The sequence below is a fragment of the Panicum virgatum genome, chromosome 1K (genome assembly GCF_016808335.1).
Source record: "Panicum virgatum strain AP13 chromosome 1K, P.virgatum_v5, whole genome shotgun sequence".
In the NCBI taxonomy this organism is placed as follows: domain Eukaryota; kingdom Viridiplantae; phylum Streptophyta; class Magnoliopsida; order Poales; family Poaceae; genus Panicum; species Panicum virgatum.
This window is the reverse complement of record NC_053136.1, coordinates 53,834,426-53,903,718: the sequence shown is the minus strand read 5'-3', so window position 1 is coordinate 53,903,718 and position 69,293 is coordinate 53,834,426. Positions and strand designations below refer to the sequence as shown.

Sequence of the window (69,293 nt, the reverse complement as noted above, 5' to 3'; positions counted from 1 at the left end):
ATGCAATATATAGAAGAGCAGTGAAAACTAGATAAATGCATTCGATCTGTATGAGTAAGAAAACATTTTGATTTGACCTTCTGTTAATACCAAAAGAGACATCGGCCTGTCCAGTTGCTTTAGCATTCTGTCAGCAACTTCCGCACAATTATATAGCATTAACACGGTAAAATACACCTACAAATTTAATCAAGTAAGAATAAAGGTAGGATTAGAGCCTAGGATTGCACATCTAAACAAACCAGACCAAAAAGCACATCTGAGTAGTTCAATTAGGGGCCAATCACATTCACGTGATGATCCAACACTCACCTTGGGAAGAAGAGACTACGTGACTGATCTAGTTGTGGAGCGGCTCTTGCAAGGCGGAGGCGATGTGGAGCGCAGCGGGGACGTCGCCGGCCTCAAGCGCGGCCAGCGCGGCACGGAGGCGGCGCAGGGAGAGGGCGAGGTGGTCGGCGAAGGGCTGCCTGTATGCGGCCGGCGAAGGGCCGCCTGTATGCGGCCGGCGACGGGTGCGCCGCAATGGGCACGCGAGCAGGCACGACGAATCCCAGTGAAAACCCTAGCCGGTGGCATACAGGCGGAGCACGGGATTGCGGAAGAATTGGAGCTGGTGAAGTGGTTCTTGCGGCGGCCGGGCAGTGCGTGGTGGCGTGGTGCAGCGCGTGGCGGGCGGCGGCCGGCAAACGGCGGTGGGGTGGCGGCGGCAGAGCACAGGATTGGGGTGGAAGGAGCAGGAGCTACTCCGCGGGTATTTGCGGGTCTTGCGGGCTTCTGCTCTTTGTCCACGGGCTTCGGTAGGTAAGCTAACATTGGGCCACCAAAACTTTGCAGCTGGGCCGCATAGGCCACCACAGCTGTTTTAGCGGGGCGGGTAAGCGGGTTCGTTTAAGAACCTGCCCCGCCTGCAATCTGAATGCCAACTTATATGGGGATATAACACGATGCGCAGGCCTGACCATGTTGAAATGGTTCTCTCATATGGAGTATGGACATGTGCATGTGCCTGGCCTGTTCACATGTTTTTGTTTAAGTTCCATAAAATCAACTTAACTTGTACTTACTATTTTTTATTTTCGTATGCTTGTTTGCACAAACAGGAGATTGAAGAAGTTGACACCGATGAGCATTATCAGCCAAAGACTCCCATAGGCATCATGAATATCATACTAAAACAGGAGCCATGAGCTGATAACTTTTTGGCAGGCTCGTGTACATGAAAACCTTAACTACCTGTCTCCCTACTCTGTAGTATACTTAGTATGAAAAAGTCCATACGTCTCATTGAGTTTCTGTTGTATTGATGACGTGCATGCGGATGGGATCCTTCCGTTGGACTCCATGAATTGCAGATTGTGACAGCCTGTTCCATGAGTTCGTGCAGTATTTGTGTATAAATATCACCCATTGGGGTTTTTTTGCCATCATTTGCAAGCATAAATGTTGTGCAGCTGCCCCACTTACCGTAAGCAGTTCCCCTCAAGATCTCATTGACCCATTATGTTGGTTGCGCTGTCTACCGCTTTCAAAAATCAATCTGGGCAATTCCATATAATAAAAATACTGTTGCTTTTAACTAGACAAAATTGTGGAACTTGTTATGTTTACACATCGAGTGGATCGTAGACATAAAATATGGTTAACCTTAATGTCTACAGATCTTTAGAAGTGTGCACCGTGCACAAAAGCGGAGTGAAATATTCTAGTCTGAAAAGAAATCTGAGAAGTCATTCCATTTCATCCAGGATGTCCCTTAGGTCTATTTGGATTCGTGTGCTTGCCTCGCATGGTGTTTAGAGTTCAGAAATGTTGCTTTGAGTACGAAACGAAACCTTATGACAGTCTCAATGGGAGTTTCATAAAATTTCATGACATTAAATACTATCATTTTTGCTGACATGGCAAAAAAAGAAAAAAAAAGTTTCATAGAAAGTGAGGAGAGTTTTATCGCCATAAAATTTATCTAACACAGTTACTAACTGTGCCCATGAAACTCCCTCTGGCAATGCAGGCGGTAAGATGGCCCTGTTGGTTGCCCTCGACAAAAAAGTTACTATTGTATTGTGACCCTAAGCCTCAAATTAGGTATTCATATGTGTGGAGGCCTAATTTGGGTTCTTCTGAATTTGAAAATCATATATTTGTTTGTGCAGGCATAGCATTTTGGTCAATAACGGTAATGTTTAGGCATGCAAATGAAAACAGAAGTATATATCATCTCTGATTTCGAACCCAGACAACTGATGCAATGCGCAACGAACAAAATATGACAAATTACTTTCAGTTCTAACTTCAACTCCATATAAGATTTAGGTGGTCCACAATACCAAAACCAGGGAGAACTTCAAAGGGTTCTCAAATAGACAGTTCATGTTGCTAACTCTCAACCTGAACAGACCCCTTACACGGAACATTTTAGCTCAAGATAAACCTAGCAGATAAGCACAATCCTCCACATCTTGAAATTATCTGCATTGGAAGATACATGGATTAGTAGCAGGAAAAAAAAGAATATGTGATTATATTGAGAATCTTTGCAGCATAATTTGCACACAAAGCATTTAGTGATGACAAGAACAGATAGTCAGGGATGTACATTTCCTCAGAACTTCATATTCGATAACTAAACTAATACACTATGGAAGAAAGACAGAAAGGTCATTCTAACTCTGTTCAGCAATAAGAATACAGCAGAAAACAGGAAAATGAAATTAAAATGGGTTCATCCTGACTACGAAATGGTGATGTTGAGGGCACAAATGAATGAAGACATGATTAAAAAATATCAAACTATAAATGTCTTCAATCCTAACCAAACAAGCTAGCTATTGTGATTTTTCACTTGGTTTTTGCCTACCACACCAATGACTTTCAGTAAAATCATATTCCTGGGAATATAAATAGCTGTAAGCTGTCTCTTTGAAGCCTTTTCCAACAATGCAATTTTAGAAATACAAAATCAACTAATCCTTAATAAGCTCTCTTAAAATGAGGTTGGTTAGCTTCAATATTCAGTGGTGCGCATTTGAAAATAAGCCCAAATATTAATCAACTAATCCTTAATTGGGCAGGATGCAACTACATGAAACAAACTCATCACTGCATTAAGAAATATGGGATGACGCTATATTCAATTACATATATGCACAAGGCACCACTGTCAGCAAAAGGATCATTGAGAATATTTACATCCTTACCAAACTATACAAGTTGCTCAGGATACAACGAAAGTCATTACCAGATGGATTCGAGGTATTGAACAAGAATCAAGTCGCTCAACTATAACAATGTTAACCATTGATGAATAATAGCTGACTGCTACACACAAAAATAATCATCCAGCACAAATCCATTCTGACGCTTATCGGTCAGAAACAGCACAATCTGTAATCCGTAACAGAAAGTTGAGTGAAATGCATTTGATACTAACCTTTAGATGCTGCTGGGGTACATGAAGACTCTGACCTTGCGCCCCTGCAACAACGTAAACACCACAACAGAATTAGCTCAGAACACAAAAGTACCGAGCAGGAACCCAAATATTGGGTGAGGAGGGCGGTCCAGCTCAGCAGCTCACCATAGACTCCGGCGGCAGGTTGGACTTGAACTTGGCGCGGACGACGCCAGAGTTGCCGTGCGGGCGGGTGACCTTGCCCCAGATGCAGCGGTAGTGGGTGCCGCTGCTCTTGGTCTTGGCCTTGTAGATGTACGCCATCCGCTTGCCGCAGTACCACGAGACGTCCTCCTTGGTGTTCACCCCCTCGATCTGCACCAGCGACGTGGTCTCGTACTGGTTCGACTTGGACCTGCATCAACCACCGCCCGCCACCATCCCATGAGTCGCAGCACGGTGGAGGAGCAAGCTGGGGGCGATCGATCGAGGTGGGGGGAGAGAGAGCTCACCTCTTGTATCCGAGGATGGTGCCCCGGACGTAGAGCCTCACGCGCTGCCCAGTGCGCCCCTTCACCATCTCGCCGCTGCCGCTCTGCCGCCGGAGGGGGAGTGCTCGGGAGGGGAGGGGACGGCGCAACCACGAAGGGAAGAAACCCTAGCAGGCGGCGCTAGCAGGGGTTAAGTATCCTTCGGTTTCACGAGTGAACGGCTGGGATTGGATGGTTGATGTATCGACGGTCCTGATCGATGCATTCCGTATAATTATTGCGGATATGGTGGGCTAGGGTTTCCTTTACACTTCACGCCCGGTGCTATAAATGGGCCGGGTACTTGTAAGGCCCATGTGCTGGCTCCAGTTATTTTTCAGTACGAATGGGCCAAAACACTAGCGCTTCTAAAAAAGGACAAAAATCTGGCCCGTTATTTTTGTGATGCATCGGCATTCTAAAAACTTGAAAAGAAGACAGACGTGCCCAAATGTTAGGAGTCAGTCAAATCATTACACAAGATTAATAATTTTTTTATTCTGTAACACTTGTTATTATTCGTGCAACAAATAAAAATTGTTTTGAAACAAAAAAATTATTTAGAAATAATTTTGAGTGGATTACATACGTGAACCTATTTGTTGAGTTGATTTATGCTCAAAACACAGAATTTGGATTGAGAAACGATTTTATGCGACTGCTCAGGGGGGGGGGGGGGGAGCGCATTATACCCCCAACGCGACCCGAGAGATGGGCGTTGGTGGTATTGGTCAACGAGTGCACGTTTCCTCGAATCCTTCCTCGGATCCTGCTCGCTCCCGATCTACGCAATAAATGCGATCGAAGAGCTCCGGCGAAGACGATTGCACCGGCGGCAGCGACGAGCTGACCGGGCTTATAGATAGTCACATGTTGCAGTAAGAAACGCTGTGTGTGGACAGCTCCAGCCGCGGCCCGCCCGTGCGGTGGTGGTGTAACGAACATGGCACTATTTATGATATTTCGAGTGATTTTGGTGATCGAATGACAACACAATCAATGTGACTAATATAATTATTAAGATGATAATTCTCAGGTTTTTAGGTTCAAGTGATGACAAAGATAGACGTAGCTAGGCTCGAATGGCCGCCCCTACGGTGGTTCCGCTAACCGATTAGCAGACGAGGGTCGAGGGGGAGCCGCCCATCACGGGTCTCAGGGCAGCGCCCTGAAAGCTTTTCGGTCCAACGGACAAGAATTGAAGAGAACGTGAAGAAATTCAAGTCAAAGAAATCAAGACAGAGATACTTCAGTAGCACCGGAAGAACCGATGCTATAGACATCGGTGCATCCGATGGTTGTCGAATGATCCGATGGCCTAACTTTTGATGCAAGTCTGTGATGCACCGGTTGAACCGACAGATCCACGAAAGGCATCGGTGCATTGGGCATACTATGTTCCAGAGACGATATAAAGCGCCCAGAAGAAGATTTTTCAGCACCGGATGAACCGGTGAAGCATCGATACATACCATGGTGTAATGACGTCAGCAGAAGAGTTGAGTGCTGTGAGTGACCGGTTTAACCGACAGCTAAGCATCGGATGAACCGGTGGTCACTGTGTCAGCTGACAGAAGCTCAACGGCTACTTCGGGTCGTAGAGTGATCGGATGAACCGACGCTACTCCTACCAGAGGCATCAGTTCATCCGATGATACGCAGTTTTCTACTGACCGTTGGAGCAACGGCTACTGTGGCAGAACCGCCTAAATTATCCCGGCTCAAGTGCGTAAACCATCGCCATAAAGGCAACATTAGCTTAAACGCACTTCAAACGGAACAATTTTTGGTCTGTCGGGTAACGTCCCGATACAACCACCGATTCTCGGATCGAACAAGCATACCCCGCACAAAGGCGAGTTCAGAGATATTACAACCACAATTTTACAACACAGGCATATTAAAGATTACAAACCAGTTCAAAAGATTATTACAAAACCAACTTAAGTAAAACAGTTATACAAAACATAAGGGTAGAATCAGAGTTTTAAACAGCGGAAGATAAAACACGACGGCTACAACACGTCGCAAAAAGGATACCAGGCTAGCCCAAGCATGGTATCACTCGTCGTAGTCATTGCCGGCCGAAGACGTATCCCACTCTACGGACCAGCCAGGAGGCAACGAGCAAGGATAGGTTAAGCTAGCGATCTGATCCTCAAAACTCATACCTGAAAAAGGGTTTCAACAGCAAGGCTGAGTATTCTAATACTCAGCAAGACTTAACCGACAACGGGTATAAGTAGCCCACCTTAGCTAGACTATGCAAGGCTTTGTAAGGCTCTGGTTTTCCTTTGCTGAAAAGCAATAAAGAGTAGGTCCTTACTTTCAAGTTTTAGCTTCAAGATTCTAGTTGATTAACCATTCTATGTAAGCATCTACTATCCAATCATGGTGGAACTTCTAAGCAAACACCAAGATTAATAAGAATATTATTGCTCTTATTACTCTGTGTGGCAAAGAGATCAAGCAGTCTCATTTCATCGTGAGAGGCGGACGATTCTGAATCGAAATTCAACCTTGCAAGGGTAACCTAGCACACACGTCTGGAATACCGTCGGGTCATTCCCAAACAACCGTTAACCTTTCTTTCCGGCTTGTGGATAGGGTCACTCTCCCTGACTACAGGGCTCCAAGGCCGAACCTTGTCCCTTGAAGTCGTAGTGTTGCGCAACATAAAAATAAAACCTACCACTACTGAGAGAGTGAAAGGTATATCCACTCCCCGGTCCAATCGGCTACTAGGCTTGCCGCGTACCATATTTACGGCATGTGACTAGTACTTTCAAAAACTTAACCAGCACTACCACACACCGCGACCTTAGCAAGTTCATCAACACAGACGGAGTCTCACATAGGACATGATATCGAACACAACCCCGCCCGTCGTCCTTATATTGATAACAGAAAGTAAACAAGCAATTCCTATAAATCTCGCGAGTGACAGGCAATCACTCGACTTTTACCGTTCCTATAAGCTTAGCAGATAGTCGAACTCAGGTCTAGTGTTCAGTACATAGGTTCCTAGGATCATGCATCTAGGGTTTCAATTCAAATCCTAAGAACTGTAAATGCACAAGTAAGTAATAACAGTAAATGATAATAATTTGAAATATAGGTTATGTCCGGGGCTTGTCTTCTCGATAATTGCTAACTATTTCAGCGCTAGGCTCTTCCGAACTTTGGTTCGGGGCTTCAGTTAGTTCCGCAGTGTTTACTTGAGCGTCGAGATCACCTCCGTCAGACTCCGGAATCAACTCGTACGTCCCGTCCGACAAAGTAGTCGTATCTATATGTAATGCAAGGACAATATTAAAAACACACATGGGCAATCGTTTATAGAGTAGTTAAATAACACTCTTAACTACACAAGGCATCATGATCAACAGCACAAAAGAAGTTAACTAACTTCATAAAATGAGTGGTGATGATTTCCTATACAATTAAGTCATGGTTTGTAAATAAATCAACAACTCAGAGTACAAATAGTAATAAATTCTACCAAAATTACACTAAACAGAACATGAACAAAGTAATCTACCCTGTAAAAATCATGCCAAAACATTTAACCATTTAGTCAGAAAAATTCTTTTACTCAGATAACATCTAGAACAAGCAAGAATTACACAGTTCAAACTAGAGCAGATCAGAAGCTTAAAATTTAACATGAGATCTAAACAGGGATGATCTAGCTACTGTGAATTTTTCATGATTTTATCTACACAGAATTAATTCGGAGAAAATAAACAAAACAGACATTAGTTTAGCAAGATTCAATTTTAGCTCCTGTTCTAGCCATTAACTGATGCTCAAACTTCCTGGACAAGTTATGATATTCTAGATGAACACTCAGGAATATTTTCAGGATTTAACAAGAACAGAAACTATTTATCATAAATAAAGTATACTAAACAAGGATTAAATCAAATAAAAAGCTACCACAAAGAACTGATCATGAAATTTTTATAGCAAAGCTAGTGTAACAAGAGTAAACTACCACCAAAATTTCAGAGCAATATCAGTTTTCAAGTACCACATAAGAAAAAGATTAAAGAACTAGTATTTATACACCTAGTAACACAAAACAAAATCTACAGCAAAAACTTGCAACTAAAGCCTAACATATTATGGTTCTACTGCATAGAGCTCTTCAAGAGGATTCTAAAACATCCAGATTTGCTATTTTACGAATTTTCTACGAATTTATACTGAATTTCAAAGTTTACAGCAAATCCTAGCAAACAAGCCCCTGAAGGCACTATTCATATGTGTCTTGGGTTTGCAGACAGCCCCCTGGGCTTTTCCAAATTCTAACACGGGGTCCTCAGCCCAGGTCAGAGAGGGGCGCGGGGTTTGACCGGCCTTTACCGGCGAAGGGAGGCGTCGGCGGCGTAAAGGGAGAGGTCAGGGAGCTAGAGGGGACCACGGCGCACCAGTAGATGCCCGAAATCGAGGTCGGGGTGGCCTGGGGTGGCGGCGCGACGCGAGCAGGCGGTCGGCGGCGGAGGAGAACAGCGGAGGCGGCGCTCCGGTGAGGGATTGGCGGGAAGAAAGGGTGGGCGAGCTGCGCGGGGGCGAGGCGGTGCTAGCTAGGGGGACAGAGAGGGCGGAGGAGCGGCGGTGAGGCGGCTCCGCGGCGGCGTCAAGCTTGCCGGAGTACGGGATGGAGCGGCGGCGGCGTTCTATAGCGTGGTAGCGAGGAGAGAGCAAAAGAAGGAGAGGAATAGGTCGCTGGGGTCTTTAAGGTGCTCGTGCGCGCGCTGGAAAGGGTCCTGGGGCTCGGCGGTGAGCTTGCCACGGCGGCGTCGCGGTGGCGGCCGCGAGGAGGTTCTGGGCGCGTGGCACGGGCTGGAGAGGGCCAGCGCGAAGCCAAAGAGCGGTGGAGAAGGTCCGCGCGACGCGTGGGCGACAGAGCATGACGAATTAATGGCCGGGAAGGCCGGGAAGCCTCTCCACGGCGCCGGCGTCGGTGCCGTCGGTGGGCGGCGGCGCAAAACAGAGCAGGGGGGGGGGTGGAGGTGGAAGACAAGGGTAGTTTTGCAATTTCCAAAAATTCCAGGGACCCCACTGTAAAACAGCGATAACTTTTAAACCAAAGCTCAAATGGAAAAGTGCCCAACATGAAAGTTGTTCAACTTTTCAAGATCTACAACTTTGATGTTGTGCAAAAATTTATTTGACCAAAGATTCAAGAGCTAAAATTAAAATCATTGAAGGGATTTTGAATTCCAGGAAATTTGTCTTTTTCAAAGCAATTTCACTTCAAATGTAGACCTTCAAGCAAAATTGGATGCCATGCAATAAATGCACTGAAATTTTGCAAAAACACCCTCTACAAAAACTATATTCAGAAATAACTAAAGAAAGGACCTTGCATAAAATCATAATTACACATATAACCTTGCATAATTACAAAAAGATCCTTTTTAAGCATTTCAAGCACATGATGCATAGTAAACATACATAATTACTGTGCAGACACCTAATTAAATTACTGTGCAAACACCCGGGGTGTTACAGCTACTAGTCTTGGTGGCCTATATATATGCCTCACCCCGGCCATTTGAAGCTTGCTGGAGTTGCTAAACATCCCACACACACCCAAGAACATCTCCAAGCCATACAAGAGCATCAAGATCATATCCTTAGCTTTTAGCACTAGCTTGTAAAGTGTGAGTGCTAAAATAGCTCTTAGTGAGTGAGATTGCAAGGCCTTGAGCCTTTGTGCTGTGGTTCTCTAGTGAAACAAACAAGAGGTTGGTGTGCCGGCCTCCTTGGAGCTGCGAAGCTCGTCGGCAACGTCATCGACCCTCCGACTTGGTGTGGAGCGGCGACGATATCTTTGTGCGGTGGAGACCCCCATCTTTTGTGGAGAAGCTCCTTAGTGGAACCCGGGGCCAATGTGACCGTGATTGTGTTCACGGAAAAGACTTGGTGTCCGAGTAGCAACACTCTTAGTGAGTGCTACAACAACATGGATGTAGGTGTGCCTTTGTGGCTAACCGAACCACGGGATAAACACCCGCGTCAAGAGTTTGCTATCTCCTATCCCGCTCTTTAAGCTTCCGCATTTAATTCTTGCAACCTTTGTGCCTTTATTTTTATAGAATAGTTTTTTGTTAGGAAAGGCTATAGGGTGCATAATTCTTTTGTGATAGGGGTTTCACACTTGAACAAACTAGTTGCACATCTAGAAAGTTTGATTAGTTTAAGTTTTGTGCAAATTAGTTGGAGTCATAGATCAAATATTTTTAGTACCTAATTCACCCCTCCCCTCTTGGATTAGGTTAGAGCACCGATCACTTTCATGTGGACGTGCGCTTCGTCCTCTGCGCCGTCGACAAGGAGGAGGACCGCATCCTGGTGGCGCTGGAGGTGATCGCGCACGGCGACATCCTGGTGCTCAACTGCACGGAGAACATGAACGACGGCATGACCTACGCCTACTTCTTCGCCGTGCCGCGGCTGTTCGCGGACCGGCCCTACGACTACGTGGGCAAGACCGACGACGACACCTACTACCGGCTGGCGTCGCTGGCAGAGTCGCTGCGCGGCAAGGCGCGGCGCGACGCGTACCACGGCTACCTGACGCCCTGCCACTGGCTGCCGGAGAAGCAGTACATGTCCGGGATGGGGTACATCGTGTCGTGGGACGTGGCGGCGTGGATCGCCGAGACGCCGGAGCTCCGGGACGACCACGACGACTGGGAGGACGTCAACTTCGGCGGCTGGCTGCGCAAGGGGGGCAGGTACAAGAACGTCTACAACGAGGAGCCCAGGATGTACGACTACTGGGACAGGGAGATGGACGCCGACATCAACTGCTTCCGCCACGAGCACAGGGCGGACGCGGTGGCCGTGCACAAGCTCAAGGACCGCCTCAAGTGGGCGCGCACGCTCCACTTCTTCAACGCCACGCAGGGCCTCGCGCCTTCCAACATGTACCATCTAGACTTGGACAACAACATCTACCGGGTGTAGAGTAGTAGAGATCTAGTATACATTGGACTGCTTGTTAGCTTTCTTTTCATTTATTTGCAGAACTCTAGTCTTCCTCCAATGTCTGAGGGGATAATTCATATTGATGGCATTGAGGGAATACATAAAATTTTTGATGGCATTGAAGAAATTTACTCTAAAAAAATCAAGCTTCTAAGAGCATAGCAACATCGAAAAATAGCAAACCTAAAACAAAGCACTATGTATAAAAATCAAATTTCCTATTCACTAACTACTCCAACATAAGGTAATTCCACCGAGCCCATATACAACTTGCCGCCTTCCCTCTCCACCACCTCGGTCGGTCTTACGCTCTTGGATCCTTTCATCATCTGGACCACTTGTCCGTCAGCATTGATCCTCACAGCAAGAAGGTGACTGTCTGGACCAAATGGCAATTCCATCTTCTCACGGTGCAGTGCTACCCAAAATCCACCTTTGAGGTCAGCCCTAACGTTGTCAGGATAGCCTGGTAGATCGGCAAGTGGCTCCGACGTGCCCGCCTTGGGACCCTTGATCCAGTACCTCATCAATTTGCATGGTCCGGTGAGTGCTACGACAAGGTGTGTCCGATCAGCACTAATAGCGAGACCATTAGGGTACGTGATACCGGATTGCAGCACCGTGACACTCTTCGTCTTCGGATACTTTTTTTTTTGACGGTCAACGGGAGGGGAGAGAGTCCCCTACCTGATTTCATTGATGAGGCAATGATTGAGCCAAAGCTTACATCTTACAAGTTCAGCATTGATAAAAAGGGGTTTTCTAGCGGTTTTGTTAGTGGCGTATTACATCGAACACAGAGCTTGGCACCAGACCTCGGCGATGGGACGATCAACTGTCTTCAAGCGGAACTTCCACAGCTTAACATCTTCTTTACATGCAGTAATCATACGAGAAGCTGAGGGGGGCAGTTGCTGGAAGATTACTTCGTTCCTGTGTTTCCAAATATGCCAGCAAACCAGCAGCACCATGCATTCGAGTGTTTTGCAGGGACGGACGGTGGGCGCTTTAGCTCCCAGATCGTGCTCGCAGTGCATCTGTCCGTGATGTATCCCAGGCAGGTCCAGATTTGGAGGGCCAAGGGGCAATCGAGTAGCAGATGCGTGCAGGTTTCCGGAGCAGCCTTGCAGAGTTCACAGACTGGGTCATCCACGATCCCTTTCTTGTGGAGATTGTCTCGGCACTGCAGCCTGTCTTGCACCAGCAGCCAGGCGAAGAATTGGACTTGCGGCGGAGCTCGGTTCTCCCACACGAATCTGTAGAAATCAGTAGGGGGATCTCCAAGTGTACGTATCATCAGCCGATATATCGGGCCAGATTCTAATGACTGCTTATCAGTGGATAGGGGGCAGGTGCGGCGGTCATCTTCTTCTGTCAGAACGACGCTCTGAAGAAATTCTTGCACTTCCGCTAGCTCTGCCCTGGCCGCCGCGGTCAGTCGTGGCATCAGGTGCCCTCGCAACCCATCAGTCATGATACATGCCACTGATGCATCGGTACTGACAGCGTGGCTGTAGAGGAGCGGGAAACGGTCTTTCATCCTCCCTTGGTGACACCATTTATCTTCCCAGAAATTAGTCGATTGGCCATTGCCAATCTCGCCCACTGTCACAGCCCTGTAAAGAGGGAGTAGTTCCTCAAGGTCAGACCAGTGGGCACCCGCTATGTCTCCATTCATGGTCACTATGTTTACTCGGTTTCGGACCCAGCTTGCCCAGGCAGAGTCTCCTGGGTAGAGATGGCAACGGGTACATACCCGTCGGGTATTGGCCACCCATACCCGTACCCGCTAGAACTAAGTTTTACCCGTCGGGTTACCCGTACCCGTACACGGGTAGGAAAATGTTTCCATACCCGTACCCGGTGGGTAATTTATACCCGACGGGTAACCCGTACCCGAAAAGCATACCCGAGAATTACATATAAATATCACATATTCATATGAAAAACAATTCATTTCAAACTAAAATTGGAGTGAGTGTGGAGTAGGATTTGAAAGAAGAGTTCAACAATATATATACTAGGAGGGATTAATTGGATTTGGGCCAAATTCATGGACCATATGGGCTAAAATGAGTTAGACACTTAAGATGACTTATTTTTTGTGCGGGTATTTCTTACCCGCGGGTAGGCGGGTATGGGTATTATACATCCGCACCCGTACCCGCCATACCCGACGGGTACAAGATTTTGTCCAATAATATACCCACGGATAGAAAATTCATTTCATACCCGTCTTCTTATCGGGTAAAACCCGTCGGGTACTCGGGTTTCGGATACCCATTGCCATCTTCCTGGGTTGTGTAGCTTGTGTAGTGTCTTGAGAAGAAGGCACTTATTCTGCAACAACAGGTTCCTGATGCCGAGTCCACCCTGGCTCTTCAGTTGGCAAGCCCGTCGAGTCTCCAGTAGCCGTGACCCTGTCGTGTTGCGACCGCTGGTAGTTCATGCTACTGTCTGTAAAGAACACCTCTCCGGTGACCTGGTCGACGTCGACGCCATTGGTGAAGCGGAGGGGCACGCCATCGGCCTCATTGGCCAGCACCGTCGCCTTGCCGCCGCCCGGCCCGACACGCATCAGCCCCTTGTACGCGTCGGCGATGTAGAGGTTGCCGGACTTGTAGTGGAAGCGCAGGCCCAACGGACGGCCGCACGTGCTCTCTGTGACTTCCGCTGGCCGAGTCCTGGATGCAGTGCAGCCCTTGGCGCTGTAACCCGGGCCGTACGCGTAGGTGGACCAGCGGCGTGCCAGCCCGTTCCACTTCAAGACGCGGCCGTCAGAGACGCCGCTGTAGGGTCCCGCGCCGTGGCCGTCGAACGCAACACTCTCCGGGCCACGCAGCAGCGACCCGCGGAGCGGTAGGTGCAGGCTCCGGCTGCCGTCAATGGTGGCCGTTACAGGGACGGGGCGTGCAGCGGCGCATGGCTGGAGCAGGAGATGTTGGGATCGCACACTCACAGGATCAAATGTTTATCACAAACACTTGATTTTATCTTTTGGTAGGAATCACTCCCCCTCTCTCTCACGAGTGTTTATCACAAACACTAGCTTTCTGGTGGCTCTCTCACACACACACGCAAGAAACACAGCAGCACAAGAAGTCTTTTTTGATCGACGCAAGCCACACAGCTCTCATCATTTTCATTCATATAAATAGACTGAAGTACATGCAAAGGATAACAACCGGCTAGTCTGATCCATGCGTAGACTGCGCCATACTCTCCTAAACTAATGCAAACGTGCATATGACGTGCAAGCCTATCCATCCTATTCTCCTACCACAAAATCTCATCATGGCCTTGACCCGAACTAACAGGGCATGCACTCCTGCCGTGCTCATCTCATGCAGGTCACACTGCATGCATCAGATGTTGGAGCCTCCGGCCGCTTCGCAGATCACACGGCTCGTTTCACACGCATCGCCGTTACATTTCTTTCGGCACCACTCACTGCTGCAATGCAAATTTCTACACTTCTACACGACATTATTGACTACATGCAAGTACTACTTAACAAACGTGCACATGCAGAAACTAAATCAAGATTAGTTCTAACAATCTCCCCCTAATCTTGATTCCCTAGGCCTTCACAAACTTCAGAGAAGAGCAGGTTCGTCGCTGGCGTAGCCTTGAGCTAACAAGGCTTTCTCCTCCTTTCCCTTCTTAGGACACTCCCAAGCAAAATGTCCATAATCTTGACAATTATAACATTTTACCTTGCTCTTGTCTTTGCGTCCTTCCCGGCTCCCTTGGGCATGGACTCGACCACGCACCGAGTCCTGTCCTCTTGCCATGAGGAGCTGCTCTTCAAATCGGACCTCCTGTCCCTTAAGCAGCTCTTCATGGGCCTTCAATGACCCAATGGCCTCCTCCATGGCCATATTGTTGATGTCGCCGAACAGCACCTTTGATGATGCAACATTGATGAACTTAGTGGAGACGGATCGCAGCAGCTTCTTCACGACATACTTCTCCTCCACTGCATCACCAAGCTCACGGATACGCGCAACTAGTGTCATGAACTTACCAGCAAAATCATCAACAGATTCTGCATCACTCATCTTGAGGTTATCAAGATCAGCTCGCAAGGATTGGACCCTTGCCTCCCGGACACGCTCGACACCCACATGCATGGAGCGCAGTGCCTCCCACACATCATAGGCGGTCTCTTTCTTCGTAACTCGCAGCAGCGTCTCGTCGTCGACCGACTGGGAGATGATCGACAAGGCCAGCTGGTCCTGGGCCTCATCGACATCCTCGGTTGTTGGCTTCTTCCCACGATCAACGGCACCCCATGCGCCGTTGGTTCGCAAGATGAACTTCATCCTCATTGCCCACGCTGCGTAGTTCGTCCTTGTTAGCAACGGGAACGGGAGCCTCCCTGTCGTCGCCGGTGTCGCCGTCGAGCTGCCGAAGCCACCGCTCACGATGGCTTTGCTGCTTGATGACGAATCTTCACGCGGCATCGTCTTCATCAACTTGGCTCTGATACCAATTGTTGGGATCGCACACTCACAGGATCAAATGTTTATCACAAACACTTGATCTTATCTTTTGGTAGGAATCACTCCCCCTCTCACGAGTGTTTATCACAAACACTAGCTTTCTGGTGGCTCACACACACACACACGCAAGAAACACAGCAGCACAAGAAGTCTCTTTTGGTCGACGCAAGCCACACAGCTCTCATCGTTTTCATTCATATAAATAGACTGAAGTACATGCAAAGGATAACAACCGGCTAGTCTGATCCATGCGTAGACTGCGCCATACTCTCCTAAACTAATGCAAACGTGCAGATGACATGCAAGCCTATCCATCCTATTCTCCTGCCACGAAATCTCATCATGGCCTTGACCCGAACTAACAGGGCATGCACTCCTGCCGTGCTCATCTCATGCATGTCACACTGCATGCATCAGATGTTGGAGCCTCCGGCCGCTTCTCCGATCACACGGCTCGTTTCACACGCATCGCCGTTACATTTCTTTCGGCACCACTCACTGCTGCAATGCAAATTTCTACACTTCTACATGACATTATTGACTACATGCAAGTACTACTTAACAAACGTGCACATGCAGAAACTAAATCAAGATTAGTTCTAACAGGAGAGCCAGGACGGCGAGCAACGAGATCGCCACCGTCAGAATCTTCTTCCCCGAGACGTTCGCCATGATTGCTTCGCTTGCGTGAGCGCTGCCTCGCAGACAGGGTTCGTGCACTAGCTAGGACCCTGCGTTGGTTGCTGAATGTTTGGCGAACGCTGGCTCTGGTTTGGCTTCGATGGAGATAAGGGCAGGGTGCCTCAGCCTTTTATGGCGGCCTTGCAACCTCCAGGCTTTCCGAGTCGGTGGTAGCTCGGATTTGGTGTTCCCAGGCTTTCCGGTTAGGATGAACCGATCGGTACTGCTGATGCTTCCGATTCAGAATACGGATTAGTCGCCGCAGTGCCTTTGCGTATGTACTTTGAACGTAGGCCAAACGGGACCGGCGATCACCAACAACTCAAACTCAAAGTCGCCTTTCCCTCTCCTCGCACCCGCCGGCCGCCCGCCGTTCCCACCGGCGAGTCTTCCGCCGGCCAACCCGTCTCGTGTCGAGATTCTCAGATCCATTAAAGGCTACGCCGGAATGCACCAGTGGGAGGATCGACGGCACCGGCAGGAGGCTAGGACGGACGCCAAGGACGCCATCGCCTTTGTGCCCCTGCCTCGCGTTCGCTGCAAGACTCGCAGCCCGCACTCCCGTAGTCTCCACGTCCGAGGACGATGATGGATGGTCTGGTCCTCATCTGGTCATCCCGCATCCGATCACAATCAGCTGCTATCGGCGGCTGCAGAGCAGGGGTTGGATGAACTGAGGACTGACGAGGGGAAGGATGTGTAACACCCGATGATTAGCACATGGATCAAGCGCTAATTGCGGGTCAAAACACTGTTAGCCATGGCCCATTCGTCATCCACCCTTCCATCCTTGCCATCCCATTTCCCTGTTCGGCACAGGGCAAGGCATGGCCATCGGCCAGCTGCCTCCCCTCTCGAAGCTACTCTGTTGTGCTGTGCTGGCCGGCGACGTCGTCAAGTCATCCACGACGCCTTCCCGAGCTCGCCACCTGCCTTACTTCCTTCTGCGTTCCGTTCCCCTTCCTTCTCCTTCCTCAGTTTCGCCATGGACGACGCATGAAGCTGCTCTCGCACGCCGGCCCGATTCGCGAGCTCTTCTCCATAGCTCCCAAATCCACCGTACCAGAAGTTCCTCCACGTCCCTAGCATCCTCCTCGACCCCTCCTTCGCGAGCCCCCTCGACCAGTGCACCGAAAATCATTGGTTTTGCGGCTGCCGGTCACCAGTGAGCCCGAGATCCACCTCAACGCCGACAACCCACCTCCGGCCGTGGTTTTCTTCGTCCAGTAGCTCAAATCGAACCTAGGTGAGGTGCTCCTACTCGTGCGCCTCTTTCCCCTTCGATTCTTGCATCACCGACGCCGGAACGCGGCCATGCCGCCGCCGGCCGAACCGCCCGCCGCCGCCATACGCCGCGGGCCATGCTAGCGCCGCCCCCCGCCACCCTTGCGCACGCACCGAGGCCGCCTACCTGCGCTGATGTTCGAGCCGCCTTGCTTCGCCGCCGCTTGGCCTCACCGCCGCCTGGAACGGCGAGCGCCGCCGCCGTCGCGTCGCCCCTGCGCCACCGCGGGCTGCTCCGCTGCACGGAGCCGCGCGTGCGCAGGCCCTGCCTCGCCCTCCCCTGCGCCGCGAGCCGCGCGGGCCGCCGTCGGCCGCCGCCGCGGGCCTCGCCACCCCTGCGCCGGCGAGCCACGCCATGGCGTGCGCGCCTAGCCTGGCCGCCCCCTCTGTTTTGTTTCAATGACCGATGGGGCCCACGGGTCAGGGGTTAGGGTTAATTAGTTCCTTTAGTTTGTGCTGAAACTTCAAAAATGTGTTATAAATCAAGGGAAAATGTGAAAAATATGAGATAAATTTTGTTGGATTTGTTAGAGTAAGATCTATGGAGGAAAAATATCCATGATGGCAAAATGACCTTTTTTTACCCCTGCAAAAATTTAAATTGTGTTTAGTCTTGCTTAATTAGTTTCTATAGATCTGTTAATCTAAAAATTGTGAAATTTTTGTAGTAGCTTACTTTAAGCATGAGTGATCCACCATAAAATTTTCATACTCATAGGACTTAGTTTTGTATATGAATATAAAATGTAACCAAACTTAAATATGTGTATAGGAATAATAATAGTTTTACATGTAAATTTTTATACAAATTATAAGAGGCAAATAATAATGTCTTTGCTAGTCATATTTTATTTTATAGTAAATCATGCTCTAATTGATAATTTGGCCTCTAATTGTTCCTAGCACTTAGGGTTAAAGTTAATTATCACCATACCTGCGTCATTTTATGTAAATTGTTAATTTGTTTAATATTTATCTTCTAGTGGCAAAGTCATGTTGGCGTTTACTCATTGTCTCATATGCATGACATTTACACATTGTCTTATATGCATACATATAGAATCCGCGACCGAGGAAGTCGTGTACGAGGTGATCACGGAGCCACAGGAGCAGACGGAGCAAGCCCCGCAGGAGTTTCGTGACGACCCGGCCCAAGGCCCAGTGGACACTAGCTCTGAGCAGCAGCCCGCAGGCAAGCCCCGGAGCATAACCTACTATTTTAACTTATGAAATGTTATATATATATTTACTTGATTATGCATTAAGTTTCTAGGCGTTGGATGAAACCCTAGTTACATGATTCCTAGGATCCATTGGTCGGAATACTAGTATGTGTATGTCGTTATCCTTGCCATGCTAAAAATAGGATTAGGTAGAAGTCGAGTAATTTCCGGTTACTCGCGAGATATAGGATGTCTTTATGATTTGATTATGGAATATTGGGATATGGAGGAAAGGAAATGAATTGTAGACCGGGCGGGAACTGTCTAGCCCCGTCTGTGTCGGTTAAAGACCGTACCATTGTCGGCCCTGCTGGTCATGTTTGAATTGTACTAACCGCATACCGAGAGTAGGAGGTAGTCGAAACCGGTAAGCCGAGTACTGCCTCACCTCGAAAGTACATGACTCCATCTCACCTCCTGGGGTAGTTGAGTAGTCGCGGAGAAATGGGGTTGCATATGTTTACTTTTGGTGGTCTCACGTTGAGCTCGGCTGACCATATGATGGTGGGGCGGTCCTGTAGTTCGAGGCAGGGAGGGGAATGGTTGGTCCGTATGGTCCGACGGGGCTAATGCGTGCCGTGTTGGTTAGGTCCACCTTGCAAGGTTAAATCGGATCGATTCGCCGTCAGTCGCTCTCGGACATGAGCACCTTGATCTCCGAGTCACATCGTAGTAGGGAAATGAAATAAAATGATATGATACATGTTGATGTTATTTAATCAATTATGTTTTCACATTGATTGTTATAGATCTGCAAATCATAGATGTGTAGCAACTTTATAACTATAATTTGGAGTTAAAATTTTGAAATTAAGGATCTACCCTTAGATGCTTTTCTGCAAATAAATCCACCCGTCAGCAAGCATTGCACGTCTAGATATGTGGGCTAAGTATACCCAAAAGTTGGGTAAGTCTTGTTGAGTATTAGTATACTCAGGGTTTGTTGTTTACCCTGTTTCAGGTATAGAAGCTAACCAGGATTCGCATCAGTGGGCTCGATGTGATGTCCTCACGTGTTCATAGTTATCATTTTGTTTTATTGGTTCTCAATCAAATTTCCTTCTCTCAGGTCATATTCTCTTCCGCTGCTGTCATTCGTTTTATGTAAATTCTAAATTTAAAGCTGTTTTGTACAGTTCAAACATGATCAGCAGGGCCAACAACGGCTCGGTCCTTAACCGACACAGGCGGAACTACACCTCTCCCGCCCGGTCTCAGATTCTATTCATTCTTTCATTCCAAGACTTTCATCCCAAGCTGAATAACACATATATGGAAACATAAAACTATCCTATATCTCGCGAGTAACTAAAAATTACTCGACTTCTACCGAACTCTATCTAGCATAGCATTTCTATCGTCCTATACATACTAGTATAACTCAAGGAAACCTAGGGTTCATGCAACTAGGGTTTCAAACAACTTCTAAACGTAATGCACAAGTAATAAATACATATATAGGTGTTATAAATTAATAGGATGTGCACCGGGGCTTGCATTGTGGCTGTTGCTCAGAACTGGGGTCAGACGGGCCTTGGGCCGGGTTCTCACACCTCCCCTCCTGGGCTTGATCCGGCTGCTCCTTTGGTGCCGCTACCACCTCATACACGACGTCCTCAACGGCGGATGCTACACGAATGTATATGAAATAATTGAGGGCAGCTCAACAATGTAACTACTTTACTTCAAATGGAATGCCCTACGGACTGTCCGCGCCCAAGCGGCGGACCGTCCGCGCCCAAGTGGCGGATCGTTCGCAGTACAACTATGCAGACCCGCCAGAACCAACAGCCTCTCTAGACAAATTTCAAATCTATACGGCGGACTGTCCGCTCCAAAATAGCGGACTGTCCGCAGTTTAACTTCCCAAAACCACCAGAGCCAACGACGCCTCTGGACAAATTTTTAACTCTACTGCGGACCGTCCGGCCCTCCTTGGCGGACCGTCCGCAGTTTTACTCTGTCAAACCACCAGAGACGACAACGTCTCTGGACAGAACTCTAGACTCTACGTCGGACTGTCCGCTCTACAATAGCGGACCGTCTGCAGTTCAATCTTGCGAACCCCACCAGAGACAACATTGTCTCTGGATAACTTCTAACCTGACCGTCGGACTGTCCGGACCTCCTAGGCGGACCGTCCGCGACTCATTTCCCTTGACACCGCACAACAGGCGGCAGCAAGCACGGCGGTGGCGGCAGCCGTTCACCGGCGCCAGCGGCGCACAACGGAAGGGGAAAAAGGCCGGGAAGCCCAAGGAACTCACCACGAATCCATTCCCGCGGTCGGTTCGGGCGGAGGATGACCGGAGAAGCGGATCGATGGTGGAGCAAGCTTCAAGCGGGCTCTAATGGTGACCGGCGGCGGTTGGGGCGATTCCGGTCGGGAGAAGCCAGGCTGGGGGTTGGGGAAGGTGGAGGAGGTGCTGGGGACGATGCTCGCGCAAGGAATCGAGGTGTGGTGGCCGGAGGGGGGAGATCGACGGAAGGGGGCGACGGCGGCGCGAGAGTACGAGCGGCGCGAGAGTACGAGCGGAGCTCATCTCTGGTCGACGTGAGGAGGAGGAAAGAAGATATGATAGGTGTGTCCCACAAGGAGGTAATATATCTGGATGTTAACTGGGCGGACCGTCCGCCGCTTCCTAGCGGACCGTCAGCTGTTTTCTTGGGTGTTACAATCCTACCCCCTTAAAGAAATCTCGTCCCGAGATTTAGAGTGAAGTTACTAATTGAAACGGGAGCGAAAGGTGAGGTACCTCGATAAGTTTGTAGCAATTCAGGACACTCGCATTGAATAAATTCTTCCATTTCCCAAGTGGCTTCCCACTCGGAGTGATTGCTCCATTGCACTTTATAGAAATCACTGGTTTGATTCCGTGTGACCCTGGTCTTGTGATCAACAATTTTGATTGGATACTCCAAATAGACAAGATCGGACTCCAGTTGTAATTTTTCTATGTCAATCACCTTTTCTGGAACACGGAGGCATTTCCGGAGCTGAGAGACATGGAAAATATTATGAACCGCGGATAACTGGGCAGGAAGTTCCAGGCGATATGCTACCGGCCCACACCGCTCAATGATAGGAAAAGACCCAACATAGCGAGGGGCGAGTTTTCCCTTCACTCCGAATCGCTGGACTCCTTTCATTGGAGATACCCGCAAATAAACATGGTCTCCCACTTGGAATGAGACGGATTGACGTTTCTTGTCCGCATAACTTTTCTGTCGAGACTGGGCTATTTTCAAATTCTCCTGTATGAACCGGACTTATTCTTCTGCCTCACTGACCATTTCAGGGCCGAACACATTCCTTTCCCCGGCTTCTAACCAATTCACTGGAGTTCTACACCTTCGCCCATATAGTGCCTCAAAAGGAGTCATTCTGATGCTTGAGATAACCGTTGTTATAAGAAAATTCCGCTAAAGGCAGACATTCATCCCATTTCTTGCTATAAAAGAGCACACAAGCTCTAAGCATATCCTCCAGAATTTGATTGATTCGCTCAGTTTGACCATCGGTCTGAGGGTGATAAGATGAGCTGTGAATAAGCTGAGTGCCCAGAGAGGCCTGCAATTGTTCCCAAAAACGTGCAGTGAATTGTGAGCCTCGGTCTGAAATGATGGTCTTGGGTACGCCATGAAGACTCACAATGCGGGCCAAATATATCTCATCATATTGATGAGATGAATAACGTGCCTTCACTGGAAGAAAATGAGCGGATTTAGTGAGGCGGTCAACGATAACCCAAATAGAATCATATCCCTTTGATATGGGAGGCAACCCAACAATGAAGTCCATACTAATATCCTCCCACTTCCACGAAGGGATATCCAACGGTTGTAGCATGCCAGCAGGTTTGAGATGACTCGCTTTGACCCTTCGACAGATATCGCACTCAGACACATATTTGGCGACCTCCCGTTTCATCCTTGTCCACCAAAATCGCTGCCTGAGATCTTGATACATCTTGTTACTGCCCGGGTGAATGTAATACCTAAAGATGTGAGCCTCATCAAGAATTTGTTTCCGGAGTCCTAAATCCTTAGGTACCACCAGCCGGTTCTTGAACCATAAAACACCTTCGCCATCTAGATTGAAGCATGCAACTCGAGGATCATTTTCCTTAAGCCTTTGCCGAATCTTTTCCATACCACTATTGTTTTTCTGAGCCGCAATAACTTGATCTTGGAGGGTTGGAGTTAGAACAATGTTAGCAAGAGTACCCTCAGCTACAATAGCCAAATTCATCTTCTCCATTTCTTGACACAAAGTCTCATGCAAACCAGTAGCTGAGATGCAGTTGCAACTTGCCTTGCGACTCAGCGCATTGGCTACAACATTTGCCTTGCCCGGGTGATAATGAATTTCCAGGTCATAATCTTTAATTAACTCTAACCACCGTCTCTGGCGCAAATTTAGTTCGCTCTGGGTAAAAATATATTTGAGACTCTTGTGGTCTGAATATATATGAATCAGATTACCCAGAAGATAATGTCGCCAGATTTTTAATGCATGGACCACAGCTACTAGCTCCAAGTCATGAGTAGCATAATTCTCCTCATGCCGCCTGAGAACTCTGGAAGCATAAGCAATCACCCACTGATTTTGCATAAGGATGCAGATGAGGCCCATACCTAAAGCATTACACACAAGCGTCAAGGCCAGAGTAATACCTGACTAAGTCAAAGGCAGTAATGAGAATGCGGCCAAGACTCATACCTGATGCATCACAATAAACATCGAATGATCGAGTGATATCTGGCTGAGCCAGAACAGGGGCCGACGTTAAAAGCTTTCTCAATGTCTGGAAAGCCTTATCACATTTGTCGTCCCAAACAAATTTCACCCCTTTCTTAAGCAATTATGTCATGGGCCTAGCAATTTTGGAGAAGTCTGGTACAAACCGGCGATAATATCCTGCTAGCCCAAGAAAACTTCGAATTTCCGGAACTGTCTCAGGGGTCTTCCAATCTAGCACATCTCGGATTTTGCTGGGGTCGACAGAAATACCGTCCTCCGAGATGACATGGCCTAGAAATTGCACCTTTTTTGAGCCAAAATTCACACTTGCTGAATTTGGCGTATAACTTGTGCTCCCTGAGACGCTGAAGGACAATGCGAAGATGCTCTGCATGCTCTTTTTTATTCTTGGAGAATATAAGAATGTCGTCGATGAAAATCATGACAAACTTGTCCAGCTCGGGCATAAATACTGAGTTCATGAGATACATTAAATGAGCAGGGGCATTTGTTAACCCAAAAGACATGACCAGATATTCATAGAGCCCGTATCTGGTGGAGAAGGCCGTCTTGGGAATATCCTCGGCTCTAATTTTTATCTGATGATAACCAGAGCGGAGATCAATTTTTGAAAATACCCGAGCCCCGAATAGCTGATCAAACAGGGTGTCAATTCGGAAGAGTGGGTATTTATTCTTGATTGTGACGGCATTCAAAAGTCTGTAGTCCACACACAACCTGAGACTTTGATCTTTTTTTTTTAACAAAGAGTGCAGACCCGCCAGAACCAACAGCCTCTCTGGACAAATTTAAAATCTATACGGCGGACCGTCCGCTCCAAAATAGCGGACTGTACGCAGTTTAGCTTCCCAAAACCACCAGGGCCAACGACGCCTCTGGACAAATTTTAAACTCTACTGCGGACCGTCCGGGCCTCTTTGGCGGACCGTCCGCAGTTTTACTCTGTCAAACCACCAGAGACGACAACGTCTCTGGATAAAACTCTAGACTCTACGGCGGACTGTCTGCTCTACAATAGCGGACCGTCCGCAGTTCAATCCTGCGAACCCCACCAAAAACAACATCGTCTCTAGACAACTTCTAACCTAACCGGCGGACTGTCCGGCCCTCCTAGGCGGACCGTCCGCGACTCATATCCCTTGACACCGCACAACAGGCAGCAAGCGCGGCGGCGGTGGCGGCGGCCGTTCACCGGCGCCGGCGGCGCACAACGGAAGGGGAAAAAACCCGGGGAGCACAAGGAACTCACCACGAATCCATTCTCGCGGTCGGTTCGGGCAGAGGATGACCGGAGAAGCGGATCGACGGTGGAGCAAGCTTCAAGCGGGCTCCAATGGTGACCGGTGGCGGTTGGGGCGATTCCGGCCGGGAGAAGCCGGACTGGGGGTTGGGGAAGGTGGAGGAGGTGCTGGGGACGATGCTCGCGCAAGGAATCGAGGTGTGGTGGCTGGAGGAGGGAGATTGACGGAAGGGGGCGACGGCGGCGCGAGAGCACGAGCGGAGCTCGTCTCTAGTCGACGTGAGGAGGAGGAAAGAAGATATGACAGGTGGGTCCCACAAGGAGGTAATATATCTAGATGTTAACTGGGCGGACCGTCCGCCGTTTCCTAGCAGACCGTCTGCTGTTTTCCTGGGTGTTACAGTACCAGCTACTAACTCACAAGCAGAAACATTACATTCAGATCACCAATAGCACGAGCGCAAGCAGGAGCCAATCAGTTATCATCACCCAGACTTTACGTTGCTGAATGCAAATCAGGTTTCGGAAACTGAACTTTCCTGCTTCCTAGACCAAAATCTACTGATTTAAATCAATGCCATCCATGTGGATTCAATTCAGACAATCAGACATCACTGCTGTCTCGACTGAAGATTTCATAGCAAAGAGTAGCAAATTGTTGAGAGGTATAAGCATGAGCACATCACAGGCAGCATAACAATAGCAATCCACTACTAACTACACGCTAGCACAACATCACCAATCGAGTGACTTTGGATCTTACGCACCAGTAAGTAAGCCGCCTCTGGCCCTCAGGGCTCACTGCGCTGAGCTCGATCGCCAGAAATGTATCGGCAGGCTTTGCAGGTCCAGACTCTGAACAACGGTGAGCCCTGCTCCTATGTACAGTCAACTAATAGCTGACGTTGCGTAGGTAGATGCAGTGGTAAAGTCTATATTCTGATGATGTGTTGCTGTTATCACAGGCAAAGATGGCACGTGAAAGTTCAAAATCCCCGGAAGTTCGTCGGGCTGGTTTGTTCCTCACGCAAGGCGTCGTCGTCAAGTGTTGACAAATACTAGTAGAGCCATCGATCTTACTCTTACTCCTGGCTCAAGAAAAAGAGAGGTCTAGGAGGCTGAGTTGATGTTCCAAGCTGGACAAGTTCTTGGGCAATGTCCTCCAGCCTCTCCTCTGTACATTGGCGTGGCGTGCCTCTGTATATCCGTTGACTCCAGCAGGTTACGTTCCCCCAAGATCAGGCCTCGCATGTCGAGCCTCCTTTCCTTCCGTTCCGCTGACTGATCCGCCCCGCCGTCGCCTACCTTTACGCAAAGCGTCGCCATTGCCGTCCTCGCCAAGCTCCCCCAACTGCACCACCACGATCACACGGAATCTTCAGTGCTAGATAGCATCGTACCACTCGTCGCTAGCTCCCACTTGCATAGAAGAAGCACGCGTACGTGCTCTTAATTTCCATGGCAGAGGTGGCTCAGAAATTCTTGTGAATAGTAACTAGCTATAGTAGCAACACCTCCCCCAGTTGGAGCAAGATCAGCCGCGTCGAAGCTGCTCATCTGCAACAACGACGACGACTCTGTTCCTTGCTTGCAAATCGATCGATGCCGCCGCCGCCGCCGAGAAATCTGCTCAATTCCATGGGCAACGGCAAGCCGGTGAACAGTCTCCACGCCGCAATGAAGAGGCATGGCCACGGCAGCTTCCCCCGGCTGTCGGCCTCCAGCAAGGCGCTGGTCCTGCTGCCCCTGGTGCTTCTGGCCTTCATCTTCTTCTTCGTGTACCCCAAGGAGTTCGAGCTGCAGGCGATGATGAGCGCGTGCGCTCCGCCGGCGGCGGGGGCCTACGCGGCATCCTCCGCGCGCCTCGGGGAGCAGGCCGTGGTCCGGAAGCCCGACTTCCGGCTGCTCATCGGCGTGCTCACCCGCGCGGACCTGTACGAGCGCCGGCACCTGCTGCGCATGGTGTACGGGCTGCAGCTGGCGCCGGGCAACAACCTGACGGCGCACGTGGACGTGCGCTTCGTCTTCTGCCGGCTGTACAAGGACGACCAGCGCGTGCTGGTGCCGCTGGAGATCCTGGCCCACGGCGACGTGATCATCCTCGACGGGTGCGAGGAGAACCTCAACGGCGGCAAGACGTACACGTTCCTGTCGACGGTGGCGGCGCTCTACGCCGACGAGCCGTACGACTACGTGATGAAGGCCGACGACGACATCTTCTTCCGGCTGCCGCAGCTGGTGGACTCGCTGGGCGCCATGCCCCGGGAGGACATGTACTACGGCGCCACCATCCCGTGCGACAGCATGGACCCGTTCCGGGAGTACATGGCCGGCATGGGGTACGCGCTCTCGTGGGACCTGGTGGAGTGGATCGCCAGCTCCGAGGTGGCGCGCAACCACAGCGTGGGCACGGAGGACATGCTCACCGGGCTCTGGCTGCGGATCGGGGGCAAGGGGAAGAACCGCTTCAACGCCAAGCCGGCCATCCACGACTACCGCAACCCGGTGCCGGTGGACCAGTGCGAGCACGAGTTCATGCCCACCACCATCGGCGTGCACCGCCTCAAGAGCAACCCGCGCTGGGCGGAGGCGCTCAAGTACTTCAACTTCACCGCGGGGCTCCAGCCCTCCAAGTTCTACAAGATCGACTAGCTAGCTAGCTCTAGATAACTCATCAGCACGGATCATCTCGGATGGATGAGTTAACTGTTTTTGAATTTTGAGGAGCTTTCTTTTATACATAAAACCGACATGTATCTTTTTGTGATGCTCTTCCTCTTGTTTTTACCCGTATTTTTTGTACTGCACGATTGATTTATACTCTGCTAATTAACAGCACCCTGATGGTGGTAATTGTGGAGAAATTACTTGTGTACGCGATGAATTGTATAGGACTCCCTTAGTCCCTCCTTCCACATTTATAAGATATAGTATAACATTGCACATATAGAGAGAGAGGAGGATAGAGAAAACAATACTAATGAAATTGGTAAAAGAATTGGCTTGAAATTTAAGCCTGCTACATTCAATCTGGCTTTGTTTGACTTAGCGTTCTTCCATATTTCCCAAAACAGGCGGTGTGAATTGCGAACATCTTCGCCAGCAAGAATGGGTATGATTGTTCACGCTAGTGTTGAAATTCAAGCTCATCCCAAGAGGTGGTGGGCTAATTAAGGCGACAAAGGCAATTTCGACCTTAACAAAGCCTTTTCATGTACTCAAGGACCAAATATTGAGAGTTTAAAAGATGAATGCACAAGGCCAAAAAGGAGCATTTCAAATTGGACGAAACTGGACCAAATATGAGAGTTCAAGGATCTAAATGGATAAATTGCAACTTCAGTGACCAATTTGAGCTTTAAGTGAAATTTCAGGGACCTTGTCGGCTATTATGTATTTTTTTTCTTTTTTTGAAACATTTAGGCCACGAGTGCCATAATGTTGAGCTAGAGGCCTAGAGCCACGATACCTACCTCCGTCCGATCAGGATCACACGGTGCAGAAGCCTCGCTTGCAGAGGAGGTAAGAAAAAATTGATAAAACGAGTCTGAAGCACCCCAGACGAAAAGCCATCTCCAAACTCCTCGCTCCCACGGACCTGAGCCGCCGCCGCCGCCTCGCCTAGCCGCCGGAGAAGGCACCGTTCGTCCGGGAGGACAGCCATGGCTCCAGAGCCTGAGGATGATATCATGAACGAGAAGAATCCCCGCCCGCTCGACGAGGACGACATCGCGCTTCTCAAGACCTACGTGCGTGCCGCGACCCTTCATTTGGATCTATCTGATCTCTTGGATCTAGGGTTCTTCTTAGTGCTTGGTCCTGGATTGGTGCTTCAGAGTTATGTTGGGTGGAATTTGGGCTCGAGATCGGTCTAGGGTTTTGATTTCCTCTGCTGTTTGTGAAGGACTCGTGCTTTTACCAGGTTTAGGTTGGGTGTGTTATCTGAGGGGAGAGAAACCACTGATGTTTGCTAATTTTGGCTGGCTGAATGTTGTTGCAGGGGCTTGGGCCGTACTCGACCAGCATTAAGAAGGTCGAGAAGGAGATCAAGGAAATGGCAAAGAAAATCAATGACCTCTGTGGTGAGTGAGAGTTTTATTATGCATTTTTTTTATGTCTAGCAACGGAGATGTAACCCAATTTGCTTCCGAGTTAGATTCCAAGGGATCAATTGGTGGAATTTTTATCCATCTGCTATCTTGGTTCAGTTCATAAATTTAGAATTGGAGACCTTTGTAAAGTTCTATTGTTAACTCGGCAACACTTGATTCAGCATACTTAACTTGGGAACAGTTGTTTCAGCTGGCTTCTTACTTGCAGAAAATAGAGACTTTGATTAATTGAGGATACTGCATATAGTTAACTTAAGATGTAGTGATGAGATATTTCATTATGTGACACACTTTAAATATTTTAGGTCAATTTTGTGCAATCATTTTTATGATTGATGCTTTGGGAATATATGCCTTGAGGATACCACATGGAACTGCTTCAATATTCAGGCTATATATGTAGTATGCACAATGTATCTCCAACTTTATTTCTGCTTTGGGAATTCATCATGTTTCATAATAGGTAGTTAGAACCTGATCTCATGTCTGGAGTTTCATATTCTTCTGCAGTTAATCAGCTTGTTTGGTTGTTAGGAGGGTACCTTTGAATTGTAATTACCTAAGGCATATGCTCTTCTACTAAAAAACAATGCAGGGATAAAGGAGTCTGATACAGGGCTCGCTCCACCTAGCCAGTGGGATTTGGTGTCAGATAAACAGATGATGCAAGAAGAGCAGCCATTGCAAGTATATTAACTGAGCCTTCTATTATGTCGCTTTGTTGTTTTTGCAGTTTTGAGCACAAGCTAGTATACATGATAGTTAGGAGCTGAATCTTTTCTGTTTCATTTTTACACATGCCAGTATACTTATAAATTCTATTTTCCTTCTGCAGGTAGCAAGGTGTACAAAGATTATAAGCCCTAATACTGATGATGCCAAATATGTTATAAATGTAAAACAAATTGCAAAGGTATGTTATTTATTTCATTCTACGCAACCTAGAAATTTCACCTCTGTTTCTTATTGCTTATTTTGGATCATGCAGTTTGTGGTTGGATTGGGGGATAAGGTTTCCCCAACTGATATCGAGGAAGGGATGAGAGTCGGGTATGTTGCCCACTTATCCTATCCTTTGGTTTTTTCTGTTTAGTCTTATATTGTGGTCTTAATGCATGATACTTCATTCAGTTCTGCTCACACCTTCCTTGCGTGCTGTTGTCACTTGATGCATTTATATGGTTGAGTTAAAAATAATCTATAGACCAGTTCGTTCTTTCTGGTCATGTGAGTTTATAAAGTCTTGAAAAAGACAATGGCCATTCATGTGATGATTGCATGTCCATAGGAAAGGACATAGCTTGGGAAAACATTGCTTCGTTGCCAATTTACATTCTTTAACTCCTATGGAACTTGTCAGATGTGTGCATTAACTCCTACAGAACTTGTTGGATGTTTAGTGTTCTCTGAGCAAAATTCTTTAATCTTGTGTACAATCTTTATTTTGGAGTGTCCTTTGAGTTATTTGGTAGGAAACAATATTAATTGGAAACATATTGAATCTCAGAACTAGAGCCTTGTCATCTGCTTGGCTTAGTTACAGGTTCCTTTAGTTTGCTTGTAGAATTCTGGAATATCAAACTTGCTGCCCTACATAATGTTTACAGTTGACAAAATTAAATAAAACCATTATGATTGACAAAGTTTACTAAACTGAAATTAATTCTGTGCATTTATTTCTGGATTGATAAAACATCATTGAGCCATATAGGCCATTTCTCTGTGCTTTGTATGCTATTGTTTGTAAATAAATTAGACCTTGGCATACGATCTCACAATTGGATCCTGTTGCAGTGTTGATCGTAACAAGTACCAGATTCAAATTCCTCTGCCACCGAAAATTGACCCAAGTGTCACCATGATGACTGTGGAGGAGAAACCGGATGTGACATACAATGACGTTGGTGGATGCAAGGAGCAAATTGAAAAGATGCGTGAAGTATGTAAACCTTTTTCCTTGCCTTGAGCTAGTATATACATTGCAGTTAGTTTTGTGCGTATCTTATTTAGCTGAACCATTTTTGCAGGTTGTTGAACTTCCTATGCTTCACCCAGAAAAGTTTGTCAAGCTTGGTATTGACCCTCCAAAGGGTGTCCTTTGCTATGGTCCACCTGGTACTGGCAAAACACTTCTTGCAAGAGCTGTAGCGAATCGAACTGATGCTTGTTTCATCCGTGTAATTGGAAGCGAGTTAGTTCAGAAGTATGTTGGAGAAGGTGCTCGGATGGTTAGGGAACTGTTTCAGGTATATTTAGGATTGCAAGTTCACAAAGGTTCATCCAGTTTTTCTGCACTTGGGTTCTATTTCATCAACAGTCTTTGTGACATGAATTCTTCTATTGTAGATGGCCCGCTCGAAGAAAGCATGCATTGTATTCTTTGATGAAGTTGATGCTATTGGTGGTGCTCGTTTTGATGATGGGGTTGGTGGCGACAATGAGGTGCAGCGCACAATGTTGGAAATAGTAAATCAACTTGATGGGTTTGACGCAAGAGGAAACATCAAGGTTCTCATGGCAACTAACAGGTATTTTGTTTTTTTTTCCATTCTTGCTTCGTGGTCATCCATTGTTTGCCTTGTATTCAATAATCTAAAGCTATTTTCTGATAAACTATGATTCAGAAAATTCAAATACAAGCTGTAAAGACCCCATGGTTGATATGGTTATAAAACATCTTGGCCATATGGATGGGACTGAGAAGCTGACCACATTTTATTTGCTTTTTGCAGGCCTGATACCTTGGACCCTGCACTTCTTCGTCCTGGTCGTCTGGACAGAAAGGTAGAATTCGGACTACCTGACCTTGAGGGCCGTACCCAAATTTTCAAGATACATACACGCACCATGAACTGCGAGCGAGACATTCGTTTCGAGCTTCTTGCACGGCTCTGCCCTAACTCCACTGGTGAGTGCACATTGTCATTTTTTTCCAGCATGCCTTCTGCTGAAGGATTGTTTAACTGGAAGCCTCTTCGTTAGACAATCAGGTCCTCACATTTACCTGTTTGTTATCACAGGAGCGGATATAAGGAGTGTATGCACAGAGGCTGGGATGTATGCCATTCGTGCCCGTAGGAAAACAGTGACTGAGAAAGATTTCCTTGATGCTGTGAACAAGGTGATCAAGGGTTACCAGAAGTTTAGTGCCACACCGAAGTACATGGTGTATAACTAATCAGACTGCCATTTCTCATGAGTTCTGTTGGTTTTAGAGCTTCCAAAGTTGTATCATCATGAGATTCTTTGCAAAGATTGTTGTTTGTTTGGAAGCCTGGATCCGCGGTGACTACATCCTGTACCACATTTATTTAAGATGAAACGCAGGGTTCCCCACCCAGTTTGTTGCTATGTTTATGACGGATGTGCAAAGACGCAAATTTCATGCCGTGAGCTCTGACCGTGCACTTCTGCAGATTGATCTGCACTTCGGGCGCCTCTAATCACTCTCTAGTTATTGACTTATTGTGCATCGTAACCATATTGTCAGACCGTCCTGTTGGCCGGGGACGGCTGCTGAATCGTGCTCTTACCTAGTAAACCCGAAATGAATCAACCTATGGGCACTTTATTTGATATATAGGTCACAGAGGGCCATATGATACACCAACGATCCTTAGTTGCTATTTGCCCTATTTAGAACAGAACAGAGTATGTGCAGAAGGTATGTACCCAAGTATACTATATCTATACATCTATAATTCTATATACAAAGCTGTAACTTTGGAGTTTTTAAATCTCCACTCTCTCAGCCAGCTTGATGCCTGACGACTCCAGCATCTCCAATGCTTCAAACACGCAAACACACGAGTTAGCACTGTTGCACGTCCTGGTATTTGTACAAGGGGGACGCCGTGAAAACCATGGTCTACGTTGCACTCACCTGGAATGTAGATTTCAGGTTCGAGAGGCCTGATTACTCCTTTCGTCTGCACCTTGTTCTCAAGCAAGAGCTGCAATATGACATGGCACGAGAATAAATGAATATGCATTTCTTGCTTTTATCCTCATGCAAGTATAACTGTGGTTAAGGTTACTACCAGAGCTCCTATTGCTGCTGGTACGCCAACGGTAAGGGCCATCGCAGTGGTGGTGGATCCGCCATTCTCAACCTTTCCGAACTCCAGTAGCGTCGCTTGGTGCTTTTCAGTGGGTCGCCCATCCGGGTATTCCACTTCCACTTCATGGTGCAGCAGTACCATGTCCTGAATTACAAGAGCAGTGCCTCAGCAATGGTTATCCAAGGAAGACTATTGATTTGATTTAATCCATATTTTGAGCATGAAGTAAAAGCTATATGAAATAAGATGGTAGAACAGAGTCTGAAAAGAAGTTCGAATTCAGATTTACCATTAATTGACAATCACTGTTTTTGTAACTGAGTTTTGTCCCTGTCGAATTTATATTCTTGATTAAGGCAACTACAAATAATCTCCCTCTTAATGAAATGCGTGCTCAGGCACGTTCTCTAAAAAAAAGGCAACTACAAATAATGAATTAGTAATCGTGAGATTATTGCCTCCGTTTCTGTTATTTCCCCTTATTTCTTTTAATGACAATATGAATGTAGGTAGCACATGTATTTTAGCAAGTACATGCAGCACATGAGAATTGTGGAAGAGGCGGTAAGATAGTATTCAGCATCACCTGCTCATTGTGGCCATAGGCCATCCTCTGTTCCATTCGTTGGCAAATCACATTGAATGCACTTGAACAATCCTTAGGAATCTGAATCTCTTCATGTAGTCCCAAGAACCTGCCCGTGTACGATCGTGTTTTGTCAGTTCTAACATACAACTCATGTTTCCTGTTTCTAATATAATTTCCTAAATCATTTCTTGCCAGGGGATCATATACATATATTTATTAACTTGATGACATTATTTACACTGCACTACAGCAGTTCATAAAAGAAGTGAAATTTGGTAGCACAGGAGCTGGACTAACTTGATGGTTTTGACTGTCTTAACAGCTATGTCCTTCTCTTTGCAATGCCCAAGGCTCAATATTCTGGCAATCAATTCATCATCATATCCACCAGAGGCTTCAATATTTATGTTTGTGGTAGTTGTTGAGATATTATTAGCATTAAGTAGTTCATCAAGAAAACCCTTATATGTTGGACGATTAGTATCTTGCAGCAGCGGATGATTTGCAGCATCAAAGAACCCAATTTTCGATAGTGTAGCCATTATCTCACTAAAACCTGTGCATGTGCAACAAAATGGTGAATGGAAATCAGACTTCGCATGCAAGGGATGTCTCACTGAAACAAAAGGTACACAAACCTTCATAACGAAGAGTAGCTCTGTATATGGTAGATGCTTCTTCGGAGATACCATAAAGGTCTCCATATATCAAGGAATTCCGATTTGGCAAGTGTTCCAGAGCAAAAGCTGGAAGCCCTGGTAGTCTGAGCCTCTTTGCTGATTCATACAGGCTACTACCTGTTGAAGAGGTAAGCAATCATTCAACAGACATATGTAGTAATCCATTGTTTCAACAGATTGTTAGATTCTAGGATATGAAAACTGATTCAAGTTTTTCATATCTCCTTAGTTCCTCTATTCGTGGATAGAAAACTAACGCATGGATTACCCTGTAAATTAGGTCCTGATACAATTAATGTTTCATTGAAGACATATATATCCCCTGAATTGTTTGTATTCCTCTCTTTCTCGAACGCGTGTTTCTATTCCTCTCAGTGAGTCTACATGAGACGTGCGTTGTAATTTGTAGCCTCTACTTCTCTTTTCAGAAATTAGGCAGAGCTCCTGCCATCATGTATTTGCTCCTTTTTTCTTGTGCAGATATATCAGGAGACACGTAACTAACTTACCATCTACATGGATGGTTTCCCCAAGAAATTTGTAGACAGCAGGGTTTTTCCCTGAATGGACAGCACCAGCTGGGTTCCAACTGAAAAGTGGAAAGATAAACATTACCATTTCTGGAAAACTTGCCACACGAAGTATTATTACCAAGACGATTTGGATGTAGACACCTCATTATACAATACTGATATATTTTCAAAAAAAAATTATACTATACCGTTAATTGAATTATTTAGAGCATGGATACATCTACCTGAATTTATAGGCCAGTGGATTGTTTGCAGCAGCTGGAGATGGCAGCCCACCACAGAAAGATGTAAATGCCTTTACTTTTCCATTTCGAGCATGAGCTTCATCAATCATCTTCACTGACATCATGTGATCTGCATAAGATAAATATAAATAACCTTGTTTTTACAGGAAAATTAACTCATGATGAAACAGCACACTCACTATATGATACTTTAGCTAGTACTTCCATAAACATATGTACTATATGCATTCCGTTGAAATGTACATGAGCGACCATCATATCGAGGACATACCTATGCCAGGATCTAGACCCATTTCAGAAAGTATAGTTACACCTGCACCTTTGGCAGCTTGGCTCAAGTTTGACATGGATTCATCAACATAACTTGCCGTTACCATGTGCTTCTTGAGCTGTAATAGATGAATTTGCCAGTCGAACTCCCTCATAAGTATCGCATTGATAGTCGTTAAATGCCTTAACAGAGGACCCAAGGATTATATAAATGACAGGCAAATAAGAAGACTACCTCTATGCATACTCTTGCAATGGCAGCATGAAAACTAGCAGGCAGCAAGCTAACTACAACCTCAACCTGCAAGAGGAGCTTGCGTCATTAATCTGCTGGCAAGTTAGCACAGTAACGAACAAATTCATGGTCCAAGTTAAATATTTTGCTAGAAAGCACAAATCAACATTCTGAACCATGAAGTTATTGCGTTAGTGTGAATGAAGTAGGTTTAAAAATAAATGGGGTTCACTAATCGTGCAAGTGACAACAGTGTTGGGTACTTTTGCTTGCAACATACTCCTGCTCTCTTATCTTCGCTGTAAGTTGTGAAAGTGGACTTGTTCAGTAGAGACTTAATATCAGAATGAAACTTACCTGAGAAACAAGATCTGAAAGACTTCCAATATCAGCAACATCAAGCTGAGTAGCAGTTGCATTTTTAATACCCTCAACTATCTGCATGTACAGATACAGATATATGAGAATGTAATGGTTGAGTCCTACAAATATTGTATACATGTGTGTATGAAGGAATGCATATCTATTCATGAGTGGATGTCTATTCGTGGGAGGATTATCTGTTCATGAAAGGGTGCCTATTAGCGAAAGGACACATTAAGAGGGCATAGCAATTCATGGAAGGATGTGCTGCTTCATGAGTGGACATGATGGTTCAATGCAACCTTTTATCATGTATAAATAGATGGGGCATTAGCATCAATGGAATATATGACACAACAACACACTTGACTGCACATTCACATACACAACAAAGTAAAAAAAAATAGATATTTTGTACTAATAACAATGCTTAATCTCCATTAGAGGATAAAGTGATTAAACGATTGAACCAAGAATGTGTTAAATCAATCCTGGTTAACTGTTTCTACATAATTTTTTCCCTTACAGAGCAAAATACAGTATTTTTAATTTGGTAATGCTTACTGATGTCCCTAGAGCATGTTAATAGCAAGCCATGCAACCAACCAAACAGTACAGGAAAAAAATTGTCAAGAGTTGGGGAATGCATCGTTGCAAGAATAACCTCTTCTGCATCTTTTTGATACAAAGATGCCACAATGACATGAATTTGATCTGTGCTATTGTCATCAGCACCGTAGCTACATATGTTTGGGTAAGATGCTAGAAACTGCGCCGCTGGTCGACAAACTCTTCCAGCTCCAAGAATCAAAACCTTCGGCCCTTCTTTATCCACGATGTCACCAGTTCCACACTCATTGACTTTTCCTATCTTCAGAGATAGTTCAGTCTCTTTCCGAGCATTGTGATTTCCCCCGTGTGCATTAGCAAGAGAAGTCAAGGAATCAATTATTTTATCCAATGTGGCAGTATCATCTGCTCCTACCTGCAAAAGGCGTGTATCATATGTTTCAAAAAAACAAATCAAATTGTGGTTTTGTTCAGGTAGCTCAGGTAGAAAAACATTGGGTATAAGGTATAAAAAGAGAAGAAGATTCAAAACACAACCTGCACCAGAGTAAAGCAGATCTAGGGAAGCTAAGCTAAACAAGAAAAAAAAACTGTAACATTTATAATCTATGACTATGTTTTATTTTATTTTATTTCAGATTGGTAGTTTAGGTAGACTTTTAGTAAATTAAACAACATGCTTTAATCATAATAGGATGATGAGTTCAGGTGTTAAAAATTGAGAGAGGCCCAGAGGGGTCAAATTGCAATAAGCTGGTAAAAATAGCTGCCAAATTCGAAGGGCAGAACATTTGATGTAAAACAATTATCTGTACATATAAGTTGGAAGTTTAAGAATCAATGGTAGAGTTCTCAAAAGGAAAGAAAATGCTTTGCAGAAACTGGTCATTTCTGTTGAGTTTCTTGGGTTGCGAAAATAAATCAACCTGCAAAGTAGAACCCAGAAATTCTTGACCAGAAGAGCACAACTCAAAAACAAGAGGAAAGGAAGAGCTCAAACTGATAGATAGCAGTCCATGTTGCCGACCGGTCTTAGTAGAGCAATTGCAGAATGAGGTGTGCTCAAGAAGGGGAATGGAGATTGAACAGTGGAACCTTATCAATGATTGCCAGAAGTATATCTGAAGGGCATCTCTATCTATTTTAGCCATGGCCATACTGATGGGTTGGTCCAAACTTCTACCTTTTGCAGTGGTGATAGGGAATGGGCAGGATAACAGGAGTGGGCCTGGAGCTAGTTCCAAGTTCTTTTATTTGATTATCTTTTATATGTTTCCATATGAGTATCTCTCGAGCAAGAAATCCTGAATATCTGATCCTGTGACAGTGAGAAGATGAAACATTTCGGTTCACAGAGCACCTAGCTTTATTGGCAACAGTGAACTTTGCATTCTATGCACGAGGAGAAGATTTGTTCTTAAAAAAGAACTAGTACCTAAAAAGTAGTAACAACAGATGATTCTGATTCTTTTATCCTACTACTTATTTTCCAGGGAAGACTGGTCCTAAATAATTTGTGCTTCAATAAGAAATTAATTGCTTACTTCAAGCTCCGAGTATGACGTATCATCAATACTTTGTCCAACTTCACATCTAACCAACTGAAATGAACCTCCAGCTGCTTCAATAATGTCCAAAGCTTCGTTTATAAGAAACTTATCAAATAGGTGCCCACTGAGAGATACCTGTTTCATTTCAACAGTTTTAAAGACAGAAAAGACTGAGTGATTGTGTTTCACATGCACATATGTAAGTTCCTATTCGCAAATATACATGTGCATAATAGTGAAATACTCAAATCATAGATGCGCTGAAATAGTTGAAATAAATTATTTGCTAACCAGCGTGCTGTACTTCTTGTCAGGCGATGGATTAGCTTTTGCAGGTGCCAAATCGCTGCAAAGAATAAAAGAACATTTTGGACCATAGAAACATGGCAACTGGCAAGCACAGCAGTGTCGTAACAAGAAAACTATGGTTATGTGATGATAGGGAGAATGCCATTTTACAACATGACAAGTTGACAACCACCAAAGAGAAGAAGTTTGGACAAATCCCTACGAACAAAAATTAAAGAAACAGGAACAGGATGGTGTTCAAGTTATTGACACATAACAAAGCACACATGAATGATAATCAGCTTGTCCATATTTATTCAAGAGATCTAATAAAGAAAATACTAGTTCGAACAAAGCACAGTATTGATGACGAGTAACATCCAGGCCACTCAGTCCTCTGTACCCAACCTTAAATGTTCTGTTTACAAGAGTGGAACTATAGAAGCATATGTTACCTTTGGATGATCTCAGTCACACATGGCATGATCCTCCATTAGTCTAGATGTAGATATATGTAGACTGGGACAGCAGAGGATGGGCCAATCATGGGCCTATATAGTATATGGGCCTTAACACCCCCCCCCCCTCAAATTCAAGGCGGATCTGAAGCATTGAGTTTGAGCAAATGAAGTCGATGATGCTCTCGAGTTCTCAGAAACACGGATATGTGGGGATGCCGCCGTATCCCGTATCTGATACGTATCGGATACGGATACGCCGCGGATACACTAGAGATACGTATCCAAGCCGTATCGGCGTACTAGGCTGCATTGGGCCTAGAAACTCAAGATTGGATACGTATCTGTGTGTGATACGGCCCAGAAGCCCAACTCCATGGGAGTATCCTCCCCTGCCCTGCCGCATCCGCCCGCCCCACGCCCGCAGATGCACCCGCTTGCGCCGAGAGGGGTGGGGAAGGAGCTGCTGGGGAAGAAGATTGAGGGAGATGGTCGCCGTCCGCTGGGAAGAATCCCGGCAGCCGCCCCTTCCAACGCCGCGCGGTCGAGCCCGAGGCGGCCTTCCTGCCCGCGCGCCGCGCTCGATCCGTCGCGCCAGTTCGCCGGCGAGCTCGTCCTGCTCGACGCCGCGCTCCGCCCCGAGCCGGATCCGACCGCCGGCACGCGTGGAGATGGAGCTGCCGATGCTGGCCTCGAGGCCGCGCGCTGCAGGAGAGGGAGAGGCCGGCGGCCGGCCGGGGAAGGGAGGCGCTGGTGGCCGGCCGGGAAAAGGAGGGAGGGGAGACCGAGAGAGAGAAGAGAGAATGGGAGAGAGAGAGAGACGGGGAGACCGCGGGAGGGAGAGATAACAAATAAGGTTTTATTTTTTATTTTGCCCCTTTCCTTTTTCAATAATTATATTTTAGTCCCTAAAACTTCTATTTCCTCACATTCTAATCCCTATAACTTTTATTTTCTCACATTTTAGTCCCTGTAAAGGTAATAAATGAATTTTAAAGTCAAATGCCCACTCTGTTTTTAGGTGTTTTAACTGCTTTTCATTGTATCTCAGTGTGGCTATTTAATATGCATTATTATCTATTTATTTATATTTTTAGGTAGAACGTATCCGCGTATCGGGTTTTTTGGAAAAATGACGTATCTGCGTATCCGTATCCTTCCGATACCGATACACGTATCCGTATCCGTGCTGCTTAGCTCGAGTTTGTGCTTTGGTAAAGAAATCAGCAAGTTGCAATTCCAAAGGCACATACTGAGGAGCAATAGTTTTCTGATGACAATGAGACCGTGTAAAAGATGCTTCAACACCGATATGTTTAGTGAGTTCATGCTTCACGAGATCATTGGCAATCTGGATGGCTCCAGTGTTATCACAAAGAAGAGGCGTAGGGGTATCACAGGAAACTCCAAAATCAGCTAGTAGCCATCGAAGCCAGACAATCTCAGCAGTAGTAATAGCAAGAGCTCGAAGTTTTGCTTCTGTGCTAGAGCGAGAAACAACGGTCTGCTACTTGGACTTCCATGCAAGCGGAGAAGAGCCAAGAAGAATGCAATAACCAGAAATAGAATGACGGTCCATTGGATCACTGGCCCAAGTGGAGTCAGAGTAACCATGAAGCTGAAGAGAGTTATCACGAGCATAGAACAGACACTGAGAGGACGTGCCCCGTAGATACCGCAGCACACGAAGTAAGTGGCCAAAATGAACCGAAGTGGGGGCACTCACAAACTGACACCGGCGGAACTACATGTCGGCAAACATGGGTCGTGGCCCCCCCTTGGCCCAAATGAAATCACATAGCATCATTTCGAGTTTAATTGGTTAAGTGATTTTCCTTCTTGGTTAGAGTATTCAGAGAGCAACCACCGAGCATATTGACTTCTTTGCTTCATTTCCAGTAAGAATATAAAGAGAAGAAGTGGTTTTGATGTCTTCGCAGTACAAGATTTTGGCACACTTGAATGATAGATTGCTTCGGTTGCTTCTCACTCTACCAGTTTCAACAGGGAGCATTGAGTGTGCTTTGTCTACCTTGAAGATCATCAAAATAAGACTGCGCAATACCAATACGATGAAAGACGATTTTTTTTTACAACAGCTTGCTAGTATATATGTTTATAAGTTAAGCAAAATGGCCCCCCTACGGCTCATTTCTAGCTTCGCCACTGCAAACTGACTCAAAATATGTACTGCATGAGCAATATCAGGTCTCGTGACTGTGAGGTAAACAAGGCTCCCAACAATATGGCGATAGCGAGCAGGATCCTGAAGAGGTGTACCATCAGTGGGGCGAAGCTGCAAATGTAGATCCATAGGTGTGGCAGCTATCTTATTATCAGTAAGGCCGGATCGGTCAAGGAGATCTTGAATGTATTTAGATTGAGAAATATAATACCCCTGTTTAGAATGCAAAACCTCAATGCCCAAGAAATAACTGAGTGGACCTAGATCAGTCATTTGAAACTGCTGACTAAGGTGCCTCTTAACTAGAGAAACATGTTCACTATCATCAACATATAAGAGTAGTAGAGTACGACCACGTGACAAAACATGAATGAATAAAGTAGGATCATGAGGGCTTGGTGAAAAACCAGCAGCTGTTATCACAGAGGCGAACCGCTCAAACCAAGCACGAGGGGCCTGTTTGAGGCCATATAGAGCACGACGAAGGTGACAAACATAACCTGGAGGAGCATCAACACCTGGAGGTGGGTGCATGTAAACTTCCTCATGTAAGTCACCATGAAGAAAAGCGTTCTTGACATCCATCTAAGAGATAGTCCAAGAACGACTAGCAGCCACTGCAATCATAGTACGGACTGTACGATCAAGGGCAGCAAGCTCTTCTGACATAGCAGACTGCCACTCGGGAACCGTAGAGGCTTCCTTATAAGTAGATGGTTCAGAAAGAACAGCACTGACACGTGAGTAACCATACCTGTCAGGAGGCTCAATAGAGGTACGATTCCGTAGATTATATCTTGGGGCAACCTGTGACTCATCAGGAATAACATTAGACGCATCAATATTGTTAGATTCACCCAAACCAGGAGTATCAGGACTGGCCGAAGAAGTGAGATTAGGTGGAAGCACTATGGGGTCTTTTGGACGGCGAGTGTAAACTTGTGTGATAGGAGGTTTAGAGGGTGGTGGTGGTGGAGGTGGAGGAGGAGGAGGATTATGTGGTGCAGGTGGCGGAGTAGGTGGAATGGGCGGAGGAAGACACATGAAATTTGTAGACTCTGTGGGAGAACAAGAGGGTTGAGTGGAGCGATTATAAAAGAAATGAGTATCCTCATGGAAAGTCACATCACGAGAAATACGCATGCGACGAGAGGAAGGGTCATAGCAGCGATAACCCTTATGTTTAGGACTATACCCCAAAAACACACATTCAGCTGACTGAGCAGTCAACTTAGTTCGCTCACGAGGTGCCAGCAGGACATAGCACGTGCATCCAAAAACCCGAAAATGATCATAGCTAGGTGGTGTACCAAAAAACACTTCACCAGGACATTTGCACGACAATTTGGATGATGGTTGTCTATTTATGAGATATACTGCGGTAGAAACAGCTTCACCCCAGAAATGAGAGGGTACGAAGGAGGAAATCAAAAGAGTACGAGCAGTCTCGATGATATGGCGATGCTTGCGCTCAGCGACATCATTTTGAGCATGAGCACCAGGGCATGAGAGCTGAGGCAAAGTGCCCTCAGATGCCAAAAATTGGCGAAAGGCATCAGATAAGTACTCACCGTCAGAATCAGAACGAAACACCTTGATAGGAGTGGAAAACTGAGTCGCCCTGTTCATGGTCCGGTTTCACCGATTTCTGGTTAAAAACCAACCCAAACCATGAGGGAGTCCAGTGAGCGGGTTAGAAACCAGTGGGTTGGACGGTTACGGTTTAAACCGGTCGCTAACTATCCTTGCGCCTCCCTGCCTCAGCTCGAGTCCTCTCCAGCATGGAGGGCGGGCAGCACCAAGCCACGCGTTGGCGTTGCGACTTGCCAGCAGGAGTGCAGGACGTACTGCAGCGCAGCCTCTGAGTCCATGCCGGAAGCCAGCTGTGGCCAGCGAGGAGGACATCATCATGTTGATGCTACATGTGTGTCACGAACGGGTTACGTGGTTCAAACCAACCCATGCATGGTCTTGAGAAGCGGTTTAACATGGGCTGGTTACACGGGTTGGCCGGGTTGAAACCGGACCATGTACAGGGCGAAAACTGAGTGTGTACCATACGTGCAAAAGACTGATAAACTGAGCACAATTGGGAACGATGTTTCATAAAGTAAATTCAAGTATATCGAGAATAATCATCAATGAAGATAACATAATACTTATGACCACCCTTGGTGGAAAAAGGTGCATGACCCCATACATCTAACATCTGAATGAATGAGGTCAAAAGATTTTTCTGAGCGAGATGTACTAGAAGAATAGGGAAGTTGTATCTGTTTTCCAAGTTTACAACCCTTACAGTGGAAGCTAGACTCAACTGATATATGACCTAGACAACCACTACTTATTAAGGTCGACAAGCGAGACCCACATAAATGGCCAAGATGGTGATGCCATTTGGCAAAAGATGATGCAGATGACGATGTTGTGGATGACACGTGAGCGGTAGCGGCAACAGAGGAAGGAAGACGGAGGGTGTCCAGAATGTAAAGGTTTGAAGAACCTCTACGGCGATGGCCAGTCCCAATCACAGTCCCGCTTCGACGATCTTGAATTAAACAAGATAAGTCATCAAATCCAATAAAACAATTCTGATCGGTGATCTGGCCAACGGAAAGAAGATTCATGGACAGCTGAGGTACAAGAGAGACATCAGACATGTGGTACAGAAAAATGTGAAGTAGAAAGTGAACCCTGATGAGTGATAGAACAAGGTGTCCCATCGGCTGTCTGAACAGAGGCGCCCTCATGAACAGTGTGGCAATCAACTAACTGAGAGTGGTCAGAAGTCATGTGAAACGAAGCACCAGAATCAAGGACCCAAGAGGACTGAGAACCACCAACAGGTGAAGCAGCAACAATAGATACTGAGCCCTTAGGGGTAGCAGGTATACCATGGGCACGAGCAGCATGTCGAGTACGATAGTCAGCTAACTTCTCTGGATATTTACTGAAGCAATTGTCTGACCAATGGGTGGACTTCTTACAATGCTCACAAGGTGGAAAAGGGCTTCTAGTAGATATCCCCGCCTTCTGAGCAACAGCAAGAACACTGTGAGGTGCTAACACTGAAGGAGCAGGCGACAGTGAACGAAGGCGAGTTTCTTCAGCAGTCAAAGAAGCCAAGACATCAGACATGGATGGAGAAACATGATTATTAAGCAGCTGAGCACGTACTGGTTCAAATTCTGACCTCAGTCCCATGACAAACTGGTACATAAGAAATTGTTCAATGAACTTAGTCTTCTTAGTGCATCCTGAACAGTTAGCAGTGGACGAAGGAACCATGGACAGAACTGGTCCCATGAAACGATCAAAAGCATTGTAATAATCATCAATAGATAATTCATCTTGCTGAAGTCCACGAAGACCTTGCATCAAGGTATGCAGATGAGCACCACTGACTTGAACAAATCTCTTCTGTAAATAATCCCACATCTCTTTAGCTGTCTTGCAAGGCTGAAGACTCATCATGAAAGATGGTTTCATACTAGTGACAATAGCACTCTTCACCCTTCCATCATCATTAAGCCAAGCTGTGACAGCAGCAGAATTGGAGCCATCTGTACTAGCAATTGGTTGAGTTTCAGTGAGATATGCGGCTACACCATAGCCACCCAGTACTGTCTCAACACAAAAGGCCCACTCTCTGTAATTCTGGCCATCAAACTTCAACGGAATGGAGATGGCACTGGGCTGCGACATGATGAAGAGGAAGAAAGAAAAACAGAGACTGCAGACCGTGAAGATGACGAGGGACGACGGCGGCGAGCTGCAGAGAGGAAGACCCCAAGAAACGAGGCCGCGACGGGCGGCGAAGGGAGGCCGCGCCGGCGACGAACAGCCGCGCGGACGGGGCGTGCGGACGGCCTCGCGACGGGCGGGGACGGGCGCAGCAGGCGCGGACGGGCGCGGAACGGGACGGGCGACGGCACACGCGGACGGCTGCGCGACGGGCGCAGCCACCACGCGCGACGGGTGGAGATGGGTTCGCCGGCTGCGCGACGGGCAGCAGACGGGGACGGCGATGCGCCGTGAGAGGGAAAACGGGATCGTGGGTGGCTAAAAAATAACCCTAACCCTAATCCATGGCTTGGATACCATGCTACCTTTGGATGATCTCAGTCACACACGGCATGATCCTCCATTAGTCTAAATGTAGATATATGTAGGCTGGAACAGCAGAGGATGGGCCAATCATTGGCCTATATAGTATATGGGCCTTAACAGCATACAACAGAAATAACTTGGGACTATGTATTGTTTGGTGTGAATAGATACAAGTGCAGAAACACATCCACTACCATGCCCCACGTGGGAAACTATATACAGAGTGCAAGGGGTATATTCAACATAGCATCCTATACTTTAGACTAATTGAACAGCATATGAGATATACAAGATATGCAACACCCTAGTTTATGTTCCGTAAAGAAGTCTCCCAACTGGAGCCTTGAAGGTACATACTTGTAGGGTTATTTAAAAAAAATTCATTCCCCTTATTGTACAGTAACAACCATGAGTGAACTCTAAAATGAATCACATGTTTTAACAAGATTGGCTATTTATCTTCTTTGCATCTTTACGGATCTTATGCTCCAAGGGAACCATCTGAGAGGAGTAGAATATGAAGATGGATTGAAGTACTTGAAGCTTACATCATAGTCTTTCGCATCCTAGGAATATATTCATACAAAGAAGTTAATCTGCCATCATGAGCAATGCAAGCTCTTCTCAAGTAGGAGGGAAGTTCCACCAGTTGCTTCATTGAGGCCAAGCTAGCAACAAATTTAGATAATATGTTTCCAAAATGTTGGGAGGCCTACATGGTTTCAATACAATGGAACAACAGTTAAATCAATGCAACGAGCTGATGCCTATATAAAATACCTTCTTCATTCTATAAGAAATCTTATACCTCTTTAGAAAACTCTGTAGGGAGAATGTCAACAGCTAAGCAGATCACACCGTTACCTTCCATATCATCATGATATGAATTATTAGAAGGATCATACCTGCGGTTGTGTATTCCATGATTAGTCAAAACCGTAACTATTACAAGAACCACTAAAAATCCTATGGGGAAGCAGCCACCAAGAATCTGGGGTGCTTCAAATATCAGACAATGTTCTACTGATCTACAATTACTGGGCAAGGACAAAAGTTTGTAAGCAAATTTTGCATCCACAATGAGATATGTAAGCAATGCCAACACATGTTAGGATATTGTGACTGCTTCCCATGGGTTATCTATACCCCTTTCCAACTTTGAATTAAAACAAATAGAAAATAAAGGAATGCATTACCGGAAGAAGGGCTTCTCTATTGATGTACTCTTGTCCACAAATTCAATGGAACCTCCAATATCACAAGTTATATCACAAATGCCAACCAACAGACAACCAGATTTCATCAGTTGCTGCAACTGACTGATACTCAGTAATCGTGGAAACCTCCTCTCCCAGTACATACAGTTTACTGCAGAAACCATGAATATATAAATTAGAGTATTATGGATAAATATGGCCAGTACAACGATTTATTGCAGGAAGTAGCAGAGTTTTACTAACTCAAATCATGTTCATAAAATATCAATAATCAACGACAACCTCATCAGATTAGCGATCCTATTGAGGACCGCACTAGATTTTACCCTACATTGTTCTATGCTACACAAAATAATAGTTAGAAATGGTTTCAAATACTGTACTTCTCTCAGAGTACTAAAATAAACTAAAACAAAAGGAATTGTATAACTGAGAGCTGTATTAAAGATTGTGTCAAAACATGGAATACCCATTTATGACTGGTCTCACACGTTCAAGGTAGATAAAAAATGTTTTAAAGAGCACAACAGAACAACATCTGATACAAGAACTCGGCCAAGGCCATACCAATGACAGATGCATATGGAGCAATCCTTTCATGAAAAACTGGAGCGTAGTGTTCTGGATGAGCATAATAGTCAGCCTGCAGATTCACAGATTTAAGATTACTGAGTGAGGCACTGAGGCTATTGAAAAGCTGAGGAACTGCTAATAAGGTACTTGTCTCCAGAAAAAAAATCTGTAAAATGTGGATGCAATTGACTTAAGAATAAATTTATTAAGAAATGTAAAAAGGACAAGGTCAGATAGGCACGAAGGTTTTAATACATGACCAGTATAATGAGAAAAGACTATTCCGACATGATAATGTTGAAATGTGAGTATGAGGCTTAATACATCTATGGAATGTGATAACGTTTTTATAACTGAGAAATTCCAAACAAAAACTACAAATCTACTTGTGGTTCAAGAGATGTCAGTTACTTTGTCAAAATGTCTGGTAGGATCCTTGTGAGAGACCATGTCTCTAGAAGTCACAACACAACCATACAGTTGAAATACTCTCTTGGTTGACTGAGATTGTTTAGACAGATTCCAGGCCTGTAATATTAACAATAGAGTATAATGAGGTATACTTCTGGATGCAGAAAGAGGTGGTAGAAATTTGATTTATTTCAAACATGGAAAAGAGAAACTCACAAAAGAAATTGTTAACTACTCGAACTTATGACAAGAAAATGAGTAATGGCATAGTACCGCAGAAATTTCAGGAAGTTTCTCAGCATCAACGAAGGTATGGGGCAATAGCTTGAATATCTCCTGTGCACCCTGAGAGACTATCACATTGAAATTATATATGTGACGTGTAAATTTTGTAAGATCAAACCTAAATTGAAAATGCGGTATAGTAAGGTCCCAGTTTTCCCATTTCCTTCAGTAAACATGTATACATACATTTTTGCTCAACACATTGCTATCAATATTGCCCCTGGTAACAGCATCGTAAAGATATTCAATTTTGCATATCTTATTTAACAACAATAATTCAAAGATTGCTCATGACAGGGTAAAAAATTTTGTCAGCAAAATTCTACAAACTATATAGTATTTGTGCGGTGGTCCAAAAACAAAGCGGAACAAGAGTGATGAAACCATATCCACAATAGGAGAGATGTTTTGTGCCCCATTAAGATTATGAAATGACCAGATGATACAAGGATTCAATCCCCAAGAGCACAAGACACCCCCCCCCCCTCATATAAGAAGCCTACTGTGAACTCAGAATCAAAAAAATGGAAAATGTTAACAGCACAATTACCATTCCCAACTCCAGTGAATACAAATACTATTGGACAAATTCCAGATGGAAGTCCAAATGTTGCTATCTCTTCACCAACGGCAATGACTGCAGCCTTGGCTGCAGCGAGTGAAGGATACATATGAGATTGCCCCAGAGAGAGAAACGGAGTCGAGTACCCAAGGCTTAAATATCCTGAAATTGCAAGAGAAGACCTGCCGCTTGAATAACCAGCAGTCAAATTCATTTTAAACAATTACATGTAAGTTGCATTGAGCAAATTAACTAGTTCCGACAATAAACTCAGATAGAAAAATCCAAGTATCAAAGGAGTAATATTATTAGGTATGAACCGAGAAATATTGGTCATTGTACTTACGCTGTCCGAGACCATGTAAGAAATCTATCAGCCCAGCTCTACCAGCAAACTTCCCAAATGCAAGCGATCTTTTCCCATCATCTCCAACAATTAGCTCATAATCGAACAAGGACACCCTCTCTTCCAGGATCTGAGAATGTTAATCAAGTAATCAACATCTTAATATTCCACAGGAATGACAGTGCAGGTTGACTGAAAACATGCATGTACAAGCATATGTTTATACCTTATCTAACAGTGGCATATTCTCTTTCTGGGCCTTGTGGGTGTGTGAAAAGAATGTGTACGCTCTATCTGGAAGAATCATCTCCAACTGTCCAAGACATCTCCAAGCATCAGACTTACGATACTGGTACAGACTACAGAGCACTGTCAAATAGAGCATCTGCATGTCGCTTAATGAGAAATATGACCTTTGGTTGTTTGATGCCTATAATAAGGCCACACTCTGACAGGTCTTCTGAAATCTTGCATCCAGAATCCTCATACTGAGCATCATGATGGATCCTCTTTGTGCTTGGCTGCACAATTATCCGGTTTACTCGAGTTCTGTTCCCTCCTCCGAGCAGAAGGCGAGCACAGTGGGAAGGAGTTAACGGTGCCCTCCTTTCCCACATATTACAAGTCTCGGCAAGAATCCCAACAACTCCATTGCCCAGCAAGGTGTCATTGCTCTGAGAGTGGAAACATAATCACATAATTAACCTTCATTTTAAATGAACCAATTATGAAACACCGGGCAGTGTTAACAACAAAAAGGGTACACACTTCAGTTGCAGCAGAACCCATATCAAAGTCCAATTAAGGCGCCACGATCACGAACATGCAATCTGCTACTCCTGAAAATGAAACAAGCTATGATAATCAGAATATTCCAAACAAAGCAAATAGCTATCACAGAGAGTACAACATGCTATGGCCTTCTCTGCGGGCCAATCAATCTGTACAAAACAACCAAAGGGTCTAAATCAAGGTTCCTGCCAGATCAGACAAAGAGACGGTAGTAGACTAGTACAGTAGTACTGTAGTACGACTTTAGTGAGATGACTGAACAACATAACCACTGATTTCTTTATTCCAGAAAATGGTCCTCCCACAGTCCCACGGCCACGGCTTCAACAGCGCAACGATCACCTTCAGTTAACACCCCCCACCCCCACCAACATGGCCCAATCCTGCAGTCCAGGATCAAGTGACACGCATGATGTAGCCAGCCACTGAAGCAACCACCTAGCCAAGTCACTCCAGCGTCGCGCCCACACTGTCCGTAGCTACCTTGTCACGGGCTGCCTGCCTGCCTGCCGCTGTCTCAGCCCCACACTTGTTTCGTCAGCAGGTTGTCTACAGGCAGGCCTCTCCCTCCCCATCCCCGGGAGCAAATGCACGTGTACGGCGCCGCCGCCGTCGGTCCCCCAACGCCCGCCGCTTCCGACTGATCGCCAGCAGCAGCGCCCCCAAACGGCACCAAATCAACCGCACTGGTCGTCGGAGCCGCGAACCGGAACGCCCGAAAACCCCCGTCGCGAATCAATCACCACGCAAGAGGCGCACGCGCGTGCGGAAGCAGAACTCCAAATTAAAAACAGGGGGAAACCACCGGAGGAAAAGCAGGCAGTGCCGTACCTGACACCTCGACGGCGAAATGGGGGGCGCTCGGAGCTAGCGGAGGTGAGGTGGCGGATGGAGGGGGGGAGTCGGATGAGGACTTGCGCTGGCGGAGTTTACCGGGAGGCGAGCTTTAAATAGAGGAGGGGAGGGGAAGAACCGCGATTTCGATTTGTACACGCCAAATGATTTCGCCGACGAGGATGACACGTGGAGGGATGGCAACGGGTACAAACTTGTCGGTACTAGCGTTTACGTTTTCGTTTTTGAAAAAAATTTCGGTGGCCACCGGAAACGGTATACCGGCCGAAATTTCGCGGTTTTCCGGTGATTTCGACTGGAAAGAGTTCTCAAATTCAAAATTCCGAAATTTTGGTTTTCCGGCCGGAATTTCGTTGTATTTTACCGGTATTCCGGTGCATTTCACCGAAAAATGATGGTAATGGTTGGAAAATGATGGAAAATTATGTATTTATGAAAAAATTGAAAATTTTGGCGGAGTTTGGCCTAATTATGTCTATATTGATAGATTATAATACACAATATATAATAAACTCCAGCACACAATGAGAAATAAAAAATGAAACACACTACAATAATGCAAAGAAGTAGTATAGTGTAAGTAAATACGCTAGACATTCACGGAAGCTTATAAACTAAAAATAGCAAGCAGTCTAGCACTCAAGCATTTATATATGATAAGGTATTTTTCGATCATGCAAATCATTACACTCAAGTATTTTTCGATCATGCAAATCATTAGGTATTTCTATATGCAATACCATAGCACTCAAAAATTTCAATCATGCAATATGCATAACCTATAGGGATTTTTCTATGAAATAAAGCCTTATGATTTCTAACGAATAATCAAAGTTCAAATCCACTAATAAATAATGAATAATCATTACAGAAAACTCACAGATCTGCGGCTGCGGAAAGCCGGCGATACCGGCCGGAATACCGGTGCCCGGTCCCGGAAAACCGGTGCCCACGCGCGGAAAACCAGCGGGTCTGTAACGGGTTCGAACCCAAATTATCAATTTTACCTACCAAATCAATTTAGATTTGAATGATTTTAAGTGCTATTAGCTAATAAAAGCCCCTAGTTTTTTATCATATTTTTCCCCAATTTTTTTGATAGTTATTTATAAATTTTTTTAAATTTTTAAAATTCAAAACGAAAAATACCGAAAAACACCGGTATACCAAAAGCCGGTGCGGACCGAAAACGAAAAAAACACCGAAATTTCGGCGGTATGCCGCCGAAATTTTAAACCCTGGTCGGTACCACTAACACAAACCCGCACCCGTCAGGATAAAATCGTACCCGTTAAAAAACTCATACCCGTCGCGGATATGATTTCATGCCCGTACCCGTACCCGTGTGGGTTTTTTGTACCCGCGGGTTTCCCGTACCCGATAGAAGAAGCAACAAAATTTAATAGAAAACATAAATAAATACACAATGCATTATAGCCAAATGAGTCTATGAATAGGTAATCATCGATGTGAATGGAAGTACATGAGCCTAAGTCTCTCTTAGTATGTGATTGGACCTTATTTTGATACAAGACCTTGTGACATTAGTATTTTAGGTTATATGTTGTCGGGTTTATTGTACCCACGGGTTTGTGGGTTTGGGTACTGTAACACCCCTGTGTTAATTGTACTCGTTAACCATGTGTTTAATCGCTAATCCTGGCTTAAGTGTGTCATTAGCAATAATCGAGTCCGCGTTTTAATCTTTGTCTTAGCCGTTTTCGATCTCGTTTTTATCACCGATCTGAGCTCCAAATCAACTTTCGCCCAAAACGAAAGTTGTAGATCTTCTTTTGCTCTACAACTTTCATTTTGGCCAAATTTCATGTTCCCATATGAAATTTGGAGTTTCAACTGGTCAAACTCGAGCCAAAATCATTCAAACGAGTAAGCAGTGCCTCTCCTGTGCTCGATACTGTGCGCCGACGCCCATACCGCCGCTATGGTCGCCGGCGAGCGCGTCCACGCGTCGGCAATCGCACCCGACCTCGGCGTTGAGCGGCGCTCTTAGCCACGCGGACGCCTCGAAGCTTCCTGTCCCGTCCCGTTCCTCCCTTCTCCTTCCTCGGAGCTAGGTCGAGCTCGAGCGAGCAGAACCGAGCGTAGCCGCCGCCGCTCGTCGCACCGGCTGTTCCTCGCCGCCCCACCTCGATTCATCACGCCCCAACCCACTGCACCTCGCCCCTAACCCACTCCATCCTTCCACGAACGCGGCCGTGCCCTACCCCGGCCGAAATCGAGCCGCAGACGACGTCCGCCATCGCCGTCCGCCGCCTGAGCTTCGCCTCTCCGTCAAGCCCCCTCTTCCGGACCTCCTCCGCTCAAAATCAATCCACGGTGAGCTCGGTCGCACCCTACTCGCCCTTCCCGACCCCTTCCCCAATCGATTTCGGCGCCGCCGCCGTCGAATCGCCGCCGCGCCGCCGTCACCGCGCGCCACCCCAACTGCGCGCGCCGAGGGCCGCCCTGCCAGGGGACCCGCGAGCTGCTGCCGCGCACCCCGCAGCCGCCAGGAGCCGTGGACCGCAACCCCGCCGCCTAGCCCCGCCTCCGCCGCCGGCCGGGCCTGAACGGCCGCGCGCCGCCGCCGTCTTGCGCCTGCGCCGCCGCGAGCCGCGGGCGGGCCTGGATGCCGCCGCCGCCGCGGTGCAGGCCGCCACGCCGGCCACGGCCTTGGCGCGGGGCAGAACAGAGGAGGGGGAGGCAGCTGGGCCGGCGCCCACTGCCATGTGGGGCCCGGCTGTCAGCTCCCCCCTTTTAATGTTTTCCTTTTTTCTTATATTGGCTGCAACTTTGAAAATCCCTAGAAATTCGCAGAAAAATCCTAAAAATGCAAAGTAAATTTTGTTAGGTTGCTAAAACTGAGATCTTTAGAAGAAAAATACCCATGTATGTCAATTGTCAGTTTTAGCCCTGCTAAATTTTACTTTGTGTTTGAGCTTGTCTATTTTGTATCTGCTGTTCTGTTGATCTAAAAATTCTGAAAATATTTAGTAGCCTCATCTTATCATGTGTAGTCCACTGTAAAATTTTCAGATGCATGGCCTATGTGCTTGGTTGTGGATCTGTTAGTGTTGTTTTCCTTTTCTAGGGCTAAAAGAAATGTTTTTCTATCGTCGTTAATTGTTGGAAAATTTTGTGAGGCATGCTTTACTACTTTCACATTACGCTGATTAATTGTGTTGTTAGATCATGTATGCAAGTTAGGGTTTTGCTTATAGTTTGCCCCTAGCCATGCTCTTTTCTTTATTTAAGTGTTGTTAGTTATTTGTTTCATGCATGTGTAATCTCATCAAAGCAAGAGTCTGTTTTAATCCCTGCTTCCAAGCAAGTTTAGTAGTTTTGTGGTTGAAGGAAACACTTCAGGCTAATTTGAGTTGATCTTTTCATCGCATTAAGTGCTCATGCATTGCACTGTGTTCTAATTGTGCATGGTATATTTTTATTCGTGTAGACGCCGCGAACGAAGTCGCCTGCGAGTTGATCGCTGAGTCGGTCCAGGAGCCACGAGTAGAAGAGCCGCAGAAGGACGCCGTTGAGCACGCTCCAGAAGACCTCGTTAACCCCGCTGACCTGCAAGGCAAGCCCCGGAGCATAACCATAATTTAATTATTCAATGTTTATTTAAGTATTTGTGCATTTAAGTATTAGGAGTTGTATGAAACCCTAGTATGCATGATCTCCCTAGGTACCTGAGAGTCCATACTAGTGTGCAGGTATCGTTAGCGATGCTATGCTAAGTAGGATCTCGGTAAAAGTCGAGTGATTACTGTCACTCGCGAGTTTTAGGATCTTGGTTCCTTAGCTTTGGCTTTGAAATGCGCTGATGAGTAAAAAGAATTGGAGACCGGGCGGGAATGAGTTGGAGTTTTGGTATGGAATAGATGAAAAAATGAACTCCCGCCTGTGTCAATTGAGGACCGTACCGTTGTTGGCCCTAATGACCGAGTTTGAACAGTACTAACCACATGCCGGAAGTAGGAGGTAGTCGAAACCGGTAAGCTAATTACCTGATTTGCAACGATACTTTGAATCGCGACCTGCTATTCTGGGAGTGGGATGATGGCGGGTGTTGGATAGTATGTCGCCTCCGGGTTCTCAGGGAGTTCGCCGTGAGGGACCCTTCACCCGGGTTTTGGCAGGCGTGATTCAGACGTCGGGGTGATGATGGGAACAGTTGACGTGTGTGGCCCGACGGGGTTTACGCGTGTCGTGTGAGTTAGGTCCACCTTGCAAGGTTAAATCGGATCGATTCGCCGTCTCTCTCGGTTAAGAGAACTTTCGTCACTTTGTCGCATCGTAGTAAGAAAGTGGAATGAAAGAGGAATGGAAAAGATTGGTTTGTGAGTTACTGAAGAATAATCTGCTCCACCATGTGTGCTCTAGATGTTTAGGCGAATTTAGTTAATACTCGCTGTACTAAATGGAGCTAAAATTTTGAAAGTAAGGATTCACTCCTTGCAGCCTTTCAGCAAAACAACTCCAGAGCCAAAAAGCTTTGCATGTCTAGGTAATGGGCTAAGTATACCCAAAGTCGGGTAAGCCTTGCTGAGTATTAGTATACTCAGGGTTGTTGTTGTAACCCTTCTTAGCAGGTTGCGTTCCCGCTGACTTCGAGGAGGTATGTGCGTCCTGGATTGGACAGCCGCTTCCTCCTGGGTGGACCGTCGAGTGGGCCCCGTCTTCCCCGTGAAGACCGGGTAGGTTGGCATCACATCGGTGGGCAGGATGTGGAGCTCACCTTGTATCGTTGTCTTGGTTATCGTATTGTATTTCGAACTCAGTTTTAACCTTCCGCTGTGTTTTGGAACTCTGTCGTTTGTATTCGAACCTTTTATCTAAAACTCATGTTGTAAATTAATTTGAAGATTTCTGTATGCTGGTATCACATGTGCTCGTCTTCGTACGGGTCTAAGTGTAATTGTGATCCTGGAGTACAGTAGTTTAATCGGGATTTTACCCGACAGCCTGTCAGGTTACACCGTTTTAAGTGCACAGTAACTTGATTAAGTATTAAGATGATGGTTAGTGCATTTAAGCCGGTTTAATTTGGACGGCTCTGCTACAGCTGGCATCAGAGCTCTAAATTGCACTGGGGTGAGTACTGGCGTGCTTGATTACATTAAGTAACTCCTACCTTGCAACGATTTCGGGTTTTCGAAAAGTTGACGCTAGATGCGCTAAGGAATAGGATAGATAGTTCGTATGCCATAATTATGTTATATAAGTTAGGTGGCATCTAAGTATCTATTTATTCCAGCACTTCCAGCTTTTACTTTTTGTTAAACCTTACTTCGGTAACGACGCACCTACGCTAAGGTAAGCAAGGTAAGCATTCTTGTTAGTCCTTTAGAATAGCCCATGTGTTTCATACGTTCGGGTCCCGTATGTTGAGCATACGAGGAGGTGATAAGGCTCAATTCAAACGAGCATGTCGCTATCTGCCGCCTGATATGGAGTGCGGATTTCATGCCGTGTGATTGTGATCACGGCCATTTCGTAAGGCAATGTTACGAGATGTAAACCTGCCATGCGGTTGGCCATGACCGTGACCCTTGGGACACATCTACCCTTGGATGTCCCGTAAGGCGAGTGTACGGGAAGTGAATACGTTGTTATGACGTATGCAGCGCTGCCCATTCAGCGTCGAACGTCTGGGTGCCATCTCTATAGTGGATGGTAATGTATGTGTGAATATGTGGGAAACTGCATATGCGTTACCCGTGTGGCGTAGGACACATGGGGGCCGTTCGTGTGTGCTGGCACGAAGGGTCCAGAAATGGATAATATATCTGTCTCTGTGTTCTTCTGCAGGAAACTAACCACGTTAAGCGCGTTATAAAATCCTTGATCGTAGGAACGACTAGTCTGAGAGTACGTAAATGTGCCACCGATTGTCCGCGTATACCATATTTTGGTACTTGTTTGGGTGAGAAACGCTAGAACGTGGCATGCATCTTGCATCTTGCATTCCTGAGTTGTTGTTTGTTTTGTTGCTTATGGTTGCGCTTCATAAAAATTTATTTGGATCGCCATGTTTTACTATGCGTTCTTCAAAAATTTATTTGTGTTGCGTTGTCAAGTTAAATCTGTTCTTTTGAAAATATGTGGCTCACGTTAGCGCTATGTGTTCTTACAGATGGCTAGCTTCACGCACGTGATCGTGGACGCTGAGGGTTGGGCGCACTCCAATGCCCTCCACACCGGCCACTTTCCTCATCTGCTATGGTAGATGCTCAGGGCGTTTGACTACACTGAGCCCCCACAGTACTTAGGACACGAGTCTAGCTTGCTGGGCACCGAGCACTGTCAGATGATCGTGAAGATTCCTGCTTGCCCCGCTCGCTTGGAATGGGACTCATGGCAGCTCACTGTCTATGGTAGGCATGGAGGCTGAGGCAGCTGAGGAGGAGCCAGAAGAAGAGGAGGAAGAAGAAGAGGACCCTGAGGAGATCGAGGAAGTGTCTGGAGTCGAGTCGGGACCTGGGACTCCATGAGGACGTAGCTGGATAGTGTGATTCTCCCTTTGCAGTGTAGCCTAACTGTAGGATAGTTGGGTAGGATGACCAACATAGTGCTCTAGGCTGACCTTGGGTTGAGAATTCTTTTGTGGCTCGGTAGTTTGAGTCATGTAGGATAACCCCTCGCTAGTGTGGTGTGTTGTCGGGTCGTTGGTGAACCCTTCTCTAATGTTAGTTGGTTTGCAGCAGGGCTTTGGTAATGTAGTGAACCTTGTTCCAGCTTAAGCAGCGTGGCTGCTTAATATAAATTTTACTCTCGTAATGATCTTTCTGTCAGTGTGTGAAACTTTATTTGTGAGCTGTGCTTTAGTTGCTTCCGAATCTGAAATTTTGTTGAGCGAGGTTTAGTGTTGCATACGTAGAGCTACTCTGGGCGAAACTTGTTGAATTGAGGCGGTTTCAACCAAAGCAAGTTAGTTTATCTTCCCTTGGTGAACCATATCGCGAGGGGAAGGATTCATGCTATGTGTTCATATTATATATGCACATTCTTTAATTGCATGAATTAGTCCTGATAGCGAAATGGCTAACCAGGGGAATGATTATTTTGCAGATGGGTGATAATCATGACAATGACAATCACGAAGCACTGCCCCAACAACCTCCCTCTTTGGCTCAGGCTGTTGCGGCTCTTATCGCTGACCGCAATAAGCAGACGGAATTGATAAGGCAACTGGTGCAAGCCCAAGTCAATGCCGGCAGAGGTCGACACGCTCCCCCGCCACCACTAGCAGAAACTGACCATGTTGGTTTTCTGGCCACCCAGCCACCTCTGTTCCACAAGGCCGATGATCCCCTGGAGGCAGATGCTTGGATTCGCACCATTGAGGATAAGTTCAGCATCCTCAATTGTGCGGAATTGGACAAAACTGCCTTTGCAGCACAACAGCTGAGAGGACCTGCAAAAATATGGTGGGTCAATCACAAGGCTCTACTTCCCGCCAATACGCGTCTCACCTGGGATGAGTTTGTGGCAGCTTTTAAAGCCCACCATATTCCTACTAGCTTGATGAGGAGAAAGATGGCAGAGTTCCCAGCCCTGAAGCAAGGGAACAACACTATTCTCCAGTATGCTCAAACCTTCAATCAGTTATCCCAGTATGGCGGTTTTCATGTGGATACTGATGAGAAGAAACAGGATTGTTTCAGGAGGGGACTTAGAACAAAGCTCCAGGACAAGCTAGCTCTCACCACATGCAACAACTTTACTGATCTGGTTAATAAGGCCATCATGCAGGAAGATGCCACACTGGCGCACAAAGCTGACAAGAAGAGAAAGGCACCTGCTGGATCCTCCAGCAATGCACCCCAGAGGTACAAGCTGGTTCAGACAGGGCATCAGCAGGCTGCAAACCGACCTCCACAGCAGGGCCGTTGGGTCGCTAGGCCACCCCAGCAACAGCAGCAGTGGGCACCCCATTTTCCGACACAGCAGCAGAGGCCTTTAATGTTACAAGGACCTCGCCCCAACAACTACCCATGTTACAATTGTGGTAACCTGGGGCACTTTGCACATGACTGCCGTCTGCCACCTCGGCAGAATAACTACAAGACTCCAGCGCTGAGTCAAGGTTCCAGCCAGAAGGATCAGAAAAAAGAAGGTTGTACCTGCCAAGACTGGTCGTGTAAACTACACCACTCTGGAGGAAGTCCTGGAGGGCACCCATGTGATGGCGGGTACGTTCTCCCTTAATCACTGCCCTGTTACTGTGCTATTTGATTCGGGAGCATCCCATACCTTTATCAGTCAAGCATGCGTAGAACGACTCCACTTGCAAGAAATTCAAATAAAAAGACCTTATGCTATTTGTACACCGGGTGCACGGTTGCACACCCAACGAATAATTCCGAGTGTGTCCCTTGAATTGGGTGAAAAAAACTTCCAAATCAAGCCCATTGTCCTTCCAAGCCAAGGTATAGATATCATACTTGGAATGAATTGGATGAAGGAACACTGTGTTATCCTTGATACTTCTTCTCGTGTCATTCGGATTAATTCCCCCATATATGGTTCTATGGATATTCAACTTTCCAAGCATGAAATTCTAGCCACTATCATATACCATCTTGAGGGAAAAATTCTAGAAGTAATTCCGGTGGTTTGTGAATACCCCGATGTGTTTCCGGAGGACTTGCCAGGCATGCCTCCCGATCGGGATATTGAGTTTGTCATTGAGTTACAGCCCGGCACAGCGCCCATATCTCGAAGGCCATATAGAATGACTCCAAGCAAGTTAGCTGAATTAAAAGTCCAGTTGCAAGAGTTGCTAGATAAAGGTTTTATTCGACCGAGCACCTCACCTTGGGGTTGCCCGGCTCTGTTCGTAAAGAAGAAAGATCATGGACTGAGGCTATGTGTGGATTATCGACCTCTAAATGCAGTCACGATCAAAAACAAATATCCACTTCCTCGTATTGATATTCTTTTTGATCAACTAGCTAGAGCTAAGGTATTCTCAAAAATAGATCTACGATCTGGTTATCATCAAATCAAAATCAGACCGGTGGATATACCAAAAACAGCTTTCTCTACTCGTTATGGTTTATACGAGTATTTGGTGATGTCCTTCGGATTAACCAATGCTCCCGCTTATTTCATGTACCTCATGAATTCGGTATTCATGCCGGAGTTAGACAAGTTCGTCGTGGTCTTCATTGATGACATCTTGATCTACTCCAAGAATGAGGAAGAACATGCTCATCATCTTCGCATAGTACTTCAGCGTCTGAGAGAGCACCAGCTTTATGCCAAATTCAGCAAGTGTGACTTCTGGCTGAAGGAAGTGCCATTCCTCGGTCATGTCATATCTGCTGAAGGTATTTCCGTTGATCCCAGTAAAGTACAGGATGTACTCGATTGGCAAGCCCCAACTTCAGTTCCTGAAATCCGCAGTTTCTTGGGTTTAGCTGGGTATTATCGTCGATTCATCCCAGAATTCTCCAGAATTGCGAAGTCGATGACTGAACTTCTGAAAAAGGGTGTTAAATTCTATTGGAGTATCCAATGTGAAGACGCCTTTCGGAAATTGAAAACCCTTCTCACTTCAGCTCCAATCTTGGCCCAGCCTGATACTACAAAACCTTTTGATGTCTACTGTGATGCCTCGGGCACAGGACTCGGTTGTGTCTTGATGCAGGAGAACCGAGTGATTGCTTATGCATCTCGATCACTCAAGCGTCATGAAGAAAACTATCATACTCATGATCTTGAATTGGCAGCTGTGGTCCATGCTCTGAAGATCTGGCGACACTATCTTTTAGGTTCATTGTGCAACATCTATACTGATCACAAGAGTCTCAAATATCTTTTCACTCAAGCTGATTTGAATATGCATCAAAGAAGATGGCTTGAGCTGATTAAAGATTATGAGCTCGAAGTGCATTATCATCCAGGCAAGGCAAATGTGGTTGCCGATGCGCTAAGTCGCAAAGCTCATTGTCATTGCATCTCAGCTATACCATTAAGCGAATCTCTTTGCTTTGAGATGGAAAAACTGAATTTAAGTATTGTACCACATGGCACATTGGCTCATCTAGAGCTTACTCCTACTCTTCGCGATCTCATCATAGCGGCACAAAAGCAAGATAAAGGTGTCGGTACCCTGTAGCAGGGATACCCACTCTTCCTGCAGCTAGGCAGGACCTGCGTAGTTATCCGTAACTGCACGGGAAGGACGGAGTCGCCAGGTCCCACAGGCCAGGCTTTTCCCTCACCAGGCCAACGGCCCCGGACCGTACCCCACCTGGGAATGGGTCCGGTGATGCCACGTGGGTCTAAGGAAGGGAAGCTACGAGCTGACCGCCGAGGCCTCGGACCCCCAGAGGGGTCCGGGACCTCCTGCGCCCGTCCGGACTCCCCTCACCATGTAGGGGTCCGGAGCCGCCACGTGTCCCAGAGGCGCGGGATCGTGTGCGAGTCTTCCGCATGAAGACTCGCCCACCCACCGCATTTAATGCGATGGACAAGGCGTGCTCTGCCGCCGCGGTACACGAGACAGCCTTTGTCAGGCCCCGCTGCGCGCCGCATATTACCAAGGAGCACAGTGGAGCCGCCTGTGCCGCGCCCGCGCAGGGCCCGCCTGCAGCATTAAATGGATACGACAGCACGACGCTTTTCCATCATGCCGCCTACGCCGCAAGCTACTCCGCCCGCTTAAGCAACGTGGCGGGCGATGCCTCTAGCTACGTCAGGCTCCGTCTCGACAAGACAGCACCAGGACATGATGGACGAAGGGCTCCGGGAGCAGGCGAGGGAATCCAAGAGAGATCTCCTTTGCCTGCGACGCCATAATATATGAACAGTACGTTATGCTGCATCGTTGGACCCACCTGTCGGGGACCCAACGGCTGTGTACGCGCCCCCTTGAGGTATAAAAGGGAGGCGCTCGCTGCGCACAGGACAATCCAGACAGACTCAAGCTCTTGCAACCTTCTCACTCTCGTGGGAAGGCAATACAACACACAGTGGACGTAGGGTATTACGCTCCGGCGGCCCGAACCACTCTAAATCCTGCTGTGTTCATCGTGTTCTTGAGTGAGATCGATCTAAGACCAGCTAACCCCCGAGTACACACCCTCAGGGCTTGGGCGGGTGCCATCCGCCACCCGGCTGTGGTTTGCGGCACCATGACATTTGGCGCGCCAGGTAGGGGCACTTTAGCTGGTCGCAGTTCATCTCTTCTTCGTCCCCATGGTTCGCGTGGACGACGTGGAGATGACGGAGGATGTGGCGTCCTCCACGCCACATGCCTCTCGTGTCCCTGCTCCAGGGGCAACTGTGCCTGCGGAGCAGCCACCGTCGGCGGCAGCGCGCGCTGCTCGCCGGCAAGAGTCAGGGCGCCCATCAAGGGCCCCTCACAAGCTGCGAGCGGCGGAGCGCTGGCAGCGGCTAGGGAGTTGCTTCGCAACCCCCCGGCTGAGGCAGCCTCGCCAGACGCCCTGAAGCAGTGGCGGGACGACATTGACCGTCTCCTCCACCTAGTTCAGGCCTCCCCCAGTTCTGCAAGGACTGGGCAACGACCTCCGCCCAGCAACGCGGTGGTACCTTACCACCAGCGTCAGGGCGGTGCGTCGGCGTCCGTGCGCTCCCCTACTGTGAGGGGTGCACGAACAGAAGACCTGCAGGCGGAGCTCAACCGCCGGCGCGCGGGAGAGGATGCCCGCGTCTCCGTTGAGAGGGCGCGAGAGCGCCGTCTTAACATTGAGGGCCGTAACCTCAACGCCGACTTGGACGTAGTGGCACCCGAGCCCCCGGTGAACGCCCGGATACAGCCAGGCGCACCAGTTGCTGGGGTGGGCTGCACTGCGCTGGCGGACCACCTCCGAGCAGTGGCATGGCCATCCAAGTTCCGCCCCCACCTGCCGGAAAAGTACGACGGTACCACTAACCCGTCGGAGTTCCTGCAGGTGTACGTTACTGCCATCACAGCGGCTGGTGGTAACGCAGCCGTCATGGCAAGCTACTTTCATGTAGCCTTGTCTGGGCCAGCCCAGACCTGGCTCATGAACCTCACACCTGGGACGATCCAGTCCTGGGAAGAGCTCTGTGCGAGGTTCACAGCGAACTTCGCCAGTGCGTACCAGCAGCATGGTGTGGAGGCACACCTCCACGTCGTGAGGCAAAAAACCCGGAGAAACGCTCCGGGCCTTCATCTCGCGCTTCACCAAGGTACGGGGTACCATTCCTCGTATCTCAGATGCATCTATTATCACTGCTTTCCGCCAGGGGGTACGTGACGAGAAGATGCTCGAGAAGCTGGCGACGCACGAGGTGGAAAGCGTCACTACGCTTTTCTCCCTGGCAGACAAGTGTGCCAGGGCCGCTGAGGGTCGTGCATGGCACTCAGCCCCCCAAAGCGGAGACGCCAAGGCTGGCGGCTCCAGTGCTACCGCTCAGGGCGGTGGCAAGAAGAAGAAGAACAAGAACCGGAATCGCGGAGAACTGCAATCTGGTGGACCAGTCGTTGCAGCGGCGGCACCAGCGGCGGCGCCGGCTGCGGCAGCAGCGGCTGGGGGCCAAAATGCACATGGCAAACGCCCTCGCCTGCAAGGTGGGAGCGGAGGTTCATGCCCAGTGCATCCCACCGCACGCCACAACGCCGCTGACTGCCGCGAGATCCAGAAGCTCGCGAAGCGGGTCAGTGGGCGGCGGGAGCAGTCCTCCAAAGACGGCTCACCTCCTCCTCGCCAGCGGGCCGGCAAGGAGAAGGCCTCCAACAGCGGGGCCGCCGCCGGGGAGAAGGAGCTGGGGTACCAATCCCCCGCTCGAGAGCTGAAGTGCGTCTACCACGGCGACGACTCCGATTCCGACAACGGCGACCGCCGCAAGAAGCTGTACGTAATGTACGGCGGAAGCTGGGAGCTTGTCTCCCGACGGGACGTGAAGACCCTTCGCCGGGAGGTCCTCTCGGTGAAGCCGGGGGTCCCGAAGGCGGCGCCGCACCAGAGGTGGATGAACACCACCATCTCTTTCGGGCCATCCGACTGCCCAGAGAATATGGCCGGAGCTGGTGTACTACCTCTAGTCACCGCTCCCGTCATATCCAACGTAAGGCTCTATCACGTGCTGATTGACGGTGGGGCAGGCCTCAATGTCATCAGCTATGCAGCGTTCAAGCAGCTACAGATCCCGGAGTCCAAGCTGACTCCCTCTCGCCCATTCTCTGGAGTGGGCCCACACCCGGTGTTCCCTCTGGGGAGCATCACATTGCCGGTCACGTTCGGGACCGAGGAGAACTTCCGCACAGAGAGCGTTCTGTTCGATGTGGCGGAAGTAAACCTCCCGTTCAACGCCATCATTGGCCGGCCGGTGCTCTACCGCTTCATGGCCATTGCTCATTATGGGTATTTGGTCTTGAAGATGCCTTCCCCTGCCGGAGTCCTCACCGTGCAGGGCGACCGCACCGCTGCCGTCGCTGCAGTTGAGAGACTGCATGCTCTGGCGGCAGAGGCTGCACGTTCCGAGGAGGATCCGTCCACCTCGCAACCTAAGGCACCTGCAAAGGTTCCCAAGGTCCAACCGTCCGATCCGGACCATGTTCCCGTGAAGACGGTGCAGATTGGAGCGGACTCCACCAGGGCCACCCGCATCGCGGGGAACCTGGAGGAGAAATAGGAAGACACGCTCATCGCTTTCCTCCGGGCAAATGTCGACGTGTTCGCCTGGGAACCGTCACAGATGCCCGGGATCCCCAGGGAAGTGATCGAGCACAATCTGAGGATCTACCCCGATGCCACACCGGTGCGCCAGAAGCCTCGGAAGCAGTCCGTGGAGCGACAAAACTTCATCCGCGAAGAAGTCCGCAAGCTCCTACATGCCGGCTTCATCGAGGAGGTCCACCACCCCGAGTGGTTGGCCAATCCGGTCGTCGTCCCAAAGGCCAACGGGAAGCTTCGGATGTGCATCGACTACACCAGCCTCAACAAGGCATGTCCTAGAGACCCCTACCCTCTTCCGCGTATCGATCAGATCGTGGACTCCACCTCCGGGTGTGACCTTTTGTCTTTCCTAGATGCATACTCTGGTTTCCACCAGATTCAGATGTCTAGAGAGGATAGGAAGCATACTGCCTTTGTAACAGTAGATGGGCTTTATTGCTACATTGTCATGTCGTATGGTCTAAGGAATGCCTTACCCACGTTTGTACGAGCCATGAACAAAACCTTCTGTAATCTAATTAGAGATGTTGTTGAGGTTTATGTCGATGACATTGTGGTCAAGACTAAGGTAGGGTCAACGCTAGTGGAGGACCTGTCCCTCGTCTTCGACCGGCTCCGCGCCACGCGCACGAAGCTGAATCCCAAGAAGTGCATCTTCGGCGTCTCAGCAGGGAAGTTGCTGGGTTTCCTGGTCTCACATCGAGGCATCGAGGCAAACCCAGCCAAGATCAAGGCGATCGAAGCGATGAGGCCTCCTGGCCGCATCAAGGATGTCCAGAAGCTCACTGGATCTCTCGCAGCTCTTAGTCGCTTCATATCGAGGAGTTGAAGCCCTCCCCTTCTTCAAACTATTGAGGAGGTCCGGTCCATTTTCTTGGACCGAAGAGGCTGAACAGGCCTTCCAGGAGTTGAAGCAGCACCTCACCTCACTGCCAGTATTGGTGGCTCCAGAGCCCGGTGAGCCGTTGTTTCTGTATCTTGCTGCGTCTACGGAGGCAGTCAGCATGGTGCTGGTCGCCGAAAGGACGGAGCAAGCTCGCCAGGGGGACACCAGGGTCTCCCCGGCCAAAGATGGTGAGCCGGACCCCGGACACGGGGGCCCGTCAGCCTCACCTCTGCCTGAAGCCCCGGACCCCGCACAAAGGGGTCCGGACGAGCCTTGTGCCAGTGGGATCCCAGAGTCACTGGGGGCCCAAGGATCTGATGTGGTGAATAAGGGCGACCCGGACCTGGTAACCAGGGTCCGGACCATCCAAAAACCAGTTTACTACGTCAGTGAAGTCCTCCACAAGGCGAAGGCTAGGTATCTTGAGACGCATAAACTTATCTATGCGATACTTATTGCGTCCAGGAAACTGCGCCACTACTTTCTGGCACACCGAGTTGTCGTAGTGACATCTTACCCGTTAAGAGCGATCCTGCACAACTCCAACGCCACAGGCAATATCGCCAAGTGGGCGGCAGAGCTGGCCGAGTTCCAACTGGAATTCCAGCCACGCCATGCAGTCAAGAGCCAGATCCTGGCTGATTTCATAGCAGAGTGGACTCCTTCCCCAAGCAATCCTGGGGGTCCGGTCGTCAACGCAGGACCCCCGGAGCCGGAAATCAGGGCACCAGTCTTCACCGAGCCCCACAGGACACTCTTCTTCGACGGGTCCGCCCGCGAAAAGTGGGCCGGAGCTGGTGTGGTCCTCATCGACCCAAACGGAGATCAGCTGAAGTACATGGTGCACCTTGAGTTCAAGGCCACCAATAACATGGCGGAGTACGAAGCTTTGATCTTTGGCCTGACACAAGCCCTCTCATTGGGGGTCCGGTAGCTCCTGGTGAAGGGGGGCTCCCAGCTAATCATCAAGCAGGTCCGAGGGGATTGCAACTGCAATAATCCCCAGCTCGCGGCATACCTCATACACGGGAGGAAGCTCGAGAAGGACTTCGACGCCTTGGAACTACAACATGTTCCCCGCGAGCACAACTCAGCAGCAGATGATCTCTCTGCAAGAGCATCTACCTGGGCACCCGTGCCCGAGGGTGTCTTCGAAAGACGGCTGCTGAGACCTACCGCCTAGCCTGCCGACCTGGGTGAAGGGGATCAAGCTAGCACCTCAAAGCCAGCGGTCCCGGCAACACTCCTCCTGTGGTGCCCAACCTGGGCCGTGTGCCCTGTTGAGGATCCTGGTGACCTCGCAGGGCCACACCCACCTACTCAGGGAGCTCCCGATGCATGGATCTCCGAGATCCGGGACTACCTGAAGGATAACATCCTCCCTGATGACGATGTGTCCGCTGAGCGCATAGTCCGATTGGCTAAACGCTACCCGGTGGTAGAAGAGGATCTCTACCGCCGTGGCGCCAACGGTGTCCTCATGCGGTGCATTTCCCAGGAAGAGGGCCGCGAGTTGCTCGCGGAGATCCATGGAGGTGAGTGCGGAAGTCATTCCTCCTCTCGCACGCTTGTTGGCAAGGCCTTTCGGCATGGTTTCTACTGGCCGACAGCACTCCAGGATGCGGCTGAGCTGGTGAGGTCCTGCAAAGCATGCCAATTCCATGCAAAGCAAATACACACCCCGGCTCAAGCTCTGCAGATGATTCCGCCCTCATGGCCATTCGCTGTGTGGGGTGTGGATATCCTGGGACCATTCCCCCGGGCTGTTGGCGGGTACCGGTTCCTCTATGTCGCCATCGACAAGTTCACCAAGTGGCCGGAAGTTACTCCTATGGTGAATATCACTAAGAAATCGGCAGTCGCATTCCTCAGGTCCATTGTGTGCAGATTTGGCGTCCCAAACCGCATTATCGCGGATAACGGGACCCAATTCAAAAGCAGGCTCTTCCAAGAGTACTGTGAGGACATTGGCATCCAGCTATGCTTCGCGTCCGTGGCACATCCTCGCAGCAATGGACAAGTTGAGAGAGCGAATGCAGAGATCCTCAGGGGACTCAAGACCCGCACCTACAACTGCTTGAAGAAGCATGGTGCCAAATGGGTTGACGAGCTTCCATGCGTGCTATGGGGAAACCGGACCACACCCAGCCGAGCCACCGGGGAGACTCCGTTCTTCCTGGTCTACGGGGCTGAAGCATGCCTTCCCCCAGAAATTCACCTGGGCTCACCACGAGTCCAGGCCTTTGACGAATCCATGCAGGAGCAGCTGCGGTGCGACAACGTGGACCTCGTTGACGAGCGAAGGTGGCGAGCAGCAATCCGAAACGCACGCTACAACCAGGCGCTCCGGCGCTATCATCAACGGTTCGTGCACAGCAGGGAGCTCCGGGCTGGCGACCTCGTCCTCAGACGGATCCTGAGCCGAGCAGGGCTCCACAAACTCTCCCCCAGCTGGGAGGGGCCCTTCAGGGTTACAGAGGTATGCCGGCCCGGATGCGTTCGCCTCGCCACAGAAGATGGAGTGCCGCTGCCCAACCCATGGAATATAGAGCATCTGCGTAAGTTTTACACCTAGGCAGAGCAGGGAAATAAACCTTTCCTTTGTAATAAGATAGAGTTAGCGTGCGGCCCAGAGCGGTTGGGGGCCACCCTCATAAACCCGACCTCTGGCATCCATCGCACCACCGGCTAACGCGCGGCTCAGAGCGGTAGAGGTCCGACCTCGTAAACCCGGCCTCTGGCATCCATCGCGCAAGCCATGTACATCAAGATTGCAAAGGAAAGATTTTCTCCTAGTTCTGTCTTTGTGTCAAAGTTAAATTACGCATTTCGATTCTCGGAGTTCTCACCTTTCTAACCCCCGCGGGAACCTCTACTCTTGTTGCTACAACTAAGATCTGTATTGAGCTGCTGGACTGTCGTACAGATCTGGACCCTCTTGCTGCTGGAGGGGGGTCCGGACCCCTAGGGACCTACTCTGGGGAGCGGGTACTTGTTTCCAGGGGTGGTCCGGAGCCTGTGTAGCTGCTTAGCTGGTTCCGTACCCAAAAGCCTACACACTCCACCACCCTGTAACGAGCGCTCTAGTACCTGGAGCCGGGTAATTGGGGGCCCGGACCTCATTCCAGCTCAAGAGTTGGCTTCCTAAGTCCAACACGGCATGTCCAGCTCTATATCTCAAAGGATCGAGTACAACAAAGCGACCTCACCCACTGCTGCGGAGGGTCTGGGACGCTGAAGCCAGGTCCGGAAGGATCGTGCTGTTTCCTGGAGTGGTCCGGAGCCCTGTGTAGTGCCTTAGCCTGGTTCCGTACCATAAGCTTACGCACTCCACCACTCTGAAGCAAGCACTGAACTACCTGGGCCTGTGCATCTAGAGCCCTGGACCTGGTACCAGCCTGGGACTGGTCAGGAATGAGCCCCACGGGTCTGCTACTAAGCTATAACTTTGAAGTGGTACACAGGTTAGCGGTAGCCAGTCTCAAACCATTGAGCCTATCTGCCAGGGGGTCCGGGTATCCGCTTCAAAGCTTTCATGCAGGATAAGAGCCAGTCTCGATGGTAGACAGACTCATAGCAACTGAGTCTCTCTCCCAGGGGGCCCGGGGCATCCGCTTTGACCCAGACATCATGGATGAATTCTGCATGTGTCAAATAGCTAAGATGCAGTATCGTTGCTACTATCTAAGCGAACTTGATTCTTCTATCTGTACTCCTGTATACTACACAGGGAACAAGGCGCTTGCTCGTCTTACAGGCTATGCAGCCCTATGCCAAGGAGGTCCGGAGTATCTTCTACGACTCAGTTGGCAGACAGGTCCAAGCAACTGAACCTATCTGCCAGGGGGCCAGGGCACCGGGGTGCTACTGGGGTGCTGCATACTGCAAATCAACAACTGACAAACAGCTAAGTTGAAGTTTTTTCTACTTCAAAAAATCAGCTAGTACAAAGTTTGTTACATAATGCAATAGGAAAAAGATACAATGCCCAGCTCAAGGGTCTGCAGGCTCTCGCTTGAAGTAGGAGGCGACGAAGTCAACGACCTCCTGCACGCTGTCCCGAGCGGCGGCCTCTGTCTCCGCTACAGGGCCATCGACCACGGGCGCCAACGAGATGGTCGGGTCGTGGCTCAAGAGGCAGGTCAGGATGTGCTCCGCCACCATCCGGATCAGCTCGCGGCCCTCGGTTTCGAGCTGTCCAGCAAGGACCGGCCCCAGGCGCTGGAGCCTATCCGAAGCAGAGCTCAGCACTGGGAGCGCGTCAGCTATCGAAGCTGGCGGCTCCGCCACCTAGATTGGGCTCATCCCAAATGGCACCAGTGCGAGGCTCGCTTTGGCCGCCCAGTCAGTGATCCGCTGGGCTCCTGCGCGCTGGTCCTCCTGGTGCTTCCAGACCGCCTCCCGGACCGCCTCTTGCACCCGGGTGTCCAGGGCCGCCTTGGCCACCTCCACCTCGCGGGACCTCTCCTCGAGCACGCGGGACCTCTCCTCGAGCTTCGCCTCCCTCTGCTCCGCCCACTCCTTCAGCTTCTTGAGCGAGTCTCGCTGGCGCCCAAGTTCCTTCTCTATGCCGGTGGCGTGAGCCTCCCGCTTGGCGAGGGACTTCCGGCCCTCCTCCAAATCCGCCTCATCGGCAGTTAGCTGGCGGGCTCTCTCCTGCAGTTGTTCACGCCATCCCTGCAGAGTCGCAGAGAAGATGTCGAGCTCCTGCCTCCGGACCTCGAGGTCCTCGCTGCGAGTCTCTAGCTCGGACTGTTGGGCTGCGAGGTGAGCCTCGAGGTCGGACCGCTGAGCAGCAAAGCCAACAACCTCTA

At 48.0% G+C, this 69,293-nt stretch overlaps 7 protein-coding genes and 1 long non-coding RNA gene across 10 annotated transcripts in view; 4 read left to right on the top strand and 4 right to left on the bottom strand.

The window, feature by feature from the left end:
• LOC120644299 overlaps positions 1-455 on the bottom strand; it is a 1,609-nt gene extending 1,154 nt beyond the window's left edge. Inside the window, exons 1-2 of the long non-coding RNA XR_005663585.1 lie at positions 313-455; positions 78-177 (exon numbers count right to left, since the gene is read on the bottom strand). This is a non-coding gene — a long non-coding RNA (uncharacterized LOC120644299). The remainder of the gene's footprint in view (positions 1-77; positions 178-312) is intronic.
• The window catches only part of LOC120644285 (peptidyl-prolyl cis-trans isomerase CYP21-4-like), a 7,800-nt gene extending 6,360 nt beyond the window's left edge, over positions 1-1,440 (top strand). Inside the window, exon 8 of the mRNA XM_039920885.1 lies at positions 1,104-1,440. Coding sequence (XP_039776819.1) covers positions 1,104-1,190 — 87 coding nt within the window. The 3' untranslated portion in view covers positions 1,191-1,440. The remainder of the gene's footprint in view (positions 1-1,103) is intronic.
• Positions 1,441-2,227: 787 nt separating this feature from the next.
• On the bottom strand, positions 2,228-4,071 carry LOC120644291 (60S ribosomal protein L35a-1-like). Its single transcript, XM_039920898.1, has 4 exons — positions 3,907-4,071; positions 3,581-3,809; positions 3,434-3,477; positions 2,228-2,472 (listed from the first exon to the last, which is right to left on the bottom strand). Exons 1-3 carry the CDS (start codon positions 3,972-3,974, stop codon positions 3,436-3,438), a joined length of 339 nt encoding a protein of 112 aa, XP_039776832.1. The 5' UTR covers positions 3,975-4,071; the 3' UTR covers positions 2,228-2,472; positions 3,434-3,435.
• A 6,143-nt stretch (positions 4,072-10,214) lies between these two features.
• On the top strand, positions 10,215-11,032 carry LOC120644279. Its single transcript, XM_039920875.1, has one exon. The coding sequence runs from the start codon at positions 10,345-10,347 to the stop codon at positions 10,903-10,905; it is 561 nt and encodes a 186-aa protein (XP_039776809.1). The 5' UTR covers positions 10,215-10,344; the 3' UTR covers positions 10,906-11,032.
• Positions 11,033-11,144: 112 nt separating this feature from the next.
• Positions 11,145-16,103, bottom strand: LOC120656438. The gene is made up of 4 exons (XM_039934525.1): positions 16,036-16,103; positions 14,643-15,411; positions 13,320-13,852; positions 11,145-11,586 (listed from the first exon to the last, which is right to left on the bottom strand). Exons 1-4 carry the CDS (start codon positions 16,101-16,103, stop codon positions 11,145-11,147), a joined length of 1,812 nt encoding a protein of 603 aa, XP_039790459.1.
• Positions 16,104-25,622: 9,519 nt separating this feature from the next.
• LOC120644274 (beta-1,3-galactosyltransferase pvg3-like) lies at positions 25,623-27,490 on the top strand. Its single transcript, XM_039920864.1, has one exon. It carries the CDS (start codon positions 26,227-26,229, stop codon positions 27,274-27,276), a length of 1,050 nt encoding a protein of 349 aa, XP_039776798.1. The 5' UTR covers positions 25,623-26,226; the 3' UTR covers positions 27,277-27,490.
• Positions 27,491-28,130: 640 nt separating this feature from the next.
• LOC120644267 (26S proteasome regulatory subunit 7A) lies at positions 28,131-32,124 on the top strand. Its single transcript, XM_039920854.1, has 10 exons — positions 28,131-28,373; positions 28,625-28,706; positions 29,332-29,423; positions 29,572-29,649; positions 29,725-29,786; positions 30,531-30,675; positions 30,764-30,982; positions 31,083-31,264; positions 31,469-31,644; positions 31,757-32,124. The coding sequence occupies exons 1-10, from the start codon at positions 28,287-28,289 to the stop codon at positions 31,912-31,914; spliced, it is 1,281 nt and encodes a 426-aa protein (XP_039776788.1). The 5' UTR covers positions 28,131-28,286; the 3' UTR covers positions 31,915-32,124.
• Positions 32,125-32,284: 160 nt separating this feature from the next.
• Positions 32,285-50,076, bottom strand: LOC120644250 (alpha-aminoadipic semialdehyde synthase-like). Of its 3 annotated transcripts, XM_039920836.1 has the most exons (26): positions 49,891-50,076; positions 49,036-49,106; positions 48,681-48,941; positions 48,494-48,580; positions 48,268-48,397; positions 47,910-48,083; positions 47,348-47,427; positions 47,075-47,191; positions 46,658-46,733; positions 46,070-46,241; positions 45,682-45,778; positions 45,422-45,585; positions 38,124-38,178; positions 37,827-37,967; positions 36,377-36,697; positions 35,707-35,787; positions 35,350-35,415; positions 35,116-35,233; positions 34,824-34,953; positions 34,576-34,655; positions 34,025-34,183; positions 33,684-33,942; positions 33,384-33,492; positions 32,777-32,941; positions 32,620-32,689; positions 32,285-32,524 (listed from the first exon to the last, which is right to left on the bottom strand). In XM_039920836.1, the coding sequence occupies exons 2-26, from the start codon at positions 49,054-49,056 to the stop codon at positions 32,469-32,471; spliced, it is 3,189 nt and encodes a 1,062-aa protein (XP_039776770.1). In that variant the 5' UTR covers positions 49,057-49,106; positions 49,891-50,076; the 3' UTR covers positions 32,285-32,468. The 3 variants fall into 3 exon arrangements, with proteins under 3 accessions (XP_039776770.1, XP_039776777.1, XP_039776782.1); XM_039920843.1 differs by lacking the exons at positions 48,268-48,397; positions 48,494-48,580; positions 48,681-48,941; positions 49,036-49,106; positions 49,891-50,076 and having other exon boundaries at positions 32,295-32,524; positions 47,348-47,419; positions 47,910-48,047; XM_039920848.1 differs by lacking the exons at positions 45,422-45,585; positions 45,682-45,778; positions 46,070-46,241; ... (7 more) ...; positions 49,036-49,106; positions 49,891-50,076 and adding an exon at positions 38,576-38,934 and having other exon boundaries at positions 32,295-32,524.
• Positions 50,077-69,293: the final 19,217 nt, after the last annotated feature.

Excerpts from the sequence above, each read along its gene's own strand:
- LOC120644274 (XM_039920864.1), top strand. The coding sequence starts at position 26,227 with ATGCCGCCGCCGCCGCCGAGAAATCTGCTCAATTCCATGGGCAACGGC.
- LOC120644267 (XM_039920854.1), top strand. The coding sequence starts at position 28,287 with ATGGCTCCAGAGCCTGAGGATGATATCATGAACGAGAAGAATCCCCGC. Across the intron at positions 28,707-29,331 it reads GAAAATCAATGACCTCTGTG|GGATAAAGGAGTCTGATACA; the intron begins GTGAGTGAGAGT and ends AAAACAATGCAG. Across the intron at positions 29,787-30,530 it reads GAGGAAGGGATGAGAGTCGG|TGTTGATCGTAACAAGTACC; the intron begins GTATGTTGCCCA and ends ATCCTGTTGCAG.
- LOC120644250 (XM_039920836.1), bottom strand. The coding sequence starts at position 49,056 with ATGGGTTCTGCTGCAACTGAA. Across the intron at positions 46,242-46,657 it reads TCCATATGCATCTGTCATTG|TAAACTGTATGTACTGGGAG; the intron begins GTATGGCCTTGG and ends TGGTTTCTGCAG. Across the intron at positions 33,493-33,683 it reads AAGACAGTCAAAACCATCAA|GTTCTTGGGACTACATGAAG; the intron begins GTTAGTCCAGCT and ends GTACACGGGCAG.
- LOC120656438 (XM_039934525.1), bottom strand. The coding sequence starts at position 16,103 with ATGGCGAACGTCTCGGGGAAGAAGATTCTGACGGTGGCGATCTCGTTG. Across the intron at positions 15,412-16,035 it reads CTCGCCGTCCTGGCTCTCCT|AGCCAAGTTGATGAAGACGA; the intron begins GTTAGAACTAAT and ends AATTGGTATCAG. Across the intron at positions 13,853-14,642 it reads GACGCAAAGACAAGAGCAAG|CCATGCGCCGCTGCACGCCC; the intron begins GTAAAATGTTAT and ends CTCCTGCTCCAG.
- LOC120644279 (XM_039920875.1), top strand. The coding sequence starts at position 10,345 with ATGAACGACGGCATGACCTACGCCTACTTCTTCGCCGTGCCGCGGCTG.
- LOC120644291 (XM_039920898.1), bottom strand. The coding sequence starts at position 3,974 with ATGGTGAAGGGGCGCACTGGGCAGCGCGTGAGGCTCTACGTCCGGGGC. Across the intron at positions 3,810-3,906 it reads ACCATCCTCGGATACAAGAG|GTCCAAGTCGAACCAGTACG; the intron begins GTGAGCTCTCTC and ends TGGTTGATGCAG. Across the intron at positions 3,478-3,580 it reads ACCTGCCGCCGGAGTCTATG|GGGCGCAAGGTCAGAGTCTT; the intron begins GTGAGCTGCTGA and ends ACGTTGTTGCAG.